This window comes from Sander vitreus, chromosome 9 (assembly GCF_031162955.1).
Source record: "Sander vitreus isolate 19-12246 chromosome 9, sanVit1, whole genome shotgun sequence".
Classification (NCBI taxonomy): Eukaryota; Metazoa; Chordata; class Actinopteri; order Perciformes; family Percidae; genus Sander; species Sander vitreus.
The window spans coordinates 4,310,170-4,382,258 of NC_135863.1; the positions used below are offsets into that span (position 1 = coordinate 4,310,170).

The 72,089-nt window shown below is 39.4% G+C and overlaps 4 protein-coding genes and 1 long non-coding RNA gene across 10 annotated transcripts in view; 4 read left to right on the forward strand and 1 right to left on the reverse strand.

Moving 5' to 3' along the window:
* The first annotated feature begins 18,941 nt into the window (after positions 1–18,941).
* On the forward strand, positions 18,942–30,880 carry LOC144523079 (regulator of G-protein signaling 21-like). The gene is made up of 4 exons (XM_078258379.1): positions 18,942–19,093; positions 24,683–24,744; positions 29,493–29,659; positions 29,945–30,880. The coding sequence occupies exons 1-4, from the start codon at positions 19,089–19,091 to the stop codon at positions 30,119–30,121; spliced, it is 411 nt and encodes a 136-aa protein (XP_078114505.1). The 5' UTR covers positions 18,942–19,088; the 3' UTR covers positions 30,122–30,880.
* A 4,394-nt stretch (positions 30,881–35,274) lies between these two features.
* Positions 35,275–43,092, reverse strand: LOC144523081 (uncharacterized). Of its 2 annotated transcripts, XR_013502475.1 has the most exons (3): positions 41,296–42,183; positions 40,324–40,705; positions 35,275–38,798 (listed from the first exon to the last, which is right to left on the reverse strand). It is a non-coding gene; the product is annotated as an uncharacterized LOC144523081 (long non-coding RNA). The 2 variants fall into 2 exon arrangements; XR_013502476.1 differs by lacking the exon at positions 35,275–38,798 and having other exon boundaries at positions 40,489–40,705; positions 41,296–43,092.
* Positions 43,093–46,764: 3,672 nt separating this feature from the next.
* LOC144523080 (regulator of G-protein signaling 21) lies at positions 46,765–49,473 on the forward strand. 2 transcript variants are annotated; one of them, XM_078258381.1, is made up of 5 exons: positions 46,765–46,937; positions 47,061–47,115; positions 47,215–47,263; positions 47,418–47,584; positions 48,912–49,473. In XM_078258381.1, exons 1-5 carry the CDS (start codon positions 46,861–46,863, stop codon positions 49,119–49,121), a joined length of 558 nt encoding a protein of 185 aa, XP_078114507.1. In that variant the 5' UTR covers positions 46,765–46,860; the 3' UTR covers positions 49,122–49,473. The 2 variants fall into 2 exon arrangements, with proteins under 2 accessions (XP_078114507.1, XP_078114508.1); XM_078258382.1 differs by having other exon boundaries at positions 46,768–46,937; positions 47,061–47,263.
* A 5,974-nt stretch (positions 49,474–55,447) lies between these two features.
* LOC144523082 (regulator of G-protein signaling 21-like) lies at positions 55,448–58,445 on the forward strand. Of its 4 annotated transcripts, none has more exons than XM_078258383.1 (5): positions 55,448–55,619; positions 55,972–56,031; positions 56,351–56,415; positions 56,568–56,734; positions 56,857–58,445. In XM_078258383.1, the coding sequence occupies exons 1-5, from the start codon at positions 55,540–55,542 to the stop codon at positions 57,043–57,045; spliced, it is 561 nt and encodes a 186-aa protein (XP_078114509.1). In that variant the 5' UTR covers positions 55,448–55,539; the 3' UTR covers positions 57,046–58,445. The 4 variants fall into 4 exon arrangements, with proteins under 4 accessions (XP_078114509.1, XP_078114510.1, XP_078114511.1 ...); XM_078258384.1 differs by having other exon boundaries at positions 56,354–56,415; XM_078258385.1 differs by lacking the exon at positions 55,972–56,031.
* A 12,899-nt stretch (positions 58,446–71,344) lies between these two features.
* LOC144523083 (regulator of G-protein signaling 21-like) overlaps positions 71,345–72,089 on the forward strand; it is a 3,878-nt gene continuing 3,133 nt past the window's right edge. Inside the window, exons 1-2 of the mRNA XM_078258387.1 lie at positions 71,345–71,476; positions 71,581–71,670. Coding sequence (XP_078114513.1) covers positions 71,382–71,476; positions 71,581–71,670 — 185 coding nt within the window. The 5' untranslated portion in view covers positions 71,345–71,381. The remainder of the gene's footprint in view (positions 71,477–71,580; positions 71,671–72,089) is intronic.

A 72,089-nucleotide genomic window follows, 5' to 3' on the forward strand; every position in this document is an offset into this window, starting at 1 on the left:
CTAACAAGCTCTGTCAATCAAGCGTGCACTGTTTTCCAAAATGCTGAGCCTTTTCTGTGTTATTATACAGCCTGAAGTTTTCGTCAAGTACCTGAAGGTTTTTCCAATTTACCAGTTTCATAAACAATGGAAATACATAAACGCTGCGTATTCATACATTTCTGCTTCAGTGAGTCCTTCACCCAACACACATGTTGAGGAGAGTGCATGTAATTGTGTTTGCCTGCGTGTGTGAATGTAATCGTGCATGCATGGGTATTTCCGTGTGTTTTTAGCCATGTGTGTCCAACACAGGCTAAAACAAATTCAACAGAAAGTGTTTGTTATTTTGTATGTGTTTTCCCCCATTGTGGTTCGCTCTCACACTAATCCCTCACTGAGGACTTATTCTGGTCTGTTGTTTTTGGGGGTGAGACTCTAACTTGATATAGCAAAGCTTGGCAGGAAGGAAGGAATCCTCTCGCTCCAGCTCTGCTGGCATGCCATTGATGCATGCCATTAGGCGCCATGTGTCACATTCTTCAACTAACACATGCAGCTTTTTTAGAAATGGCACCAAACAATGCAGTGCAAATAAGGGCCAACCTGCAGGATGGCATTCTGGGAAGATAATAAGGACAACCAGGCGTTCAGCATGCGAGCAGCTGAGCTGTATCTGCAATTCACAGACGGTAAAGTTTGGTGGAAAACATGTGCAAGTTGTTCTGTACAGCATCCACCTAGCCATCAATTCACTGCCAGCAGCAACCAGCTAATTTGTCAAACTAGGAATGATACCAGTATTTACCACAATAGCAAGGAGAAAGCAGGATGAGTCACTGCATTCTATGTTTAACCAAACTGGTTATCATGTGTATTTAACATAGACAATTACTGGCTTCCTTTCATTCCTCCTACTCCATTTTTTCTTACCTTAAAAGACCCATCAATTAAAATATCAAATCAGCCCCAAAGCACACATGCACAAACACACATGTACATACACACTCACTTCTCCCTCTGGTGTGCTCACTTTGGCTAGAAATAGCATCATGAGGATGCGCTACCCTTTGTAAAAGAGGGTCTTTGGCAGCACAAGTGACAAAAAGAAAAAAAATTCTACCACCTTCAAATGTTATGGGTAAACATTAGAGACAACCTGGCGCTTATAAAAAAAATAATGATATTGTTTTACGGACGGCTATAACACCCTGGCAAATAAACAAATCAAAAGTAGACAAAACAAGCGGCTGTGATGAAATTGGGCTGCAACGACACGTAATTTAGCCCGAGTGGAGCACCGAGAGATGTGGAAGAGACGGCTCACCCCTACGTTTTCATCCTCTGAGACAGCTGCTGCTACTGCAATGCTTACTCTGGGCAGTGTGGGGAGAAAGATAAAAAAAGAAGTAATAGCTGCACAAGAGAAAGAGAGACTCTTGGTCCTGACTTATTCATGGGCAGCCTTCAAGTACTGTATGAAAAAACCAGCTGAAGCCATTCGACGTGTAAAAATAAGGATTTCCCTTTGTGTGTGCAAGGCAAACTAATCAACATTGTCATGGTTACCTGAGTAGGCACCTGAGAAAAGCTTACATCTGTTCATTTAAAGTGGACTTTGCATGTCACGTCTGATTGTTTTGTGTGCATAGAGCAAAGAGAGAGACCCCTAAAGGAAAATGATTTGTCAGGATTTGGGTGCAAGCTGTCATAAAAGGTTACTGGCTCACACTCACTGGTGCTGGCTTCCAATGTGAATGTACTTTGGGGAATACAAAACCGTAACGCTAATAAGGCAAGGCAAGGCAAGGCAGCTTTATTTGTATAACACATTTCAGCAACAGGGCAATTCAAAGTGCTTTACATGAAAACAGATTAAAAAATTAAAAACAGATGAAATACGAGAAAAAAAGTTACAGTGCAGTATAAGAAATAAAACATTGAAGAGCAGTTAAAACAGTTAAATATATAAAAGCAGATAAAATAACTTTCCTGGACTCAGTGATCCATTTTTCGGAAAGCCAAAGCTTTTTGACCAATATGACAGATATATCAAGCAGTCCAATCCATATTTTCTAACCATCTCACCCACTATGGGTCCAGATGCGTCGCACGGCTTTGAGGTTTCATTCCCCATATTTAAAGAAGCTTTTCTTGAGTATACTGTTATCTTTTTCGATGTGGTCGTCACCGCACAGCTTAGTTCTTTTCTTCAGCAAACCTTATAAAACAGCCCTGCAGACAAAAATCTTTTAATAGCCAAGAACGTGTTCTTAAACTATTTTATTTCTTCTGCAGTCTGTCTCTAAATAGTCAAGAAATCGCTCAGCGTGTTGATAGACTATTTTCTTTTTTCTTTTTAGGCCTTCTGCCTAAATCAGTTAGTTACTTCGACTAACTTTTTGACCAGCCCAACGTCTGTCTCTTCTGTCACTCTATTGCCATGCCTGCATTAGAGAAACAATCAGAGATATGACCGTTTCTGCAAGAGAATGTCACTACCAATATGACAGACATCTCATGCAATCCGGTCCATATTTTCTAACCATCTCACCCACTATGGGTCCAGATGCTTTGCATGGCTTTGAGGTTTCATTCCCCATAGTTACAGAAGCTTTTCTTGAGTATACTTTTATCTTTTTCAATGTGGTCGTCACCGCAAAGCTTAGTTCTTTTCTTCGGCAAACCTTGCAAAACCCAGTACAGCCCTGCAGACAAAAATCTCTTAATAGTCCAGAACGTGTTCTTAAACTATTTTATTTCTTCTGCAGTCTGTCTCTAAATAGTCAAGAACTCACTCAGAGTGTTCATAGACTATTTTTTTCTTTTTAGGCCTTCTGCCTAAATTAGTTAGTTACTTCGACTAACTTTTTGACTAGCCAAACGTCTGTCTCTTCTGCCCAACGTCTGTCTCTTCTGTCAACTATTGTTATGCCTGCATCAGAGAAATAATCAGAGATTCCATTATTTGTTTTAGGAATTTCTCTTTATATGCTTATATAGATTGTTATACAGTGTCAACAATGCAGCTTCAGTATCAGAAATGAACAGTTATTTAAAAAAAGGCAACATCAAAAAGATAGGTCTTCAGCCTTGATTTAAAAGAACTGAGAGTTGCAGCAGACCTGCAGTTTTCTGGGAGTTTGTTCCAGATATGTGAAGCATAAAAACTAAATGCTGCTTCCCCCTGTTTAGTTCTGACTCTGGGGACAACAAGCAGGCCTGTCCCAGATGACCTGAGAGGTCTGGGTGGTTCATAGTGTAGTAGCAGATCAGAAATGTATTTTGGCCCTAAACTGTTTAGTGATTTATAAACCAGCAAAAGTATTTTGAAATCAATTCTTTGAGGCACTGGAAGCCAGTGTAGAGACTTCAGAACTGGAGTGATGTGATCCACTCTCTTGGTCTTAGTGAGGACTCGAGCAGCAGCGTTCTGAATCAGCTGCAGCTGTCTGATTGACAGTAGTCAAGTCTACTGAAGATAAAAGCATGGACAAGTTTTTCCAAATCCTGCTGAGACATAAGTCCTTTAACCCTTGATATATTTTTAAGGTGGTAATAGGCTGACTTTGTAATTGTCTTAATGTGGCTGTTAAAATTCAGGTCTGAGTCCATGACTACACCAAGATTTCTGGCTTTGTCTTTTGTTTTTAACATTATCATTTTAAGCTGAGTGCTGACTTTTAATCGTTCCTCTTTTGCTCCAAAAACAACCACCTCAGTTTTTTCATCATTTAATTTAAGAAAGTTCTGGCACATCCAGTCGTTAATTTGGTCAATGCACTTAGTCAGTTGTTGTATTGGACTATAGTCTCCTGGCGATAAGGTTATATAAATTTGTGTGTCATCCGCATAACTATGGTAACTTATTTTATTGTTTTCCATAATTTGAGCCAGTGGGAGCATGTAGCTGTTAAACAGGAGAGGCCCCAGAACGGAGTCTTGGGGAACTCCACATGTCATATTTGTATGCTCAGATGTATAATTCCCTATAGACACAAAGTAGTCCCTATTCTTTAAATAAGACTCAAACCACTTTAGTACTGAGCCAGAAATGCCAACCCAGTTTTCCAATCGGTCTAGTAATATGTCATGGTCGACCGTATCAAATGCAGCACTGAGATCAAGTAATACCAAGACTGAAATTTTGCCACTATCTGTGTTTAAGTGGATGTCATTAAAGACTTTAACAAGAGCTGTCTCAGTGCTGTGGTGTGGTCGAAAACCCGACTGGAAGACATCAAAACTGTTGCTTAGTGACAAGAAAAGGTTGAGTTGTTGAGAAACCGTTTTTTCAATGATTTTACTTAAAAATGGAAGGTTTGATATCGGCCTATAGTTGCTCATTAGTGACGTGTCTAGATTGTTCTTTTTTAAGAGTGGCTTAATGAATGCAGTTTTCAGGGCCTGTGGGAAGACACCTGAGAGAAGAGACGTATTTACAATCTGTAGAAGATCTGTAGCCAAACAATTCGAAACATTTTTGAAAAGGCCCGTTGGTAGAATATCAAGGCAGCAGGAGGAGGTTTTCAGATATTGTATAATGTCCTCCAGGTTTTACGGTTAATCATATGAAATTGGGTCATATTGGAATTTGTGTTGCCTGGACACTGTGACAACACATACCCTGTACTCGATATGGAAGCACTGATTGTTTGTCTAATTTTCTGAATTTTGTCAATAAGCTTACCCACTAAAGCCACAATGAAGCCACAGAAGGACATTGCTTCCTGTTGGAACAGGATATTGTGGCTGGCCATACTGAAGCATAAGGAGGGATTATTCATAAGTGTTAAACAATTTGATATCAATAAAAAAGAGTTATGTTTTATGTTGGAGCAGAATTGCTAAAACATAAAAGATGGTTCCATTGGTTGGAATTTTCACCGCACATGCCTACTTGTGCACAATGATGTAACCATTAGAGGTCCAGGAAGTGAAATTAACTTTCTACAAAAAACACAAAAGTATTTAAAAGGAAATTATAATACAAAAAAACAGTAAATATGTTTCAGTTTATCAGTAAATAAATGCATTCTGAGCTGGGAAATTAGCACATTGGAGTGAGTGTTTTAATAGTATTTTTAAAGCACCTAGACCTGCTTTATAATAAAAAAGACATGCAAATCAGTGTTGGAGCCAAACTGGGACACATTGAGGATTCTGGTGTATGTTTTTCATTTTTATGAATCTTAAAAGAAAAAAAAGAAATTATAAAGTATTAGTTCAGTTTAAAGTGGGTTTCATTAAGATCCTATGGCCTCACATATACACCTAATGATGTATGTTTCCTGCTGCAAGAAGTGAACGAACGAAAGAAAATAATGGGGAGAAGGATTCAAAATAACAATAGGCTCCATTTATTGTATATCATTCTCCTTGTTAATTCAGGGCATTAAAGTTCCAATTAAACTGTACAAAACATTTCTCAATATGTGGACATACATTTATCTATTTTTAATGAGCCAGTCTGGAATTTTAATCCAGTTAACAGTTCTTCTTGCATGACGTCCATTAAATGGACTGTAAATGGACTGTATTTATATAGCGCTTTTCTAGTCTTAACGACTACTCAAAGTGTTTTTACATATTACAGGAACTATTCACCATTCACACACTGTGGCCCAGACTTCCGTACAAGGTGCCACCTGCTCATCAGATAAACACTCACACACTTTTACACTTTTACAGCATCTGGAGCAACTTGGGGGTTCAGTGTCTTGTCTGTCTTGCCCAAAGACACTTTGACATGGGACTGCAGGGCCAGGGACCGTACCACCAACCTTCCGATTGGCAAGCGTCCCCTCTACCACCTGAGCCACTTTGTAGTATTGTAATTAACAAAAGTAAGTAGTTTGTAAATGCTTGATTTATTTTGGTGTCTAAAGGACTAAAAAATGGATATCACCAGGGAGCCTGGATTTAGTCTTGTAAAATGGGCCACTGGTGAAAACTCAACAATTCCTCACACCTACTCAATACTTGCAGGGTGTTTGAACAGCAGTGCAAGAAACTCTGAGCTTCGAGGCAGGATAAATAAATCATTAGTAGAACTGACATCAGAAAACAAGTATTAATTCATTAATGCTCACATGTTCTTTAAACAATACGTTACTTACAATACTTGTATTATTGCTTTGTTGTTATGTTACACCAGTCTATCCTTGGCCTGTTTTTGACTCAATAATGAAATAAATCAGGAAATGAGAGATGACGTTACCTTAGTCTATATCCACGACGTTCCACTTCCGGGATTGCTCCGTTTCGGCCAGATGTCCGTTACCTTACGCTTCCTTTGTGTTGGAATTTTAAAATTGATTTATGAGGACTATGGTCTAGAGGATGGATACCCGACCCCGACGGTGTGTGTGTGTGTGTGTGTGTGTGTGTGTGTGTGTGTGTGTGTGTGTGTGTGTGTGTGTGTGTGTGTGTGTGTGGAAAGTGGGCAGAAGAGAGATAGAGAAAGAGGAAGCAGACGTATTGTAGATGCAACCGGAGCAGAGTTGGTGGAATACGTTTAAGTTTTGTCCACAGTGCGTGCGGTGTCTGAAATAAATCATCTGGTGTAGTCATTGGTGTAGTCATGGACTCATCTGTTGACATTTCTGAATGCCTTCCTATAGTTGCTTAATAAAAGCTTTCCACACAAACAAACGTGCATGTACATGTGTCATTAGTATGAGAAAAAAAATTTGATTTTAACTGTGTCGGGCTCGGGCCGGGTTCGGTTACTGCCTTGTCGGCCCGATCCGCACTCTACTATGGTTAACTGCTCCTCAGATCTCTGCAGGCTAAATCCAGACAGCTAGCTAGACTATCTGTCCAATCTGAGTTTTCTGTTGCATGACTAAAGATACTTTTTAACGTACACGTTCCACCAAAACAATTTCCTTCCTGAGGCTATTTTGCAGTGGCACAGGGGCGCCGCCCATGATGATTATGATTGGATTAAAGAAATGCCAATAAACCAGAGCACGTTTTTCTCCCATCCCGGAATGCTGTGTGGACTAGCCGGACCCTCCTTTGCAGCACTGTGAAGGAAAGTCTGGCAAAAGCGAGACTAACGTTACCATAAATAAACTTGTGTCCCTGGCAGGTTTATGGCACCATCAGAAAATAAAGCTTACACGGCCAATTCTGATCGCACCATTGATTAATTTAGATGCACTACAGGCTAAAATGTCCTCATCTAATTTCTCACCAATCAGATGGATTTGTATGTATTCTAGCAGTATGTTCGTGTTTGGCGGTAGCCTTTAGAATAATAGCCTTGACTTGTCTCTTCTCCCTGTTCACTTGTTACTGAACTAATTTTCTATTCACACACAAATGTCTTATCAGGGGGAAGTAGTAGGATCGCAGGGTGGTACAAAAGTTTTAATGATGAAAGTGCCAGCAGCAAATTGCGACATGACTCACTGGAGTCTGCGGGAGGCTTTTTGACAGAGGAGACAACCATCAGAAGAAGAAAAAAAATGTTTTTGGCAACTTATTAAATCAATTCTGAGGCATCGTAATTTGTGCCTTTTAAGGATTTCAGTTTTTAGAGTCCTTGAAAATTCAAAACCTTTACTTTTTTTAAATGTACAACTCCGTAAGGATTTCCCTTTTTTATGATGCCGTGATATTCATGTGCCTGGTAATTCAATTTGTTTACCTAATGCAGAGTCCGACTTTCTTTCTCTCAGCCATCCATCAAACTCATGCAGATGATGAGTAAGACAAATGGACACGCTTACATTAACTATAGACACCTTCAACTAATATTTACACGTGGCACTGTTAGATTAACAGTTCCTTAATTGCACTATTCCACAGCTCATAACGACTCTCAGTAACCATTAACGTGAGGTAATTAGTCATAATTTGCATCGTTAAAGACAAAACAATGCATAATTGTTCATGAATACTCAATCAGAGGATAATTACCTAGTCTTGATCTGCATCTTCAGGCTGGAGAGATGCAGAAAAATGCAAAAGAGGGTTGGGGAGTCTTTGTTGTTGGCCTTAAGAAAAACTTCCTCCTCGTCCCCTGCTCCCCCCACGAACACACTTCAGTTCTAACAAACCCTGAAATTTGGCTATCTAATTGCTGCTGGCCCATTTCTCCTTTTCCCTTCTCCTTCTTGTGTGGGAAAAAAAAAAAAGTGCACAACACAGTCAATGCGTTTGTCTTGTTTTGTAGCCTGTAAAACTTTGTCTGCAGAATGGCACTCCTCTTTGTTGGGTATAGAAAGTGAAGATCATTAGCTGCTGAGACGACATAATGAGGGGAGCACTGAGAGGAATATTATATTGTGTGTGAACATTCCAACAGTGAGTGAATGTTTTGAGTATCATTGCATGTGAACATGTTGCTGCCTATGAAAACTATACATGTAGTGGGGATTTTGTTTTGGTTTATTGCATTGTATATATGTGTATCTATCTATAAGAAGACAGCGCTTTTTTTAAAGTTTGCCCATCTATCTATTACTTATTTATCGGCATCAAGCCGTTTAATAATGACTCTTGCAATAAGTTAGTTTACTACTTAGCCAGTCAAAACAGCTGTACAATGTTTTTTGTGCTTCTGTGGAAGGAAAGAATAATAAGGATGTGAGTCTGATAAGCCACTAAATATCCAATCAAGAATTAACTGAACACGACTGAATATTCATTCCTTCATATTCATGTTGAAATCCAAATACCATTGAATGTAGTGCACTGAAATAGTTTATTTTGTTTGTGTTTGAATTCCAAAATTGAATTTTAATTTCACAAACATATCATTTTTAAGGTTAAAAAATATAGAACAAGTGTCCAACATGATGTCATTATATAAAGCTGATTTGTCTTGTTTTATTGAGCAGTTTTCTTCTTCCCTGTTGCATTACCACCACGTGTAGATCAGTGGAACAGTGTGACACAATCGGCAGGAATATTGTGGCACCACGTGCACGTGCATGCATGCACGAGACAAACAAAAGGGCGACCCGGTCAGAGAAAAACTGCAATCTTTTTCTTCTTCTATAGTTTTGAGACAATTTTTCAAGTGACATCACTGACTGCACATTTTGAACAGAAAACTGAGGTGGCATCTGGAAGAAAGTGTTTTGGGATCTTTACGCAAACAAGAGGCTGAAAGTTGGCATATCTTTGCCTCTTCATTTTTTTTAGTCATTCTCATGTGATCTCCCAAACCTATTGGCGGTGCAGTGCTCAATTCCTGAATTCCTCTTCCAAATATCAGGCTCAGATGCTTCTTTGTCCTTCCCAAACAAACCAGTTCTGTGAGTTTTGCCAGACATCTGCTGGACAAAATGTATGCCCCATTCTCTTGTCTCTGAAATCCCATAGTACTGAATTCCCTGCTATCTACTGTACGTTTCAATCTGCCCAAAACTTTACTGGCATGTATTTTTACTTTGTTAGGATTTTATTTTGATTCATATGTTTTTGAACATTCATGTCAATGTTTTACAGACTCTCTATCTTTAAATTTGACCACATAAAGGCTTACTTAGGATGTTTTCATTTTTTTTACTTTTTGTTTTAAACGGATGTGAGTTGAGTTTATTTGACATTATGAGAAGAAGGGCATTAAATCACGCACAAATACAAAAATGTCAAGGATAAGAGAATAAAGTCAAATACTTATTTTTTATTTTCTTGGACAAAGGTGAGTTTGGAAATGAGGGGCTGTAATTGTATACCGCCTAGTTGCATTGTATCCGGTCATTCGTCTTCTTAAACTAGACAAAAACACTCCTTACCCATAAAAGCTGCATGCCGTGCAGCTGCTAATTTGGAGTTACGGGACCTTTTTCATACCAAGTCAAGCGCTGCCCACATAGTAGAGGATCATTGCATATGCATAAAGCCCAACAGAGAGATTACACTACCCCCTCACACACACACACACACACACCAACTACCATCATACACACCTTTATAGATCAGACTCGCTTTGATAGCTGCTTTACCACTCTGCATAAAGAATGTAAATTAAAGAATTAACACGCATCCACGCACAGAAACAGGCACACAAATACACCTACGTACATAGGCCTGTCTGCCAACCACCTACACTCCATCACCCATATCACACACACCTCTTCTTCCCCCCCCCATAACCCAGATGGTCGGTCCAAGCTACAGATCTGTGAAACACTGAGGCCACAGAGCATCAGTCCAAGGGATTCTGACTTCCCAGCTGACTGTTTAACATGCGCAAGAACGATCCACAGCCACTGCATATGATGCTACGTGCCAGAGAGAGAGAGAGAGACGAAGGGAAAGACAGACAGAAGAAAATAAAGAAAGGAAGCCAGAGAGAGAGAGAGAGAGAGAGAGAGAGAGAGAGAGAGAGAGAGAGCAGACACAGAGACACAGCGCCCCACAGTGGAGCTGTATTGTACAGTCTACAAAACGCCATAGGAAACATTAAAAAAGGAGATGTAAAAGCTTCAACACAAGAGTTTTATTTATGTCACCTACAATCCAGGTTTTTACTCCTACTCCTCACAGTAGCAGCTATAGTTCAGTTAGACACGTGTGGGCCTCTGAGATGCACTTTCAGAGTCTGCGGCATCAAGATTTCACCCCCCTAAAGTATAATTTCAATTAGTTTTGTTTTTTTTGTTACATCTGTGTGTTGCTTCCTGTTTTTGTTATTGTCTTTTTATATCAAATAACATAGTGTTTGTATGGGGGGTGGTACATTTGCAATTCAGCTGTGAATAGATGCCCTGTGAGCTTTCTGTCAAACGTAATGTAATTAGGGAATAAGGTTGACACAGCCAAACAGGGGTGAGGAAGGCTAATCAACTGTCTGAGTCACTCTCCAACTGTAATCACAGGGAGAGCAAGAGAGAGACACAGGGAGATTAAATTGATTAACATTTAAAATCCCAGACCAAATATGTTCTAAGAGAAGTTAATTACAATTGAATTTAATCATTTTATTTAAATTTTGCATTAATTTCCCCTGTCTCTGCATCCATGCTCTCCTCGACCTCAAACTCTGCCAAAAGTATATAATTGGCAAATAATTATACATGGCCAAAAGTATGTGGACAGCCCTAACTGTAAGGCTGAACTGTTGTGGGCACCTTATTTTCTAAATTATAATTGTATGCTCTAACATAAAGGTTTGGTTACACTTTACTTGAAGGTATCGACATAAGAGTGACATGACACTGTCATAAACATTATAAACAAGTCATGAACGTTTACGACATAACGCTTCTGTCATTAAGTGTCATTCGGTTTTTGTCATGACAAGTTAGGGTTAGGGTTCATGTGTTCATGACAGTGTCATGTCACTCTTATGTAGATACCTTCAAGTAAAGTGTAACCAAACCTTTATGTTAGAGCATATAATTATCATTTTTTTTAAATTGAAACAAAGAGGCCCAGCCCAAACCAAATATTTGTGGCCTTTTGTAAGTTTTTTATGTCTAAGCAATGAGGCACACATAAAACAATTATGGCCTTTCCACAGTTCTTACAGTCACTCCAGATTTACATGCATGTCAGTAAATTATCAACAGTGATGACCATATAATTATGAATTGTTATTTAGCTCCATAAAGTGTAAAAGTGTGTAGACCAATGTGTGGAGAATAGTCAATTATCTACTAAGTATGCATGAGCTGCAGCAGCATTATTCAAATAAGAATGGACCACGGTGAAAATTCATTGAGCTAAACCGTTTCTGGGAGTCTCTGTTGCCAGTTCAAATATTTGTAAATGGTTCTTTTGTAATCATTTAGTTAGTAGATCATTTTTATGCTGGACTTTTTTGTTGGGGTTGAAGGAATGTGGGGTCACTGGTGTCATAAGATGGCTTGTAATGTAGAACAGTTTGCGTCGATTTTTTTGTATCTTTCTGATTATGTACAGACATTGTTAGAAAATACATTTACAAGACTTCCTTTTGCTCTTTGGACAGAAAGTCCCAATTTACAGTATGTGTTATTAATGTACTCACACAAGTGCAAGTCAACATACAGCATTGCACTTGATAATGACAAAGTAGCCTGCTGCATTCACATTGTCATAGTACTGTACCTAAATAAATAAAAAAGTCAAACTGCTTTTACGGATAGCTTTTAACGGCTTGTTGTGAACCAAGGCTGTCATTATGCTGTGTATGGCCATCCCATGGCCTTCTTCAACCAAATAATTGGCATCTTACAATAATGGTTTATGTAAATGAACATTTGTAGTGTTATGATCAAGGTCTCATAAGCAAAGGTGGTTTATTTAGGACAGACCTTGATGCATACTTTCTAAACAGATGTTCTGCCCATTCACAACTGCTCGATCATATTCCCATTGTACACTGTCTCATAAGCAGGGTAAGGGGTGTCTTTTAGCAACTCACACACACAGGCATAGAAAGCATCCGAACAACTGAAATATCTACACAGCCAAAAACACAAAGTCCTTGGCTTTATTACATTTTAATGTAGCTGAAATCGTTGTGAATACATTTCACATAGCTGCCCTCATTCATTCACTTAACCCAAGGTAGGGTGCTTTAGCTTGCATTAGGCTGAGAATATTTCATCAGTTGCTCTTAAGTGTTGACTGTCCTTATATGTAATTTGCATTAATGCCTGAACTTTAAAGCTACATTCATTGATAGCCACTTGGAGACAGCGGAACAAGCTGTAAATACAACATTAATGTATTATCATCTTAATGATGACCATGTTACCAAGCAATTGCCTATTTTACACATTCAGCAGACACAGACCAACATTAGCATTCATTTGGAGTCGTGTTTTCTAGCAATCTGCTGAATGTATGTCCAATATTTTAGTCTTCTTTGTTCTGTTTTGGTTTCCACAAACTCATGGGGGAAATGTCTGATTTTTCAACTTCTAAATGCCTCACTATCTTCACCAGCTAGGCAGGTAGTGTTTAGTGGGATAATCAGAGGTTGTTTGTTTTTGCTGAAAACAGCTGCCTGGAAATGAGAAAACAAATTATCATCACCTGGCTGCAACGTAAACTGTGGCTGCGTGTAGTGAGGAAATGGTTTATTAGCCTGGTACTGAATTGGACTCTGGTATTTGTATTTCCGATCAGCCAAGTCTGTTGTTAGTTGGGCTCCATTTTTGGACTTATAAAATACCTGCTTACCACAGGCTGAAAGGACGTTGTATACAAATTGTCAAAATGTAAAATTTCTTCATTTAACCCATGGTTAGGTATGTTTTACCAGTGTGAATAGCAGGAAGCAGAAGTACTGTTGCTATGGTTACCTGCAGTTTAATTTACTTAGATTTAGAACAGTGAACAAACTGCTATTTTGACATTTCAACAAACTATATTTTAAGGTGTGCTGTTATATGATTCCATTGGACACTTACATCACTACTGTAGTTATTAGTAATATGATCAAGATGTAGCAATACTAAAATGGACAAAAAATTATGCAGTTAACATGCAGTTATTAATGTCTGATATGTAATTTTGCATTGTGTTTCCCAAATAAAAATAACAAAGTATAATAATTTTTTATGTGCGCAATTTACTGTAGAGTAGGTTACCCTTCTGATTTGACTCATTATAACAATATTAATCAGTTCTGCCAGCTTGAGATGTCATACACTGGAGATAGCATACACTACAGCCTGTCTGTGCAGACAATAACATAGCTCTTACATTTTTAGCTCTTACATGTACCATTTCCACTTCATCTCACTGTTACCTGGGCTTTCATCGGCTACCGCTCTCGAGCTGAATCTGTGATCTCCACACACTAAAGGACTTGCTCAGTACCCTGCAGATGTCTGGTCATAAATATGAATCATGTTTGATGGTATCAGGGAAGCTCAGATGTGTGAGTAGCTCAGTCTGGAAATTGTATTTCTAAACCCCTCACTCTCACCCGTTGCAGTGTCTCCGTGTTTACAAAATCATTAAACACGTAAGTCTGATTCTGCCACAAATTAACACAAAGTTGAAGACATTGAGGAAAATGCCAAGATAAACAACATGTTATTGTGTTGAGAGGACCAAAAAAAAGCTGTTTTATGTCATCGTTAAGTGATAGGACGGCAGATAGGTTGCAGCTGAGTTGGTGATGAATACCACTCTGGGCGCGTCTGACAGGTTTTTTGTTGCAAACATCATACTCTCAGCATTTCCAGTGGGGTCATTACAGATGCAAATCCCAGTCGCAGCGGTATTTTATGACACCTGTTCTTGTTTTCCAGGCCGGCCCCGGCAAGTGTCCCGTCGAGGACTTGCAAATCAAGACGGAAAACGAGAGATAGGCGGACAGGTAGGCCCGCTCAGCTGTCAGCATTGTCCCTCGTCTCCCTCCCCCTCCTCCGCTTTCCTCCCGATCACAGCACTGCCATTTGTGCTCCCATCAGTCATTTTCATAGCCCCATCCCTCTCCCCTTCTTTACGTCTCTCTCTTTCTCTATGTTGGATGAGGACATTATATCCCACCTCCGCCTGATACTTGAGCATCTGCATCTTTCTGCCACTGGTTGTCTCCGGGGAGCTTGATGCTCATGGGGGTTCTGTGTGAACTGGGTCAAAGAGCCTCCTCATTACTGTACAGATGTCTGGGTTCATACAAAGGAAACAGGTCCCAAACACATGACCATGATGAGGTGAGTAGTGTAACCATGAAATGCAAAAAAGAAATTGTATGTAAAAAAAATAGGCCTACACCATTGTTATCTGCCTGAATCATGATGTAACGGTTGCAACAGTAAAGAAGGTCCAATATCCCATAGTTGATAGATTTATATTATATCTATAGTGGGCAATTCTGCACCTCACGATGTGGCAGTGCCAACATTAAGTGTCAATTCGGAAATAGTGTGTCCATTATGTAGCAAGGCAAAAAGAAAAGGTGTCTTGTTTGGTGCTTTGAGTGTTTCACGTCCAGTGTTGGGAGTAACGGCGTTTAAGTATAACGGTGTTACTAACGGCGTTATTTTTGTTGGTAACGGAGTAATCTAATTAATTACTTTTCCCATTGTTGCAACGCCGTTATCGTTACTGAGAATGTAAAGTGGCGCGTTACCACAATTTGGTTGAATGAAGAGCGAAGTGTCAGGCTTTGGCTACACATCAGCTGCCTGGAGAGAGCAGGGGGGAGGATGATGACACCGTTGCAAATGCAACGACGATTGGCTGGGTGGGCGGATGCCCTGCTCACGCTGTCTCACTGCACGCTCTGACTACCACTAAACACAAGACAGCGACAATGGCGACGAGCCAGGGAAATTCAAAGGTAGCGTTCTCGAACTGGAAGTACCGGCACTACTTCTCGCTCATTGAAATTAAAGGCAAGAATGTTTATGTAACATGCACGCTATGCCCAGGAAAAAAGACTTTATCCACGTCTGCCTCAAGCAACTCGAATCTTATGAAGCACATCAACACATGCTAACACGACACTTGTTGCTGCTGCTAACCCAACCCAAAGCCCAAATGCAGCTAACGTGAGCTCCAGCGAAGGAGACGGAGCCACTCTGTTAAAACAAGCAACGCTTGATTTTTCTGTATATAGTGTTTTTATTCTTCAATCAGTTAATATAAACATCTTTGACGTTAAAGATGTTATAGAACATGAAAAATAATGTTACTTTGCTGAGTAACAAATTACTTTTACAATGTGGTAACTGAGTTATTAACTCAATTACTTTTTGGGAGAAGTAATTTCTAACTGTAACTAATTACTTTTTTAAAGTAAGATGACCAACACTGTTCACGTCTGACTTTCATGCAGGATGCATGGATTCTCAACTTTACCCAGGTGTTTTAGTTGCCTAACCCTTGCAATATGTCAATCATAGTTAGTTTGCCATAACCACAATGATTTCCTTACTTTAAAGTGCCCATATTATGAAAAAAATCACTTTTTCTGGGATTGGGGTGTTAGTTTGTGTCTCTGGTGCTTCTACACGCATACAAACTTTGAAAAAAAAACCATCCATGCTGTTTTGAGTGAGATACGGGTTTCTGAATGTGTCCTGCCTTCAGTCTCCGGGTGAGCTGTTCAAAATCTGCACGGCTTTCTACGTAACTAGCCGAGACGAGGGGCCTAGGGGGCTAACCGTTAGCATGCTAGCGCTAGCTTGTTCTCATTGGCAAAACACTGCTACAACACACACAAATTCACCCTAATCTACAAAATAAATTGTATAGAACTACTTACATGTCCCTGTTCTGCAGGTATTCCACACAAAGTTGGAAGTGCGCCCTCATTTAGAAGAAGTCTCCCAGCTAATCCTGCCTTGTACAGGCTAAAGTTGCAGAAACAGCTAGCTAGCTCATGTAATCCTTACCTTGCTACTGCGCATGTGCGACTGCCAACAAAGATGTTACAGAAGTTGGGAGGTCTCACTCTGTAGCTAAAACAGAGACCTGACACAGGGTGAAAAGAGGAGCTGCAGCAATGTGCAGTACAACAAAAATATGGTGTTTTTTGAAAATGAAACCATGTAAACCTATACTGATACAATCTCTAATTACAATTATGAACCTGAAAATGAGCATAATATGGCCACTTTAACCATACTATGAGCACATAGTTGTGTTGGCATTTGATGGAGAGAAAAAAATATTTTTAAGATCATTAAGCATAATCAGGGTTTTGCAGAATCGTCCAATATCGATGTTCTTGTCATGCAAACCTCTTTAAAAAAATCCAACGACAACGTATGGTTTTACTGTCATCTCATGTTGTTGTTGTCTATGTAATGGCCACCAGCTGTAACTAAAACATCCAACCAATTAGGTCATCACAAAGTTTTCACCAATCATTAGTTATTAGTTTCTACTTCTCCTGTCAAACCAAACTACCTTTCTTTCCATAATGCATAGCCCATTGCTTTACATTTGAGATTGATCCCTCACTGTCCCATTTCAAAAGGAAACAGATCCCATTAAATCCAAACTAAACAGTTCGCTATTCAGACCCAAGTGAATTGAATGGCGAGTATGTTGCGATTGCTCTACCTACCGTCTCTGGCAGACCAACCACTGCTGGAGCTAATGTGTTGCTTATGCAACCTTCAAGTAACCATTGAATCACTGTTGCGTGAATGAAATCTATTTTACTCTTTTTACCTTAAAGCTTTATTGCATAACTTTTTGATATTAATGAACGTCTGTTACATTCAAGCCATTGCCAAATGAGTTGCTACAAAGCGAGTTAAGACTATTATATCAGAAGATTGTGTCGTCCGGTGACTTTCCCACGCAGAAGCTCTAATGATGATAATTACCTCGTCTCAAGAGTACATGTTTTTTTAATCCTCCGTGTCCGCGTGGCGGAGGGGTGGGGGCGCATGCGCGATCACGTAAGGCTTGTATCATGTGGACGCGCCGACAGTTTTGTTGTCATTACTTAGAATTCCTCATGAGGCGGGACAGAAACTACGCACTATAGCTTTAACTCTTGTGGTCTCATCATGTGTACATTTCTTAGATTAATTACGTTGTTTTTCCTATGGGTGTAAAAAATGTTAACTAAATTTAACAGTGACCCTGCCACCTCCTTATCAAATGTGCATACTTCTATGAGACCTGCGCACTAGAGACCTGCGCGATCAAGTTTTTCTGTCCGAGCCCGGCCTGCGTCCGACAGAGCCGTGACCGAACCCGGCCCGAGCCCGACAGGCATTAAGAAATTTGTGTCCGAGCCCGGCCCGAGCCCAACACAGATAAAATCAAATTTTTTTCTCATAATAATGACACATGTAGGTTACGTTTTTGTGTGGAAAGCCTGCTTTTATTAAGCAACTATAGGAGGGCATTCGGAAATGTCAACAGATGAGCGCACACGGAGCAACAAGCGCACGTTAATAAGCTGTTTAATTTAAAATGTTCAATGTGTTAACCTTTCCTTCCTACCACCACCCCCCCTCTTCTGGGGACAACTTTATTTTTATTATAGAGCAATATATATTTTTTTATATACACAGTATGTTACATTCAGATTTAGAATTACATTCAGTGCATTAACGGTTGCCCCACCGTGACCATTCACCCTGTTTTAGTGAGACCCTGGATCCATATAAGGGCAGGGGGGAATTAAAGCGCCACGTACGAAGTGTAATACATAACACATAAAACGCGACAAGGTGACGAACAGAACAACAGAGGGAAGTGAGACAGGACAAACTGACAAGACGGGACTGGACAGGACAGTTGACAAACACAACTTTAACCTTTCCTGATTGCTTCGTTTCCGACAGTGGTCAGAAAACCAGGGGAGATTTGTTACCTCCAGGGCCAACGTTATAAAATGAATAACGTTAACATTAAAATCCCGTTTCTGGTGAGCAAATAAATGAACTTGGCTTTCAGTCTGGGGTTTATTTCAGACACGGCACACACTGTGTACAAAACTTAAACATATTCCACCAACTCTGCTCTGGTTCCTGGTTCGTCTGCTTCCTCTTTCTCTATCTCTCTTCTGCCCACTTACCACACACACACACACACACGCACTGAGCTCTCTTAAAGGAGCCGCAGCACCATTTTACAACAAATGCCTTATCACACTGATGTGACCAAGCCCGACCCGAACCCGACCATAATTTCTAAATATCTGTCCGAACCTGGCCGGCCCGTCAGGCTCGGGTCGGGTATCCATGCCTTACTGCACACAGCCAAAGGGATACATGAAGCAAAACCAAAATCCAAGCCAAACAAAAGGCCCAACAGCAGTGTTAGTCACAGCCAAGCCTTCCTGTCTCCTACTACTTTGCATTGTAAACTAATGATTTAGTTTTTTACTTTTTACTTTACTGCCTTGTTTTTTTAAACTTGTATAAGGGCTGTTGGTTGCTGGCTTCAGAAAGCACAGCCTTCCAACCGCAAGAAGCAACAAATTAGGCTTTTTACAGCCAAAACACTGTGGTAAAACTCTGCTGAGGGAGTTTGAGGTGAAAAAGTAAAGAGTGAAACCTGGCATTTCTGTCAACCCTGCCTGTGCTACTGAGCATGCATGGGCTTGTACCTGTTGGGTTTGTCAAGTAGGGGAAAAGAAACCTGAGCAGCTAAGGATCAGAGTGTTTTGTTGTGAACATATTCAACAACTTGCGAAACATTCTTCTGTCTTTTTTGGCATCAGAAAACACATGTTGTAAGTATGAGCTCCAAATTGGTTTTAAACTTTGAGAATTTTGACAAACTGGTTGTCTGGCACTGAGGATTTGAGACTGTTGAAGATTTTTTATGTTTTCCCTTCGCCTCTGGTCTGCCTTGTTCTTCCATAATGACAAACCTTCTCTAATCTTGCCCGGGTAAAAAGCATGTTGCTAAAATAAAACTAGAATGTGGTTTGCAGATGGTTCTGTCTTGTCTGCGAGTTTGTGAGCAAGTGATTCTGATGAGACTCCTGTGATCTCTGTAGTTTTTATTGGAAGTTTCTCCCTCTGTGTTTCTGTGATTCTCTGTGCTTCTCAGTATGCCTCCGGCTCTCTTTCCCTTTTTTCCTTTCCTTCCAAAGAAAACATGAAAAAGGTCCAAAGATGAGTGAGAATTCTTTGAGCATGAGCTATATGATGCAAACTAAAAAATGTGTTGCTGTATTAGGATATAGCCTTTCCTCCGATGCCTTGTCCCTTACTTCTGAGGGGCTTATGATAGCGCATCTCTTAAAAGTAAAGCTGTCGGAACTTTGTGGCATTTTTAAACAACTCCATTGGGTGAACTACTTTCAAGCAATTAGTTTTTTTATCAAGAGATTCAATGATTTAGCACAGCAGTTTCCAGGCAAGTGAGCTTAATCTGTTCTAAACTAAGAAAATATGTTGCCGATCCATTTTTTTTTTTTACATAATGTAAAACAAGAATTCTACTAATTTTCCCAGAATATGCGTGCGTATGTGTGCTGTCCTAGTCATCCATAGCAACTGTTTCAGGCTCCTCATGAACAGCCTCCAATGGTACCATTGTTCTGCTATCTATCGGTAATGGCCACAGTGGCCAAATTTAGCAAAAAAATTAGCCATGTCGCCCATATACATTTGCAAACATGTAATTTCATTTACAGAAAACACACACACACACACACCACAAGACAGTGTCTAGTCAATCATCATATTAGTTGTTGCTCTTTTAAGGACATCAAATCAAACCACCACATTGCACATACATCCTCACTGAATGAGCAAGAATTAGACAAAAAGTGAATAGGATTCTGTTCACTAGAATCTGACGGAAAAATAACTGCCACTGTATCTCTGTAAACTTTGCAAAATATATTTTTGTGTCATTAAGAATCATGTGTACACACACACACACACACACACACACACACACACACACACACACCAGCTCTAGTCAGTTCTTCAGTTGGACAGCTGTCACAGCAGAAGGAACTATGTGACACTCAGTCAGCAGTGTTCATTTGATGAGGAAGGCTGCTGGACTGTGGTGCCTGGAGCAGTCTCGTTCCAGGTACCGGTGCTGATGCAAGGTCAGCCTGGTGCTACTGGCTCACTGACATACCAAAAATATAACACCTTTCAATGCCAATATCAAGAAGCGTTTTGGTTCTGTCTTATTGTGGAGCAGGGTGTTACCCACGACTAGTCTCGCATTGCCAAACTTTTCTCCATAGCACTGTGTCAGCACTGGAGTAAGGTCTGGCAACACTGTACATAAATTGTATGATAGAGAAAAAAACGCTTTGGCTTGTTTGCATTTCTTTAAACCAATCATGAAGGAAGGGAAGGGAAGGCGATAGTCTCGAGAAGGAACTTGTTTTTTGTGGAACATTTGCACCTAAGGGGGTGAGCTCTGGAATGGCTAATTTCATGCAAAACAAAACGCCACACAAAATATAATATAAAAAATATGAAGTTGACTGTTCTCACAATAAAGTAACGATAGCTATTTAAATTAGCTGGATATACGGTTAAATGTAATTTGCTCTTACCGGTGTATCACCGTGTGAATTTCGTCCACAGCAATCACCACCAATCGGTTCTGAAACATTGGCAGGATGGCTCTCCATCTATCGTTGCTAACAAATGTCTTCTAGTGATTCATATACGATGGAGAATTGGCCAGGAGCTATTTTTTTCGTCTGTCTTTAGCTTGCCCTGCGTAAGATGCAGCTACCGCCCTTGACTGCAGGGTTTTCACCTGGTCCTCCATTATCACGTGTGTAACACAATCAAAACCATAAAAACCACGTCATTGTCATGCAATGTCTCTGTGTTTAACGCTAGTCTCGCTAGCTCACTGCAGACAATAGGCCATGTTTTGAAAATAAAACCTTTTCCATTTTTCCGCATACAAGCCACCTCTGTTATAGTCTTTCAAGTTAATGTGACTATTATTACACCATGTATTTATCATTACATAGGATAAGACAAAAATGCACTTACCGTGTGATTAGCATACGATTCACCCATACAGTATGTATGTATTTGTGGAGTTGCCACAAATCTGGATACAAATGGCATACCTCTCTAAAAGCTGTTGTAGCATGCAGAATATGTTTGCTTACAATGCATGTTTATATATGTCATAGACACAGTCTTGATAGTAGTTGTTATCCCATCCACACATCAGATTATGTGAATAGCTCTTGCACGTCCACTCGGGCCTGTGAGTCTGTCAGTGCTAGTTCTTTATTTATTTGCTCCACTTTTCAGCATGTTCACTTGCTGTAACTCCTTGTTCTGACTTATTATTATCTGTTCCTCTGCTTGTGCTGCAACGACCCAGTTTCCCTACAGGGATCATTACATTTTCATCTAATTTATGATTTCCGAACAAGTAAACTGGTGACAAGGAGATACTGATTGTTTGGCTGTTAACGGCCATTCTGAAGAAAAAAAAAACTAATTGTAGACAAGCTACAATTAAACTTACAGCAATAGGATTTGTTAGTGAACCCAATCCCCACAGTGGTTTCAGTGATTACCACAGAATATTAAGATCATTTATTACACAGCTTTGTTGAATGCTCGATTCTGATCAATGTCAATTACGGCATTACGTCTGTTTTTTTCTGGATAGCAGACCGCTGCTATGAATAACTGTTGCTATTGACACAGTTCTGATCATAGACTCTGGAGGACCATTTTTAAATCAATAAAATAAAAAAAACTATATTTTGCATTGAACAAATAATTTCATATATCCTTCCAAACCCAACGGTAATATTAGAACTAGCCTTAGCTAACATAGCTATTGTTAGCCTAGCCACTGTAGCAAGTCCAACTTTAGAGCAAACTAAACCTACTGATTACAGTATTTTTGGCATGTTTAATAGTAGAATGGGATCACACATTACATCATATAAGTATGCCATATTATTTTTTCACCATCAATAAGCTACGTTGAATGAGTAAACGGTTTGTGGTAAGAGCACAGTCTATATGGGCATAAGCCGCTACGTACACTTTACCATCTCAGCTCTAGTGGCAAAGATTTTTTGATAATGTCAACAACTTGAGGAAACTGGACAGGCAGCTGAGTCCATGCAAAGTGTGATACAGAGATTTTTACTGGTGGAATGCTTGTCATTCATCCCTAGACTCAGATGACAAATATCGCCTGTACGGTTGCGCTAAAGATGCCATTCATCGTGATGCCGGCTAGTTAGCTTCCCTTTCACCCCTAAATATTTTTATTTTTATTGCATGATTGTCCTAGTGGAGGCCGGTGACATTTCCATATAGACTATTGACCCTGTGTTTACTTTCTTCACTGAGACAGAAAATGAAAAGACTGTCAATCAAAGCTCATCTTTGGGAAGAGAGGATATACAGGACAAGATGAAGAGACTGAGACAAAAAGAAAGAGAGAAGGTGATGAAGATGAGACAGGAAAAGCAGGTACTGCCCACTGTGCCCAGGATAGGATCAGCATTGTGTCCCTGTGCTGTTCAACACAAAAAACTGACCACAGAGATATATTTGTTCTTTGGTAATTACAGTGGAATCTATAGGCTGAATTTACACAAACACCTAGCATAAATAAAGTTATATGATATAGTATTATTGTACAAATATATTATTGTATAACACACATTTGGGTTATGTTTATGTAGGCTGTATGAGACAAATTTCTATAATTTAAATCCAAAATGATGCAAACACAAAGATGATATAACAAAGGTGTATATAATTTGACTACATGATTTTTAATACAATTTGGCAGCTGAGACAAGTGAGGAGTCACAGAGAAAGGGACAGACAGTTAATGCAGATGATCATTATTAAATTTAATGGTGTCTGTAGTGTGAATAACACTTTTATTAAACATCGTCAACATTCATTTGATCATTTGATCATGTTAGCCTCCTCTGTATTTCCAGATTGTAGTGTGGATCATTCATTGCAACATCTTAGTATTACCCCTTGACAGATCATTTACTGCCCAATGACATATTTTTATCTAATTTTTGCAAACGTCTTAAAATGCACATATCAGTTCTTTTCAGGGGGGAAAGGGAGGCATGCTCCCTAGTAAGCTCCGTTTTTGGACCTTGGCATTTCCAAAACCCTGCGTACGACCACGTGCAGGACCCAGACGCATCATTCTTATCCCTTACACATTTGTATTAAACAATCAAGGTAGACCATGATGTGCTGATTGAGACACAGTAAAATAAATTATTATAGCCTTATGTGTAATTACGGAAAGTAACCATTTACTCATGTGCTAATTATGTGGTATTTAACGTTCACTTTTGGTGTTATGCTACATTCTACTTCGCATTTAGCATTTAATTGTAAATAATTGCACTTTTTACACCACTTCATTTTTTTTATAGCTATAATTTCTCACTTTACAGATTTTGCATGCCAAACATATGATCACAGTGTAAAATAAGTGTTATTGCAGATAAAGCTACCGAGAAATCTTTAAAGTAATTCAAATTGTAATAATAAAGCACTGCAACAAGGGTAAATCCAGCATAATGAGTACTTACATTTTTGAAAGTCAAGTATATTTGACAGGTTGTGCTTCTATTTTTACTGAAATAAATAAAATAAATTGCCAGGGGGTAGCAGCACAAGCAGTAAACACAATTATCACAAGCTTAAGTTGGCACTGAGCAACACTTCTCACTTCTTTTTTTTGGCTGCCTGATAGAAGCCTGTCAAATATTCACTCTTCTTTTAGTTCCGCTTTGGTCTCCACCAACTACAGTATTTAGAAAAATAGGATCTTTAGCTGCTTAATGTTCTACTATGTTCATCAGATAGTCGCAAACTTGTCGCAGTTGTCAATGTAGAAAGGTTCATTTGCGCTACTTTAAGTAATCTATATCTGAATACTCCCTACGAACTTAAGAAAATAACTTTTGAATTGCTATTCTTGTGATCTATTTTAATGTAAATGTGGTCAGGAGGGAACCTACTTCCAGTGGGCAACACTGACACTCTGATACCTGGTACTCAATTAAGAGCTCATATGTGAGTTGGCATTTATTTAATCTTCTAGAATTAGAAATTTGACAAAGTGAGGTGGCCGTCCATATTTTTGATTTATGACAATTGATTTATGTCAGTTAATAAAAAAATGACCTTTGACTGAAACTTTAACAGATTTTACATTCAACATTAATTAATGTAATGTGATACATAGATACAAATTTGAATTTTTAAAATTACTTTTATGTTATCACTGAAAGGAATGCACCTCTGTCCTTTATACAATACATCACCTGACAGGATGTACATTTAATGAAATTTTTGCTCTGCAGGGCTCCTGTTGATGATGTTGGGGCATGGCGGGAGTCACTCGACCATCTTCTGGAGTGTAAAAGTAAGCTCATTTATGGATTTTATTCCTCTCACTCTTTTGTCAAAAATGCCGCTCTCTCAATTCTCTGTCCTCTTTTCTTCACCCTCGCAATTCTCTGCTGCTCAGCCCAGCATATCATCTTGAATTGCCCTGGGGCTTCCTTAGAAGGATTGAGGACATATTCTTCCTTCAAGTTCATCAAATCCATTTGGAGATATATTTAAGGAGGATGACACTGGCAGAGATAAGAGGTCTAATCTGAGCTGCCATGCTAGATAGGGTGATTCCTGCCAGCACTTATTCATTCATAAAGGCGGCACTCACTGATGGCTTTCACCTGACCATATTCCCGGCCTTTATTTGAAAATGACTAAAGTGGCGGATGGGTTCCTTCCTCTTCTTTCTGCTGTCTTTCCTCTCTCATTACTTTACCGAAATTAATTCAGCTGATCTGTAATATTTCAGCCCGTTGTCTCCTTCGTGAAGATTAACTGTCCTGCAGAAGATACATTTCCCAGTTGCTCCATTTCCCTTTGAAGGAATGCAGTGACACCTATGACAAATCTGTAAACAGTAGCAAAGAATAAATAGCTGTGCATGTGGCAGTTTGCAATTTGATGGCATTCATATACCTTTACATCTCTTGTGATTTTATGATTGAAAGCTCAAGCTATGGGCCGCCGGTGATTTGTAGACGGAAACAAGCAGCCCCTAGACATATTTTGTTATTACTGTCAAAGCAGCAGCTGTGATTTATGCAAAGCAATTTGTGCAAATAACTCCGGTGCTCCCAGTTAGTTGTTTGTTTGGGCTCCCAAAAGACGCGCTAGTATTTACACCTGCGTTTAAAATCACAGCTCCATGAATACGTCCGTAACAAAAGGTAATGGGTGCGAGGAGAAGATAACAAGAAATATAGGTGTGTGCAATTATATGGTGCTGAGGCAGTGCACATCGGGATGCAGGGTTTGGTTTTGAAGGTTGTAAACGCCTCCAGGCATCCACCACAATACCCAAGACTTCTTTGAGCTAACAAGGACTATGTTGAGGAAGAGAGAATGAGAGTGAAAGATAACAGAGTGGCTTAACCTTTAGCTACGGCTCATTGCTAAAGGTGCTGATTTTCTCCTAAAATACCCAGATTTCATAAAAAGAGCAGATTAGTTCACATCGATTTCAATCAAGTTTTAGCTCACGTGATTTCTCTGAAATATGTTCACCTCATTATTTGAAGCTTTGGCCATGTTTAACATTAAACCACTGACATTATAACATTATAGATATGTCAGAAAATACAGAAAAGCATAATAGTTCACCTTTAACCCGAGCTGTGTACAATTATGATAATTGTTGCAAATACTTCCGTTTTGTGTAAAATGTGAAGATACAGAGCCCCTAAAGTCCCAAAAGATGACATTTTTTAATCTTGTGTGCTCAAGCTATTATCTCGTGCTACCAGACAATGGGCTAAACTCTTTTCTGTAAGGGTTTCTTGCATTAGAGTCAGGGGCCATCCACACGGAGACACTTTTTGATGCAAATGTACCATGTTTTGCATCGTTTGGGCCGATTGTCCAAATGAATCCTGTAAACGCACTGCCTGAAAACGCACGTTTTTGAAACCTGGTCCCAGGGTGAAAAAATTTGAAAACGGCTCTCTTCTGGCTTCGTTTGGACGGCGAAGCCGCATACGTGCGTATCGATGATGTCATTCGCCACACCCCTCGACCTCATAGCCTTCGACCTCTTAGTCCGCACTGGTGTACGGCCACTGACACGATTGCGGTCAAGCTAACCGTATCCCATCTCCATGGTCAAACCAGCTCACTTCATCTAAATACTTTGTCTCTGCTCCCTGACACTTCCCTCTCCTCTGCTGGTCCTGGATTCTACACAAGATATATTGCTAACGTTATATAGCTAACGTTAAACATCGCTAAAGTAGCTGACCGCTCCAGCAGGGACGTAACGTTAACGTTAGCTTCTATGGTTAGCTGTTTATAAAGTATAAGTAGACAGCTCCTTGAACGGATTATAATAACTTTTAGCACGGCTTATTGTTGAAAGGCTACCGCAAGAAAAACGTGTAGATTATCAAAAAGACATTGGATCATTGATGTTTGTTTGACTGCTGATGTTGGCTAGCAGAGCTAAGGTTAGCTCTGCTAGCTAGCACGCTGCAATCATGTCCGATGGCAGACAGAATTGCAAGATAAAAAGCAATCCAACAGCGCATTATACAATGTAAACAAAGACACGTTTTCTTGCGGCGGCCTTTATAAAATGAGCAGTGGTGAAAGTTATTAAGTCTAGTCATGTTATGAACGGAAGAGGAAGTGACTGGACTATGCTCTTCTTCTCCGTTTTTGGTGAATTTCTGTAGCAGAAACAGTGCCAGACTATTGGCCTGGGATATGAAGTAGCATGTTGAGTCTTTTACAAATGGATCCATTTGGACGCACATTTTTTTGACACGGTTCCAGGGAAGACGGGAAAAAAAAAAGATTGTTTTGGTATGTGTGGATGTGGCCTCAGATTCATTAAACTCTCTTAAACCTGATCAATGGCTGCTGCTTTTGAGGAAGTGTTGGTGAGATTTGATCATTTGAATAACCGACGCCCCTACAATTGCTATAAAAGGCTACCTGTTCCGCAGTGGCGGTTCTACATTGAATTACACCCAGGGCGAAACCCCCTACGAGCTGCAGCGAGATGCTCCTCTCTCAGCAAGCAGGGCGCCTGCATCTGCAGGGAGCGCCGATTTGCCAATTCCCCACACAGTGAAATGATAGATAATAGAAAACCGCTTTTTTTTTTTTAAGTTCTCGTGCCGCCCCACCTTGTGTCATGAAAATATGCCGCCGCGGCGGCTGCCCGCTTCGCCCGTGCCAAAAAACGCTAATGCTGTTCCGCTCAATTTGTGGGAAAGTTTCATTCACAAAAATGTTACCACAGAGTTCGAAGACTTTAAGACTGCTTTGAACTCAGCAGACAAGTTCAGCTGAGCAGTAGAGCAGTGCTGTACCGTTACAGTCACAGACATGAAGAGCAAATACTTTGAGCGGGACATGACAGTCATGAGGACATCACAGAACATGCCAGCACAACAGAAGATAGTACTGGAAAGAGACCTACATTAGGAGCCTAAGGCAGCTGTCAAAGAATTTTCAAACTACTGAACTGTACAAGTTGCTGTGGTGAAATATGTCAACAAAAATGATACATGATCTAAAAGAGCTCTCTGTGAATTGGCAAACCATGATGACAGATGAACAGATTATTCATTTTGCAGTAAGTCTGTTTTTGATACCTATGATAAGATAAACTTTATTGTCCCGAAGGAAATTTGTCTTGGGCAAAAGGTGCTGCAAACAAAAAACATAAGCACAACAGCATAAGCTGTTCCATATCACGGAAATAGTGCACTATAAAGTGTGTTCACTATTTTGTAGTGGTGTTTGAATTCTCCGCGGTTATTTTCCTTCACTATATAGTCCACTATAAAATACCCATCATTTGAGTGTACACACGATGTACCCTACATTTTACTTTACAGGAGAAGAAAAAGCAGAAGCTTATCCTAATATCCAGAATCCTAATGCAAATCCTAAACAAATATACACTATATATAGTATATACAAAATTCTGCTCAAACATATTTGTGCAGAATTTTGTGGGGGGTTTTTTGTGTGTGTTTTTTTTTTTGGGGGGGGGGGGCTCGTAGGGGGTTTTGCCCTGGGTGTAATTCAATGTAGAACCGCCACTGCGGAACAGGTAGCCTTTTATAGCAATTGTAGGGGTGTCAGTTATTCAAAAGATCAAATCTCACCAACACTTCCTCAAAAGCATCCGCCATTGATCAGGTTTAAGAGAGTTTAATGAATCTGACTCTAATGCAAGAAACCCTTACAGAAAAGAGTTTAGCCCATTGTCTCATAGCACGAGATAATAGCTTGAGCACACAAGATTAAAAAATGCCATCTTTTGGGACTTTAGGGGCTCTGTATCTTCACATTTTACACAAAATGGAAGTAATTGCAACAATTATCATAATTGTACACAGCTCGGGTTAAAGGTGAACTATTATGCTTTTCCGTATTTTCTAACATATCTATAATGTTATAATGTCGGTGGTTTAATGTTAAACATGGCCAAAGCTTCAAATAATGAGGTAAACATATTTCAGAGAAATCCCCGTGAGCTAAAACTTCAGATTTCCCACTGTCCTGAATGCTCCAGTTTCAGCAGTTTTTTCTACTCTCGGCTCTGTGTTGTGACACCGAGCCTTCTCCGGCCTTCTCTGATTGGTCATCTGCCCCAGGTAGCCAGGACTGGATTAACAAAACTGGGGTGTTAACATTTAAAAGACAGGCGCTCCAACAGGTGCAACAAAAAATAATGTGTTTTTTGAACATTAAAGCATGTAAACATGTACAAACACAAAATAAAAGTATGAACCTGAAAATGCTATATAATAGATCACCTGTAATATAGGCTATAATGTATTTGTGCAGTAGATTTATTTACACATTGAAGAAAAACCTGCTTGGAAAACCAGTTCCAAGCTAACTCTTTCCCTTTACTGTTTTCATAAGCCTATATATATTTATATATTTATTTTGCTGGCTAGACACCCTGTAATTAATGTTAAAAAAAGGGATCCTTATGGGTGACTCGCCAGGTTCTTAAATCCCTTGTAATTCAACTTCAGTTGCATGTTTGAAATGAATCTGTCCTGGTTTCAAAGTGTTTCTGCTCCCCCTGTGCAGCAGGCCAGCTGGTGTTTGAGGACTTCTTGAGGACAGAATACAGTGAGGAGAACCTTTTATTTTGGCGGGCCTGTGAGGACTACAGGAAAATTACCAGCAAGACAAAGATGACGGTTGCTGCCAAAAGGATCTACGCAGAGTTTGTCCAAGTTGATGCGCCTAGACAGGTATGGTAAAGTGAGAAATTAATGTAGTCAGACCTGTGTAACTCTAACTCAGCCCTCAGCCTCAATTGCCAGCTTGTCACTGTCATGCGTCCACAGTTTTCATTCACTTTTTACTATCCAACACAATGATTGTGGGCCACCTTAACTTTCTTTGTTGCTCAGCCATGCTCTGTTTTTTTTTACCATTTTAACCTGCAGTTAACTTTCTGAACGTAATAATAATCTCATATCTCCAAACAGAGAGAACTCATGAGTGAAATAAAAGTTGCTGTTTTCTGAACACAGATAAACATCGACTTTGTGACGAGAGAAGAGATCAGTGAAAACATCTCTCAGCCGGAGCCAAATTGCTTTGACAGGGCGCAGAGACTGATATACGGTCTGATGGAAAACGACTGTTATCCACGATTTCTGAAGTCAGAAATATACCAAGCTCTCCTGGAACAGGCTGAACAGCCATGAAAGCAACGTGAGGAAAAGAATTGAATGAGTGATTCTGCACTTCGGCCGACTCTCCATAGAATCTAGGTTTTAACAAAAAAGGCTTGTCTGTCAGGGGAAGCAGAAGTGAAAGGGGGATACAGAGGTGTCGGTGTGAGGACTGACAGGATCTAGAAACCAAACATAATATAAATAATGTATTAAGCAGCTTTTGAAGTCAATTTTGGTTTGGATTGTTTTGTATAGCACGGAAAAGGCCTGTAAGTCAGAAAACAAGGCTCACATTACATTCTGAAAGGTTGACATTTGTTTGGAAAAGCAGGCCTCAAGAGTCAAATGTTCATCATTTGGTTGCACAAATTAGTCATTTGTACCATTAAATTAATTGTAATCAAGAAATGCTTATTTAGTTCCTGAAGAGTTCAATTTCAAAAGCTCTATGTCCTGTCAACAAAAACCATCAACTGCCCAATGAACCTCAACTCCAATGACATCATCAGTTAAAACTATTTAAGTTATATTTGATCTCACTATGTGTAACATTAACAAACGACATTCTGTGTATGGGTATGGAATCCAAAAACCTGTTATTATCCTGTTGCATTTCTGAATAATCATTTAACAGCACAGTTTTTTGTTTGTGATCTACCACCCTTGTAATTTTGTTTCTGTTGGATACACATCTCATGAAAGTATAGTAAGAGCAACTTTGAAGCGCTGCATACTCCCTGCTCTTTAGTAAGTTATTAGTGAGAATAAATATTGTGTTTTGAATTCAAACTCCACTGTGTTGTTTTTTTTTTTTGGACATGTCCTGCAGCTGTTGTGGCTGATTATGATGATTATGGACAAACAAGAGTGCCTGGTACATCCAAGAAATTTCCACAGGTGTTGGATTAAAAAGCAAATTCAAACACACAAACAAACAAAATGTCTGCACAGTTAGCACCCAGCTCTTTGTATTGCTAATTAGTGCAACATTTCGATCTAACAGAGATCTTTAGGCATTGTCAAATCCCCACCACAAAGCAGAGCAAACAACATATAGATACAAATCACATCAGTCAGGTGGCTATGATCCAACACATTTTCACTCCCATCACGTCAAAGAGCGACGCTTGGTCAGGTGCCTGTGGCATTTGTTTTTGACGCAAAAAGTCTCCTCTAGCGTCATATTTACACACGCTTGGTCGGGAATCTTGGCGTCACTTTTTGACGCTCTGGGTCTGGACGTACATTTAACTGACATGCGGCACAAGAACAGGACAGTTAGGTCTAGGAAAGTATTGTGGGTGGGGTTATAAAATGCACATTTCAGTGGCACGCAGGACAAGAACGGCGACACGAATCCACGTTTTTCCATCTTTCATAATACTCACTGTTGCTTTTAACACTACGTCATCTTACAGCGCCACAGTCAAGCTGCTGCCCTGTCCGGTGCGTTCCATACAGACGCTAAAGGGTGATTTCGAGAGCCACTGACCAAGCGTCAGTATTTTATGAGTTGGGAGTGAGAACGGGTTGTGTGATCTGTTTGATTGTGGCACAAACTGTCTTAGCTGAATAGTTTTGCCCCATGATCTGTAAGACGATAACTGATCTCCTCAAAGGGAGAAAGAGAAAACAATGATGACACAATAGATTAACTAGTAAAGGACTGAGAGTATAATGTAGTAATATCATGTAAGTAGAATATTAATTAAAGAAGTTTATAATCTGGATTGCAATCCGCATCAGATATTATGATATGGTAATCATAGGTAAGCATGTTATCTTATTTACAAATAAACAGAAGATAAGACTCCAGGAGTTTTCACAAAAAGTCTAAAAATAAGATTTTTAAAATTCCCAGCAGGGAGTCCTAGCTTCTCAGTAAATTAGGTTTAGTTCCATTGACAAGTATATTATGATGTTTCTTAAGATTGTCATTGTCACAACATTGGAAAGTCTGATATCCATTTTTTTTTTTTTGGCTCACAAAGTGCAAACATCCTGTGGGAATGAAGTAAACTGAGGTTATCAAGCAGCATCTATGGCATAACGTTGAGATCGAGATCAACCACAAACATCATCCCTACATCACCCCCCACTCATTCCTTCATTAACTTTCCCCAGTATACATGGCCTAACCCTGGTGATACTAATAACATCAACGATGGCTCCAGTCTATGCATGTGTCCCAGGAAGTCATGACAGTGTGAGAGAGACAAAATGCACAATACCAGGACGCCTACTATGGCCACGCCAAGACCCGCCCTTCAATAGCAGCTCGATTGGTTGGGGTTAGGCATTGACCTCAGGTGGTTAAGGTTAGGATAGCCGATTGGTCAGGGGAAGGACCTGTACAAATCGGGTTACGTTACCTTGCGTAAGAATGGACGCCTGGCCAATAGTAGTGTGTGAATGCTATTGCTAAAAACAATATCGCTACAAGGACCCTGACACTGAAGCAGTCGTGTTTTTTTCCTATCTCCTGTGGACTACTTTGCCTATCGTGAATGCCCTGTTGTTGACAAAGCTTGCCGTTAACACTATGGTATTAAACTTTACTTTTAATCCATACCTGCCTTGCCTGACAGACTTTGGAGTCCATATCTTACTCCGCCTAGTCTCCTCATGTTTAACCTTTATTGAACACTGATGTGTTTAATCATTTAAAATTCACCTAATTGAACATATCTGTTCTTCTTGAGAGAGTAAATTACTTTTACACTCAAACTTGGAAGAGAGAATCTTGAAACAAGTAAACATAAACGGAAAGGCTGTGGCTCAGGTGGTAGAGCGGGCGCCTACCGATCACAAGGTTGGTGGTTCAATTCCTGGCTCTGCAGTCCTATGTTGAAGTGTCCTTGGGCAAGACACCGCTCCCTGACTTGCGCCCGATGCTGCACTGTCAGAGTGTAAATGTGTGTGAATGTTTATCTGATGAGCAGGTGGCAGCCTCGGCTACCAGTGTATGAATGTATGTGAACGGTGAATAGTTCCTGTACTATGTAAAAGCGCTTTGAGTAGTCGTTAAGACCAGAAAAGCCCTATATAAATACAGTCCATAATGTGCACATGTCTGACGGTATCATGGAATACTTCATGCTGAAATTTTAGTATGAGATTAAGAATGCAAGAACAACTTAAAAGTAAAAAAAACGCATATGATCAGGTGTTCCTTAATGTCATTGGTTTAGCTGCTAAACCCTCTTGTTATCACTGCACTGCACTCACTACCTGCTATGAAAAGTAAGAACCTGAATTTATCTTATTTACAGCTTATTTAGCAAGACTCTAGGAGTTTTCACAAACAGTCTAAAAATAAGATCTTTAAAATTCCTAGCAAGAAGTCCTATAAGTAAATTAGGTTTAGTTCCATAGACAAGCATAATATGATGTTTCCTAAGATTGTCATTGTCACAACATTGGAAAGACTGATATCCTTTTTTTTTGGCTCCCAAAGTGCAAACATCCGGTGGGAATACAGTAAACTGAGGTTATCAAGCAGCATCTATGGCATAACGTTGAGATTGAGATCAACCACAAACATCACCCCTACATTCTCTAATCTTAGCGATTTACTAACTTCCTGTTGTTTAGCATTTCAGCATTGTTCAGCATTTGAAGAACAATGCTTCGTGCATGTTATTGTGACTCAGGCAAAGCCAAATGATCTAGTTTGAGACGCACAGAAAACTCAGAGAATCAGTATGCATATCAGCGTGCATGTCCTCATGTTATGCTGTTGATATTGTGAGCAGGTTTGAGGGTGCATGTTTCTGGCATGCGTGCATGAAACCTTTCTTAGCCTTTACACAGAGAGTTTGTGTCGACGCAAGTGATTCTTCAGAGAACTAACAGCCAATCTGATTGGAGGTCCAGCATTATCTGACAGTATTTCTGGCCCTGCTGGAACTCAGCATGAGCTTAATACTCAGGGATAGGAAGGGTTCGGTGGGGGAGGTCAAAAAGTGGCGAACAGAAGGAAAGAAAATAAGGAATCTGTAATTAGAAAAAAGGAGTGCAGAGGCTGGATGGAAAGAAAGAACCAGGGAGATGGAGGGAAAGGACAACTAAAAGCGAAGGCGGTAAGAGTATTAGGAGTAGGGAGAAAAAGGAAAGGACGGAGTCACTAATGAGGAAATGAAGGATTTGTAGAGAGGAGACAATGAGAAAGAACAAGATGAGGGGTGAGGGAGGTGAGGGTAGGAGAGGCAGCAAGAAAAGGACAGAGAGGAAGAAGTAAAGAAGTAAATTAAGTCAGAGCACAAACATTGAGGAAAAGGTTGGAAAGGACAGGGGGTAAAAGGGAGGCAGGGAGTGATGAAGGAAGACACGCAGCAGGACGAGGGGATGGGGAAGGATGGATGGATGGATGGATGGATGGACACGGGGGGAGTGAGGGAGGGCTCGGAGGCAGTGAAGCCCCAGCAGGTCAACATAATGCAAGCAGCAGAGGCTGAGATAATGCCCCAGGACATTGGGCTCAGGGATACGCGAGTGGCAGAGTTCACAGTTGGTGGGAGCTAAGGCGACCGAGTCTCTGCTGACTGCCACAAACTTTACACCGTCTCAACACAGAAACTCCCAAAGATTACCTCCTCCTGTGGCAGACTTTAAGTGCTTTAATAACATACGATACAATATAACTTTTATTATCAGCCACGGCTGAAATTCTTTTTGCATCCCTGGGTAGCTCATATAAGAAAGAGGACATAGACATACATACATAAGATGAATAACACCAAAGGACATACATGAAACATTACCACAAATTACATAAACACACAAGTAAGAAAACAAAGCATACATGTATAACAACAGAAAATGACATGAACATGCACACAGACAAGGTCTTGGAGACTTGAACCCTGAATAAATATTGCACTGGATTTAATGTAGCTGGTTTAACAATAGGATAGATTGATGTATGAATGAGTTTTTAAGTCTGTTGCGATTGAAAGAATGAACTCTAAAGCGTCAGTATGGGAGTGATGAAAAGAGCGTTTTGTTTTTCTGTCTTCTACATCTTATTATCTAAGGACCAAACAGCATTTCTCTTCCGACATCCATCTACCTGTGCAAGTGCGTTTGTGTGAGAAACAAAAAGACCTGCGGCAATTGGTGTACAGTATCTGTCATAAATATTTTACATTGTTTTCGTCATGTAAGTCAAAGCTTGACACGGAAAATACAGAAGATGCACACAGATTATCAAATAGAATTTCAAATTATTTTCCTCGCAGCAGGGTTGGATTGAACCTCTTGGAGTCCTGAAGTATACTGAATACCTTAGCTAATACTGAAAGAATACGACAATTAAAGCAATGCAATGTGCAAACAAAGGCCATGAAAAAGAATACAAGCTAGCAGACTAGGAACAAAGACAATGCAGGATTTGAAATATTTATTAAATGGCATTGCAAATATTTTATGCGGAAGGAAATACATTCAACAACAACAGTCTGTTTGACCTTAAGGAGACACCTAGTGACATTTGGTGAGACACTTTTTTGTTTTTGTTTTTTTTGTTCACAGGAAAACTCCACAAGGCACTTTAAGTTGATTAACAGAGTCATTTATCAAGCTTACCAAACAGGAAAGGAAACCAATCAGTGGCACTAAATGCTGCTGTAGTAGCCATCATCTCAATGATCCCTCTCGCGGAGGTAATGTCTGCACTTGGCCCCGCGCTTACTGTGTACCATTTAATGAAACATACATTTGTTAAACAACATTAAGCACATAAGCATAATATAAAACGGAGGCCTGATTTTAACAGAGGCTCTGTGTACATAACGGCCTCATGAGTAGATCATAAGTTCAGGGCCCTAATTATGTGTATTTAATCAAATTAATACACACTAGAGTAGGAAGAAGTTAAAAAAAAAAAACCTTTCTGGTCCTACTCTCTTTTTCTATTTTTGTACTTTTGTACTTAGACCTTAGAGGTCTAAGGTCATTTTCACATATCTTCTTAAAATGACTTTTTTAAGGTATTTGCATATAACTGATCCCCATGTGTTTCATATCAAAATGTTCAGAACAAACTCAGCTTTCCGTATTGGGACACCCACATTTTTTCTAGAGCAATGTGTGAAAAGATAATTTGACGCTAAAGCTTAAACGTTGATGTTCGCTTTTTGAAATTCCTCAAATCTCTTTTGAAAACAAACCTTAACTTATGATGTGTTGTACAAATTGTAAAGTCTTAGGTTATTAGGGGTCCAAGCCCAAGGGGGCTGGGAACCGCATTTGCAATGCAATGGAACCCTATTGTTTTCCTAAGGATTCTTCTTATTTTTCCATTGATAAAAGTCACGCTACAGCCTAAACCGTACATGGTGAGGGGGTGCCATTTTCAGGACTGGTCCAGATCCCTGCAAGGACCTCGGACAAAAAAATGTCCACCACTAGGTGGCGCTATAGCAGAGATAAGCATTTGACCCTATAACTCCCAAACTGTACATCGCACATTACAAATACACATATCCACACGTTCCCTGAATTCAGCTGAATCTCCTGATACAGGCCACGACCATTTCCACCTAGAGTTTTATGTGCGAAAAATCGATCGAAAAAAAGATTTATCATAAACCTACTTTTTCTTTCTCCTCCTAGACCGTGCAACCGATCTGCACAAAACTTGGTACATAGCATCTCCCGACCGACATGACAAAAAGTTATAAAAAGAATTTTTATCAGATGAAAATTGCGCAAATTATGCACAAACAAATTTGTGTAGATAGCTACAAAAACACAAATGTTGCCTTATCTCGGCCAAAATAAATGCTATCAACGCAAAACTTTAGATTCTTGTTTGCCATGACCGTCTGGGGCTCCCCAACAAATTTTAGGGTACCTGACCAAAAGTTATCAAAAGAATTTTGCTACGTTAAACTATGTGCAATTGACGACCAAACAAAATTTCGTAGCTAGCTACGAAACACAAACTTTAGCATATCTCTGCCAAATTAAATGCTATCAGCAAAAACGTCCCACTACGATGCTCTGTACCAAATTTGGTGAAGATCGGTCATTAGGGGGCACTATAATCAACGTTTATGTGTTTTGGCCGATAACTCAATGCATGTAAATGGGACATTTGCAATTGCAATTTCTCTGCCGTAATAATTGCTATCAATATGAAACTTGTGACGCTCATTCGGCATGCTGTTCCAAGGCTCTGTACCAAATTTGGCGAAGATCGGCCATTAGGGGACGCTATAGTCAACGTAGACCAGTTTTGGCCCTTTTACTCAATCAATGTTAATGGGATATTTGCAATGGCAATGTACCACAGACCTTGTGGTTCACACCTCTTGACATTTCCTGACGTTTGCCTCCCCACCGTCACGCTTTGGGTTCCGCTTTCGGGCACTCCCTGGGTCGTCGGCTCGCGCCAACGAGGCTTGGACCCCATCATAACTGCTTGCAGTTCTAGTTTATGATTAAAATAGTAAATAAATGTCTGAAATGAAATTTTGTTACATCGCTTTTTGAGTAGGAATTTTGTCAAACATCGTTTGGACGCGCCAGACCGTCTTTCATCCTCAGAGGTTAAATACAAAAAAATTTCATTATTCACTTATTTACATACACATACAGTACATACACGCACATATGCACATACATACGCATATACAGTACACACCTGTGGATATACATACACATACACAGATACATAAATACAAACATACATACCTACATATACACATTTTTTCTTTTCCAGCTTTCCCATACCAGTGTCAAACCGAATAATAACCCATCCAAACTACACATAATATAGAACAATACAGAGAACGATACAGTCAGTACACAATACAGTCACTTTGTTTGAGTCATTCTCGTACCCATACAATACACCAAGTCGAAGAAATGTTGCCTTTGCGGCCTCTGGAGTCTGGGGATAATTTCCCTTTTTTGACAACTTTACTCAGTAATTCAGCCTTGCCTAACACTGAACTAGCAGTCCCCTCACTCACTCTTTACAGTACATAATCTGTATAAAGCAGTGTGTACACACTCCACTAGATGGAGACAATGTCTGGCCATATCAAATATACAGTAGTAGCCTCATTTGATTAACAGCATAACTACACCAGGTTCAACTACAGGTCTAAGTGATGATGACTGAAACTAGCATAGGGAACCATATTTTACAGGCTTCACACTGCATTTTTATTTGTATTGTTGGGGTCTTTGACCACGACATGACATTAACATGTATTTTAATTGCTGTAATTATAGCATATTAAGTCAGCTAATTATATATGTAATATTATATAATAGTAATTAACAGGTCATTCAAAAGTAAAAACTCTGCACGAATTGAGTTGATCTCTGGGTACAGGATTTCCATTGTTTCCAGGTCTTTTCATCCATATTCATGGCTTAAAGATTGGTAGACACAATTTGAGAAATGCCAGCCTTCATTAGCCTACACCACAGTACAAAAACAGGAAAATGTGGTCAGTGCCATGTGTTCTTGCTGACAAGCAGACTATAAATTGCAAGTGTGAGGCTTAAAGCAGGGACGTCTGTCTGGGGACCGCGGACGGCATAATGGGAACCTGTCAATCTGACTTCCCCAGAATCTGCCTCATGTCCCTCAGCTACCGAACGCTGTTTCACTTCCACACAGTCGTCTGGTGAAACACTTGCGACACTGATTCCTCATACCCTGCCAGGCCGCGTGGACAGCGATGGTTCTCTGCAACCACAACAATTATAGATGACCAAGTAAATCCCTTCTGGGAAAAGAAAACATGTTCAAAATCACAGATTATTACATTGAAGACTGTGCTATTTCGAGGGCAACAGCTTCTACACGAAGCAGCTGATAATGTCCATAATGTTTAATAGTTCCTTTTTTTAAACATTTCTGCCTTCACGTCACTTTCGTGTCACAGTTCTTAATGCTTGGGGTGCACTTTTTGTCTGGTTTTGCATGGGTTGCTTTGTGTTATGTGTTATGTTATGTGTGTGGAATTAGGCCACCACTATAGTTTTAGTAAACTTTAAAGCTACAATATTCTGAAACTTTACTGGAGAAATCAACACAAGAAATCCACCATTTGGTGCTAAACTGGGTTAATAGTAGCAGACTGGGACAGCATGTGATAGCATATGTTTTTTTTGTTGTTTTTTTTTGCTTCTCAAATATCATTCTCTGTAGCTGAATTGTCAACCCAGAAAAAAAAAAACACTGATCACAATGAATGTAATCCTTCAGAGTGTACCTCCTATGTGTACCTCACACTGTAAGGGGTTCAATGGACCTAAACTAAAACAAAACAAAATACTTCGTAGTGTACGGTAACACAGCCATCCATCATCAGACATCTCATCCGTGACAAACAAAAACCTAGAAAAGGACTGCCTTTGTATGATTCATATGACGGTATGACATTTTCCTACCAGACCCGTTTTCTGCAATGTATATCACTCACAAAACAGCATTTTCATTTTCGGAGTAAGAAAGCTTTAAGGAACTATACTACAATAAAATAAAACAAAAAAAACTGAATTCCTTTCTGTTCATTTTAGAACTGTGATGCCTTGATGTAGAAAAGAGTACTGGAAGTCCTCGCTTCCTACCCTTCAGCTGGCCACTCACTTGCACTTGTCACTCATACAGATGAGATTTTTAACTTTGCCCAGCGTGATGTAAAAACCCATTTCAGGGACCAGAGGGATTCAGGCATGACCAGTATGTGTCAGAGCAACACAGTGTCAGACCGACACAGACTGATTACTATAGCTAGTATGCCTCATGAAACCTCCGCAAGATCAACAGAACATGCTCTGTGTTCTTTCCCTCCAACTCTCCCTGCAATTGCAGCACTGGAATGAGTGACCCTGAGCATGATGGGATGGCAAGTATTTAATTATTCCCGGGCCCAATTTGTTTTGGGTTATCGGCATTCATATGGCTTCAATTTCCATAAGTAAACACAGACTCTGGAACATGGGTTAAGTGTCCTTACACAATCTCTTATGAGAGAATAGTCCCTACAGTATATCATGTGGCTATTTAAAAGGCCTCTTCTTGATGATAAGCTTGTGTATGATCAGTGAAACCGTATTCCGTTACAGAATACATGCCCAAAAAATTTAATTTGTGACGTATTCCGTTACATTACTCAATCTGAGTAACATATTCTGAATACTTGGATTACTTCCACATTGAACTGCATTTTATAAGTGTAGGAATGCGGCCATCAAATTCTACTTACTGAACAGGCCTATATTCTGGTGTGTTCTTCTGTTCCAACTGGCTGAATGTTTTAGGCCCAAGTCTCCCTGAAAGTGCAATATATTATAATTTGCTGTATAGGAACAAATACTATAAGGGTATGTTTATGCAAAAGATGTTTTGCTTGGTTAAAAAAGAGAAGAACTGACCAATTTTTCTTTATTCACTCAGCTGTTAAAAGTGGGAAAATAGCCAAACATGAAATATTCTGTTTACATCTAACATTTTACTTTTCTTTGGGTGATTGCTGAGGTGCTAAGTGTTGCTTGTTTGAGAGGAGGTGTGGTGGGCATGGCACTTCGTTCACCACCATCATCTGATGCCATTTCTGCTCTTTGCAAGGCACTGGAATGCTTGAACCTCTAAAATAAAGAAAGACAGAAAGAGCACAAATGAATAACACTAAAATTGTTTTATGCTGGGAAGAATAAAGAGGACTATTGTAAATACAACGTCCTAGAGGTGCTGATGGTGATATTACACTTCACAGTAATCATTATGCATACTCATGATAATCATCTGTTTTAAATGTAATGTGTGTCTAGTCTACTACCTATTCAACATACCACATTATCACATAATGGCCTACATATTTCATACACAGGAGGACTTGGCATGTAAGGAAACATAAGACAGTAGCTAGCCTAACTGAAGACAGTAGGCAGTAGGCTAAATGTAACTAACTGCATTAACTGCACATTGAACTGCATACTACAAAAATCTAACCGCAATCTAAGCTACCACGAGCTAATTTTTGCTAACGTTAGCTAGCATGTCAAACAGGGCTAGTCAGTTTTTTAACAGCTCTGGGGCTAGTAAATCAGCACATAGGAGAATGTAAAGTTGCATGTCAACTAAGCAGGTAGCTACCTGATACAACTATAAAATAGCAAGGTAACCATTAAAACTACAGCAGACGACAACCCCTGGCTAATTAAAAAAAACAACTTACTTTATTAAGATGCTTCTTCAGGTTAGAGGTGGAGTCTTTGGACGCTGAAAGAAGGTTGGTTTCTGGCAAGCAGAGGTTGCACTGCACAGTTACATTTCGTTCTCCCTTCTCTTTCTTTAATGTGAAATGCTGTTTGAATTTCCAAGAAAGAAACGCATTCCTGCCCTGGCTCTGTTGTGCCGGTTGTGCCTACCTCTAGCTCCTGCTGCTCCTCTTCCGACTCCAAGACTGATCAGGCAAATAGCTCATTTTTTCGTTTTCATATTGGGGCTTCTGGGAAATGCATTGAGTTGCCTTAATTTATTTAGAGAGTGAAGTATTGTGATGTAATCCATTGATTTCAACAATGTAACGTATTATAAATACCAACTATTTAAATTGTAACTGTAACGGAATACAGTTACTCATAATTTGTATTCTGAATACGTAACACCGGTACATGTATTCTGTTACTCCCCAACACTGTGTATGATGACTCAGATAGCAGAAAGTCTTGTATCCATTGACCTGACTCACACATACAATAGTCTGTGCCAATTTTAGATTAGTCTGCACAATAAGTCAGTCACATCAGATAACTACGCTGCCCAGACAAGTACAGAACACATACGTGCAGAATGCAGTGTGTTGTACGTAGATAATAATTCTTAATTTAATAACCAAGCAGTAGACTGGTCACAAATCAAAGAAAAGTGAAAGTGCCATACTTTTCTTCTCCTTGCAGTATACTATTGCTGCTGTAAGCATTTCATATCTCACAAAGCACACTTCTTGTCAATCAGCTAGACCTAGTCTGATGAAATATGTCATGATTTTCCATTATTTTGTAATGCTAATGTCACAACAAAGCCTCTGAAAACATTCAGAAGTTGGTGTTACACGGTAGCCTGCGGTGAAAGGGGGGTATTACTGACAATCAGGGGGAATTATGGTGTGAACACACTGCCAAATCATACAAAACAGATAATGCCAGAAGACAATGGCTGAATTGTGAACATGAAATAGGTTGTTGGATAGTTTGCTGTAATTGTTTCTTCTCATAGCGAAATGAGAACGTGTGAGGATTCTAAATAGTAGACACTTAATAATTTACTGAATGAAGTAATCACACACGGCTAGGCCTACAATCACCTGCATTGTTAATGGAAATAAAACCCTGAAAAATATAAGATTGCAACATAAGCATGGCCTTGTACAGCACAGGAACTGTCTGCAGGGGCTAGAAGGGGGCAAGGGGTAGCACTTTACAAATAATTGTAAGAGGTTTGGTTAATATCTGTGCATGAACTGGAGCATGTCTAATGAGTAACTTTATTTTTTTGTAACCACAGTGTGCCAGTAGATTGTGTAATACATTTTTTTGTTTTTCTCAGGTGACTCATTTGGTTTTTTCTTCTTCATGCATGTCATCAGAAAACAGAGTCTGCTATTCATACTGTAACTACATCTCTTATAGAAGTGCATTGGACCGGAGCAAAACTAGTAAAATACCGTCAGTGCGCTTTTTGCATATCATCTGAAATAAACTCGGACTTGGATGGAAAATTCTTAACTTTTAGAATAATAGAAACTTTCTGATGCAAAAGAGTAATGTACAAAGACATCTGAGCTTTCTGCTTAAGTCATATGATACAGAGGCAATACTTCATGGGGGCTGCATTTGGGGCATTTTTTTTCGTGATACATTTATTTAGTAGCATGATTTTAAAGGCACAGTGTTGACTTCATTGACTTTTAATTTCCAATCTGCCTCTAAAGATACACACACACAAAGTCTGAAAGATAAATTGCCAGGTATTTTTATATCATTAGTTAACCATGTCTAAACAGATAGAGTATGTAGTACTTTTGTTAAGTTTCTATGATATTATTTGGTAACACTTTACTTGAAGGTATCTACATAAGAGTGACATGACACTGTCATGAACACATGACACTGTCATGATACAGTCATGACACATGAACCCTGACCCTAACCCGAACCATAGCTTGTCATGACAAAACCGAATGACACTTACTAAAAGAAGCGTTATGTCATAAACGTTCAAACTTGTTTATAATGACACGTTCATGACAGTGTCATGTCACTCTTATGTAGATACCTTCAAATAAAGTGTAACCTATTATTTTCAGCCGTCATTGGACTGGTGATGTTTACAGCATTTAAACTGGATGCCACCAGATCTGTGCAAAAATACATTTTTTTTTTAAGTATGTCACTGTGAACTATAAATACAATGTAGGCATGTTTTCAAATTGAATCGTGACCATATTTGTTCTGTTAAGTGATACTCATTATGTTCTCATTGCTCTGCTATGTCTTCTGTGTCAACCACCATATAAAAGGAAATCAACCCACACTGTGAGGAGAGATAATGACTCAGCCATTCATCTTTGATTCAAGTGGTGTAACAGTTTGGTTAAGGTATACTGACTGGCTAAAAAGGCTAAGATGTGGAGCTAAAATATGTAAGTGACACAGTCAGCATCTTTGCTGTGAGTCAAGATTCAAGATTCAAAACCCTGTATTAATCTCACAATGGGGAAATTCACACTGTTGCAGCAGCAAGGGATAGGGGCAAAGTGCAAGACACAGATAAACAAACAATAAATAAATATAAGTAAAGAGAATAAATAGTAAAATGTATTTTATAGTATTGTATAGTAAATTATTTTATATATTGTGTAGTGTTGTTATTTTATATATTGTATAGTGTTACAACCATAGGTGCAACTACAAAGTATGATCAATGGCCCACCTCTTTTGATATCCAGCTTGATTTAGTTCTTCTGTACTGGGTGGTGGATGCTGGATATTGCCGCAACTCTCATTCCTTTCTTTTTCTAATGTTTTTAGTTCGACATCAAGTCTTATTGTCATCTGTTGTTTTAAAGCACATTCTCAGGTTGATTTTTAAAGATGTGTTGTAATGTTTGCCTGGCATTCCGCACAATGGAGAAATACTACACAGTGAATGGGCTATTGAGAACGGGGCTTTCTGTTTGTTTGTTTTAAGATCTTTTTTTTTTGGCCATTTTAGGCCTTTATTTTTATAGGATAGCTGAAGACATTGAAGCGGAGAGAGAGAGGGGGAATGACATGCAGCAAAGGGCCGCAGGACGGAGCCGAACCCGCGGCCGCTGCGTTGAGGAGTAAACCTGCATATATAGGCGCACGCGCTCTACCAGGTGAGCCACCCAGGCGCCCAAGCATGAGGCTTTTTTAACGTAAATTGTTGCCCCATTGAATGTAGCTAGTTAGCTAATCACAAGCTCCTCCCTTGGAAGTAACACTAGTTTAATATAGGTTGCTAGTTAGCCAGGCATGCTATCTCAGTTTATGTTGGAAGGATGAATATACCTTTTAATGTCTTTTTCTTATTGTGTTTTTGTTTTTTGAAAGGCTAAAAAAGACAAAAAAAGCACAATTTTCCTAACATTTTGTTCCATTACAACAGTGAAACATTGTGGATACATACATTATCCACAATTAACACTCTTTGCAATATTATGTAGATCAAAACCATTTCACAAGCTCAATAGAGGGATCATGATGAAACTGTGAACACTGTGTACCCAAAGGGATTTTGCATTCTCAGAACTTTCTCACGTCCCTGATGAAAGTACCGTTCAACCAAGCATGCGATATTAAGGGCGTCGTCCGCCGAGAAGTCAACTCCCTAACCTCGCACGTGCATCTACTGACGCTCCTGTACTTCTTGTGTGGAAAGTTTGAAAAAAAAACCTTCAGCATTCTCTAAATCACAATCAAACCACTATGCACAATGGTGAGAGCCACGAGGGAATCTTAAAAGGCACCAAACACACCCACTTTCACCCCCCAGCCACACATACACACAAGCACTGAGTTTGAGTTTTGTAAAATCCCTATTACTATTTCAGTCTGTGTCAGGAAGAAGTATGTCATGCTGATTAACATACATAGTTAAGATTGAGAGGAAGTGTGTGTATGTATCAGTGTATTTATGAGCATCATCATAAATATTTGACATTAAAGTTAAGTTAAGAACTGGCTGGGTCACTTGCTTGGTTTCGGTACATATAAAAACTTCCCAGCTAACTTCCTGTCTTCTTAAATGTTTGTATTGTGCAATAATATGTCTTCATATTAGTCAGACCATGTTTTAATTCGATGTTCAGGGGTATTTCTGTAAACCTGGTTTATTTGGCCCCTATTCCTCGACAGTTCTCTACTCCGCTTGTCTATAATTCAGTACAAAGGGGACTGCTCGCAATCTGAGGGTAACATGTGACCTATAGTTTGACCATCAACTATCCAGGGTGGTACAATCGTGCTTCCTTCAGTTGAGGACAGTTAAATTAAATCCAAACTGTCTCAGACCTTGAGAAAGTATGCCTTTATTTTCTTTCACTCGGACCACTGTAATTCTCTTTAATCTGGTCTAACCCATGAATCAATTACTGGCCTTCAACTCATCCAAAATGCTGCTGCTAACTTTTTGACAAACAAACTAGGAAATATGATCACGTCCTTTAAAAAAAGAAGAAGACTGGCCATAATCTATAGTTTTGTTATTGTCCAAATTCCACAAAAAGATAGAAACCAACAATGCAGTCAGTCTCTCAGTAATTTCCGACTTCCCTACGCTGTCAATCTTAGCCACAAACCTATTTGTTTCCACATAAATATTTGAAAACAGATATGCACTTTCATTCATCCAAAAAAGGCTAAAGTTTTAAAAGCTTAGTTTATTATTTCTTAAAATATGCTAAAAATCGGAAGAAAAAACCATCTGGACTTGTGGCGATACTCAAATTTGTCGCTGCAGGTTGTTTGATTCCTCACTGACAACTTTAAATGTCACTGGATGGCAGTCCGATCTGAGCCATTACCATGAGCCCGACTGGCAATACACTTCAGCCTTAAGGAAGCCCATATAGGACCTGAGCATGGGGGGCACCCTGGCCTGCACAGAGAAACACAGAAGGATGACAGCTCGCTGTGTTAGCTCACAGCAATGTGCTGTTGCTCACAGCGCAAGTTGAGCAGTGCATTGCTCACAGCAATGTGAAGTCCCTCAACCCCACACCCATATACACACAAAACCACTCACAATCCAGTCAATTAGTAGTCCACTCATATTACAAGATAAATGTCTGTTATTGAGTAATTCAGGGAATTAAATGGCCTCCCTGAAAAATCAAGGTACCTCTTCAATTTGATGCAACAATCTGTATTCTGACCTACTATAAGCTGAGATGTTGAAGAAGTAGCTACCTCAGTAGAAATGTCTCACTGTATAAGTGTAATTAAAGTGTAGTTTTCCTCTCCTCTTTACCATTTTGTGTCTCTACACAAGTCCTATCCCACTGGAATTTTACAGCTGTGAGTCAGTGACAACAGTAACTGAGTCTAAGCAACAGCCAGGCATTTAGAGACCTGTACCAGCAGGCCCTCAGCGTCAAAGGCGTTACACCTTCCCTGCCAGGTTAAAGGCGTGTGCAGGAGGAAAGTTACTGTTCACAGACACCACAACCACGGCTATATTGTACCTCCTTACAGGACATTCCCAGGGATGTAACATGCCAAAACTTTTGTTTTCAAAGATTCGGTTTAATGAAATTAGGGATCTGATGCAAAATGTGAAGCGGCCCAGAAGGTAAGACAGACATGCTACTGAGTGATAGTTTGAGTAAGGTGGACAGGCTTACGGACAGGTTTTAAGTTAATATGTGAAACTTTACATTTACTAACACCAAGTTTAACTTCATTTGTTTTGCAGAATTGATATTGTTCTTAATGGAAGGAGGCAGAAGAAAGACATCCAGCCTCGCACAGTACAAAACATAAATGATGAGACATATCATTTCAATGTTCTGGCTGTACATTACAGTGAAACCGAATGCTCAAATCTCTCTCTTTATTACCGTTGGCAGACTGATCATAAACTCCACCCGACTATGGAAACATTGCTACACGATAAAAGTAAGAAATGTTACTTATTATACCACAAAATAAATGATAAACAATAATATCTGTTAGAAATCATATGCTCGAATTTGTGTGCACAGAATTTACCCTTGTGATCTTTTTAATGAGATTCAAAGAGTGAATAGCTGAAATCTTTCCCTCTTTACAGAATATTTAGCAGCATTCCGCAGCTTCTTGCAGTCTGAGTTCAGTGAAGAAAACATCGATTTTTGGCTCGCATGTGAAGACTTTAGGTGGACCACCTCACAGGACGATCTTCGCTGGAAAGCAGAGGGGATCTACCAGGAGTTCATCCAGCCTTCAGCCTGCAGAGAGGTCAGTTTGTCAGTAACACTAGGGTTTTATGGTGAAAAGAGATAGAGCTGGGTGAATAGCCAGGAGACAGTAGAAATAAACTCTAATATTTATTTTCCTAACCATCAACACAAATATACACTTGATATCGCAACATTAGTATTACAGAACAGGGAAAAGTAGTATTACATTAGCACAGGAAATGGCACCCCTATACCAGCAAGAAAAATCCAAAAAAGATTCACTGAGTGGATAAAGCAATATGGATGACTACTAAATGTCACAATTTTTCACTGAATGTGTGTCCAGGGTGGGGTTCAGTGGCATTTTTTCAAATCTGAATGAAGTAGTGAATCTGCTTATCAGATATGAACCCCTGGAATCCAGTCCATTTTGGTTTCATCAACTTTGAGCAATTAAAGTCTTTAAGTAACAAAATATTTAAGAGCTTAAACTCAAAGATTGGCATTCAAACACTTAACATATTATTTTGTCTCGTCCAGTTTTTTTTCAGGTCAGTATTTGTTATTTACTGTAGGCTTAGCTAAACCTTAATATTTTGTACATTCTGTGCTAATTTGAAAAAAAAATAATGAAGTTCCACACAACTAGTTTACACATTCGGCCTGTCACTCAAAGCACACGTACACACACAGGTACACACACAGGTACACACACACACACACACACACACACACACACACACACACACACACACACAGTCTGTTTGTTTTTATTTAGCTGGCTGCAAATGGCACATTGACTGTTTATGGCTAAAACACTTGGAATAAAACCCATGAGTAAAGTCACCATATAGCATTTTTACAATTAATGTCCTGTTGGTAGCTTTGCAAAATAATGTTTCATGCTCATATGTGTGTGTTTATCCTATAAATAAACATATGAAGATCAGACAAGCCTTTCATAACATGATCACACCATTATTTTGTTTCTTTAGTGTTGAGTGTTGGCTAAGGAAATTGTACGTACACTTCAATATGTTCCGATATTGGGTTTTCATGAGGTCGGAAGAAAAGAAAAAAAGCAATTCTAGTTATTTTATCGCATAAGGGTCTGTGGGACCCCAAACAGTCAGGAAGCAATTTTGACAAAAAACCAGGGCAAAAAGTCAAAAAGTTAGAAAGTGAAAGTAAAGAAAGTTTACAAAAATAAATAAATGCCCAAATATGTCCCCTTACAACCTTGAACTCTGGTGTTTAGAGGGTGTTTTCAAGTTGTTTGAATCACACTCTTGAAGAACAGCACAGTTTTCTGGGAGATACATTTGGTGTATATGACACTGTAATCAACACAATGCACAGTGTTTTTTCTCGTTGCTTCTCCTCAGATCAACGTTGACCACCACATTAGAGAGAGGATCAAGAAGTCTTTGGAGAAGCCGAGCAACTCCTGCTTCGATGAGGCCCAGAAACATGTTTATCTGCTGATGGAAAGAGACTCTTGCCCCAGATTCCTGCAGTCAGATGCATACCTGAGTCTAAAGCACAAATCTGAGTCTGTGGTACATTTAGCTAAAAAAAAACTGTATCAAAAGTGATTTTCTAATCCTCGCTTTTTCTTTCTATTTGGCTGAATTGAAAAGTTATTTCACACTGTATGAGATGTGAAGCCTGGATCAAAACAGTTATTTTAAGGGCAGAGCATCTTAACCTAGACTGAAACAATGTTTTCAACCATGTGCAACATCAACCTCTTTCATATGAGGGAAAGATGATGTATTGATGAAATGTTGTGGAAAATGACAAAGCAGAAAGAGAGAAAAGTAAGTGGGGAAAAGTATATGTACGTAGGAGAGAAAGAATGCTGTTGGTAGTACTTACGACGATTGTGCAGAGTATGGAGTTGAATAAAAATGACCTAGTTTTCATTAAAAGTTTCATAAATGGGAATTCAATTTTTATGAAGTTTTACAAAATTGTGACTTCTTGACTATCTTTCGATACAGTTCGTGAGATGCGTAGTTATCATCTGTAACTATTCTTAATATTCTGACTATTTTCCATATAGTCATCATTTTGAGACAGATTTATATTTATCTGACTGACAGTCTAACTGGCGGTGTGGGGATGGGCATTAGTCAAAACAAAAAAAAAGAGAACAGTTTCCACAGCTCACCCAGCAAGGAGATTCTGTCTTTGGTCATGTGTCTTATATATCCTCTAATTAGGTGCATAGATGACTCCACACACCAGCAATAGGGTTTACTTAAACTGGAAAAAAGTAACCCCACGGTAACCCTTGATCTCACACTGCTCTGTAAATGGCCTTATTCCTAAAAATGGTGCCTTAAAAAGGAGTACTGAGGCAGCTAATAATAACTCGGAGGGCTTAAACGACAACACTGGAGTCATCAGACAACCTCATGCTTAACAGATCAGGCTGGATGTGCTGCCTTGTTAGGGGAATAATCTCATCACCCACAGACAATGATGGCAGAGATACACAAGTGCTTTGCTGAGAGAAATAACCTGAAAGATGTAGTAGTACTTTGGGAAAAGATCATATTGTTCCAATTAAAGTATTAAAAAAGTGGAGAATAAAACCCGAGGATAAGCGTTTCATAATTCACGTGAATAAAGGTTTATGTGTTATGGCTGAAACTTTACAAAGCTTGTTTTGTTTCAGTCTATCCAGTCGTACGTAAGAAATGGCATGAAGCAAAAAAGAAAATATGAAATATGAAGTGAGCTTTAGTTGTTGTCATTCTCATTTTGTGCCCATAAAACACACACTGCATCACTCCACACTTGGTAAACACAGGTAAAAATAGGAATATAAGTGATATTTATAACATAAGTTAACACTGCATACTGTTATTCAAAGGTTTATTTGAACCTATCGCGGAGGAAGGATAAAAGCAAGTGGATGTGGAAGAAGTGGAAATCCTTGTCTTTGTTACATTTGTGTATTTTTTGCTCTATAACTTTAACATCTCTCCTCCCTGTTCACTTCAAACTAGAACCTAAAGTGCACACGCTGTAAAATGAAGTTGCATATTAAACTGGGCCTACAGGTATGTGTCAATAAAATCAATATGTTAGGCCGCCCTAGGAAGCACCCCTTTTGCATAGAATACTAAGCTATTAAAATAGCCTAATAGTTGTTGGCATGATTTTTATAAATCATGTTTTAATGTTAAAACATACATGTGGCACAGTGAATCCTTATTGAATCCTGTATCTGTGGATGGCTATCTTAGTGACTACCTTACCTATATGCCAGTAAGCCTATTATCAGTGGATTTATATTTGCTAATAATATGCTGGATTCATGTTAAGACTTTTTAATTTTTGATAAAAATTCAAAAATTAAGACTAATTTGGTGGCCCCCATGCGTTGACTCTGAGGACCCCTTAGGGTCCCGGACCCCCTGTTGAAGATCCCTGCTTTATACAGTTATAAAGAGAGTTTTATTCAGTAATTCCTGGCAATTAAAAACATATTTTGTGAATCTCAACACCAAGGTCCACTAACTAGCTTCATCATTTTTAACCATGTATAATGGTCTTCATCAGTGTATGCATAATGTGACGTTTCCTGATGGTATATATAATGGCTAAGCCTAAAAACTTAAAGCCAATGAGGGGCTGCTATACGGACATGAAACAAACAGTCTATGGCTAAACTAGCTGACGCGCTCTCTTCTACCTTACACCGTTCCGTAGCCTACTGTTGAAATCACTGACTCCAATTATAGTCATCGTTGCGTTTTGATGTACATTTATTGATCACAATGTTCTTCAAATGAACGTGCAAGAATCCATGTGTCCATTAAGCTCCAACAACAAACATTTACACATCCACATGAGCGTTGCAGTGTGTGGCGATTTGATGTGGTCAAAAACTATTTGTGCTCCTCCGATTAACAGCATCCCCGGTTACCTGTTGAAAGGTTCCTACCTAAATAGACATCACTCAAAAGCACACTAGTGACACCAGTGGACAATTTGTGTCCTACACCCAAAACAAATGAAAATGGCTCTTACAGTATATATGGGGAAGGGGACTGTATGCCCTGTTCAAGGATGGTCTTTGCTGTTGGAGTGGTTTTTTTTTCTTTGTCACCAAGACATTTACCAATATCAAGCATGACCTTACACACTTAAATCTGACATCATATTTTAACATGTGTTGCCTACTTTTTATCTCAGTTTAACATGACATTTGATTCCATGTGCTTGTACACATACTGTACTAAATGTAAGACACTGGATAAAAGCCACTCGCCACATAACCCTGTCTCTCAAGAAATTATTCTTCTTTTTTGCTACTAAGTTGTTTTGCCAACTAAGTTTTGAGAGAACATGTACTGTATGGACTTCGGTTTGCATACTGAATCATACGTATGGTAGATTTAGGCAACACAAAGACTACGAATATTAAACAAGTGCTGTCTTGTGCTTCCAGTCGCTGCTTTTTTAAATATTTAACCAACTACAAACCACTGTCACATTCACATAACCATGAAAAAAGTTCAATGACACTATAGTTGCTAACTTGCTACGAGCTGATATTGTATTACAAGAGTGGTATAAACAAAGCTATGTTGTCAATGAAAATGTTGCTGATGCATTCAGTATCATCAGTAGCATTTCGTGACGTGGCAGATACAAAATGTATTCGCTGTTGTTTTGCTGTAACTTTTTTTTTAAACTATTTGCAGAATAAACAGTTTTATGAGTTATTTCAATGTTAAATGTCAGTAACTGAGTAGACTGGGACGTCAGGGTTTTTTCCTGATAAATATCAAAGGTCTCACATCTCCTGCATGGTATTACACACTAATCTGTCACTGTTTTCTCGTAGCCTAGCACAGTTGCCATGATAGCGAAAAAGGAAGTGAGTACTGTCAATTGCACGGTGTTAGTCAAGACAGTCACACTTGGGGAACTTCACTACCAGATCTGGATGCTCTACAGGCTAATAATGTATTTCGTGGTACGTTCTATAGTGCCGTGTTCCTCCGTGCAGACACACAATCAAACATCAAGGGGACAGCTTTCTGTTCACAGTGTTTGGTGATTCTTTGTAACGCCTCAGTACTTAGAACCGTGTTTGGGCAAAAGAGGGAGAGCAGCATCAGTGAAGTCAAGCCAAAGGGCAGATTGTAACAGAATAGCCTGGGGCATCAGACGGTGAGCTGGAGCAACTGGCAATAGGCCAAGAAAAACAGATACATTCAGTCATGTTTCAGATATCACAGAACTCCTGTGATGTATTTTTAATTACCTTCAGAATCCCCTTTCTTTATTAATTAAACAACAGAACCGAGGCTGGTAGCACTGGGTCACATTTAGTCTTCTTGGTTCATCAAATTAAGTAGCTCTTTGAGTATATATAAAAGAGCCATTTTTATTTTATCTTTACTGAAGTAGCTGCTGAAGTATTTTATCATAAAACAATTTAAATCACATCTACTAAAAAGTAGATCTTCTTGAATATCTTCTGAGCATTTACCTGGAAATGGGCTGGGAGTAAATTACATGTGCATTGGACCTGCACACCATAATACATATTCATAATATCAGAAATGACCCACGGAAGCCAAACAGTACTTACCACACCATAATTACCTTGTCATTCTAAAGCTGCTTGTATTGACTGATGTTTATTTTGGAAAAATGAAAGATAAATTGCTGCGTTAACATGGCCAAGAATAAGCAGAATAATAATGCATCAAATGGAAATGTCCGTCTGACCAATGCGACGTTAGAGGCAGATGGTGTGACTCTGTCCTGGCACACTTCTAGCCAAAGCTTTGAGTGTAGCGAGGAGACATTTGCAAGTCTTTCCTTCTAAATGTAGCAGCTTTATACCGGATTTTTTACACCAAGTGACAGAACCTCTGTTAGTGAAGTATGTTGTGGTGCTCCTGCGTAGAAGGAAGCCAACAGCGCAGCTCTGGTCAGGCCAAAAAAACTTTCAAGATTTCTTGAAAACACTGACGTTTTGCGACCAGTTCTGACATGACTAGTTTTGGACTAAAATGTCTTATTTGGTGAGCGCCATATTGGCTCAATAGTTATTGTATTACTACACTTGTTAGGACCTTGGCTACCTATATTTATCTTCTAAACCCGAACCTTAACTCTAATCCTCAACATGAAACAATGTCTATATGGCAAAAGATATGTGTTTCCAGCTTAAGAAATCAGTAAGCTGCAATCGAAATCAGAATTGAGGGGACTGCTTCAGACAATTCCTTTAACTTTCTGATTGTGACTATTTAAATCACACCCACTTAATGCAGTGATTGGCAAGGTGTGCTGAGATGTGAACATTTGCTGGGTGTGAACTTGTCTCTCAAGCTTCTTTTTTTAAAATAAAGAGTTTCACAAAGTGGATGCAGTTAGCAAATGTGGACGATGATCGCGTCTCGCCTCTCTCCATGACAGGAGTGTGAGTGTGGCCATTCAGAACTGCTATGTAGACGCGGCTGGACGACACTTTGTACAAACTAGTTTGGTTCAAGCATGCCATCGGCTTTAAGATAAGATATAAGTTCAGGATTGGATGCTGAAGCATATAAATTCCAACATCTCGTTCTTCAGTTCCAATCATCTGCAGCCGCCTCGACAGACAAAATATGTCATAGAGCAGCACGGATTTCAAGGAAAAATAAAATGTCAAGGGTTAGAGCTACTTACTGAACATTTAGTTCAGCTAACGCTAGCTACTCGCCAAGAAACTGTCCAGGTCACTACAAGTTCTCACACCACAACTTGATTTCTGGCCAAGGCCGGTTATTTCTCTTCACCCCTGTCTGTTCCCGGTCCCTTGAAAAACTGACAGGCTCAGATGTAAAAGGCTGTGGTCCATCAAATGTGTATGAGTCAGTGTTGACATTGGCATTGGGATCCATGTTTATTATTGTAGTAGTTGGCCGGCCATCCCTTATGTCACAATTTCTTCAATTTGAGGGTAATAGAAATGAGTCTGAATGTCAATGTGTGTCAACAGGTACTTTTCTGGAAATTCTGTCTTCTTCTTACATATTAATAACTCCATAGTTATTGATAATCTAAAAACCTTACTCTTAGAGGATGTTCGGTTTGGCAACACGTCCTCCCTGTTGAGTGTTTTCCAAGCCTGTCTATACTTGTGAGGATATTTATATATTATATAAAAATTCTTCAATTTCTGCCCTCCATATAAGGATTCCAGTCTACAGTTTGAACCATGTAGGAAGTTTTTGACAGTAAAGTAATAACTTTGTGGCTGAGCATGGTCATGATATGACGTTCTGATAAGTTCGGACTTCCTGTCGCCTTGCAGAGTCCCTCTGTTGCAACAATTTGCCATTTCCTCTTTTTGTGGCATTGTGTCGCATGAATTTACACCACATTTGTGAAATTTCTTTGGTGGGATCAATAAATGTTGAAGTTGATGTTTTCTGAACAAAGACAGAAATCAAAAGCTGTACATGACAAATGAGCAATCCTTCCATATGTCTTCAACAGGTTTTCATTTTCAGTCAAGGGCTATCAAAACACAGTGTGCAAAGGTCACAATTTGCCTATCACAGTAAACTGTTACTGTCATTTGCATCTGTGCTGCCAGACTACAAATAATGTGAACACAGCATGCTTTCAGCCCGTCTGTTTGGCTTATCCAGTCAGGAGGCAAGGATCTGCAACAGCAGAAGGGAAAAAAAACAGAGATACATAATAGGGAGTAAGGCATCAAAAGGGGGGAGGCATACATGCAGTACAGTGTGAGTATGTGTTGTTTCTAACAGCGAGGTAGGTGGAGAGGAGGAACAGGAGAAGGAGGAGGAGGAAGGGGTGCTTCCTCTTCAGTCTGGGCTGAGCTGCTGATGTATACCAGCAGCCCTGGTCCATAGCAACAGGAAACCTTGGTATAAAACGCCGCGTCGTAGGGGGAACCCTCCTAAGTATCTCTCAGCTGCAGCATGACCAGGACCGAGAGCCTGAGAGTGTGGACTTAATAAGACAATGCCCAGCCTAATCGTCGAACCACTCAACACAGAACACTTCATCATGGACCAAGATGACAGGAAGAGAAACAAGAACATGTGAGTGAAACTTTATCGCTGAGCTGGGGTTTCCAGTAAATGTTCTGACTTCTAACAAATCTATCTAATCTATCTACTTAATACTGGATGTATTTGCAAAGTGATGTTTTGCTTCTTCAGTTCTGCACGACAAACCTTTCAGACACAATAGCACACTCAGGAATATTATGGATGTTTCATGGTATCTCCTGGAAATAGCTTAGGTTAATAATCTCATCTAACTTTACTACACCACATGCTCTCTTTTCGAATTACTAACATGCCCAACATGCTTTGACAGATTCGCTGAAAGCTAATTTAACAGCAGTAAATCCAACAGGCATATTTTCATGTATTTCTTATCTCTACACAGTGGAAAGAACTTTATGTGCCGTCTCCAGTGCATGTTCTCACACTCATCGAGCTCTGAGAGGTAAGGAGACTTATGGAGTGTTTTGCATACATTTCAGTTTTAAAATAGCCAGCCTGCTCCTATCATTTCCATCTATGGCATCATGAAAGGATTCAAATGAACTAGAGACACCATGTTTGCTTTGGCACAGCACACGCCAACATATCCCATGGTTTGACATTTTTGTATGAATTCGATAAGCACATCTGCTATGCTTTCTTGATTACACTGCTTCTGTGTCCTTGCAGCCCTTGCACTTCACCCGGGCTTTAATAGTTAATATGCCTGTTTTACCCAAATTTGATTCTGGTTGAGTAATCTAACTTGCATTCTCTCCCAGCAGGCTAAGTTTAGAAGATACCCAACAATGGTCACAGTCACTGGAAAGGCTTCTCGAGTCTAAATGTAGGTTGCTTTTCCCCTGAGGATGAAAATACTGCTAGAACAGTAAATGGTATTTGTGAGAATGGGAGTTTAAAGAGAATATTTGGTGTTTTAGCTGGAAGGACATTTTATCTGTGCTTCATGCCTGCTGGGTTTTCTGTGCTTTCCCACAGATGGAATGGCCACTTTTCGCAACTTTCTCAAATCTGAATACAGCGATGAGAATATTGAGTTCTGGCTCACCTGTGAGGACTACAAGAAGATCAAGTCTTCATTCAGAATGTCTTCAAGAGCCAAGAAGATTTATGAGCAGTTCATCAAAGCAGAATCTCCTAAAGAGGTAAATCCAACAGACACTCTGGCTCTCCTACATTTAATAGTATATAAAGATGTAAGTATATCGGATTCTCTCTCTCTCTCGGCTCAAATCCCCCTCATTCCTATATATCTTCCTTACTCCAGATCAACATCGACTATCACACCCGAGAGCAGATCAAAAGGAACGTCAAGACTCCCACCATACACTGCTTTGACGACGCTCAGAAGATAGTTTACGGGCTGATGGAAAGAGACTCGTACCCGCGGTTCCTCCGCTCTGACATTTATAGAACTCTCCTGGAAAACCTTTCCACCGACGCCACAAAGGGATGAAAGCACGCTCATGGGAGAGAGCGAGAAAGAACATAAAACCCTTAACTGGAATGTTTGAGCTCCTTCAGGAGGAAGGACTGACAACAAAGAAGGAAGGAGGTCAACCCGCGTGCTACACGGACACATACAGAGGCCTCGCACCTCCGCCGTCGTCACTCCAGAAGCTAATTGTGCCTTAGTCCCGTCATGGGAGGATCCCAACACTGAGCATGTCACACCTGAGGACTGTGTGAGAAGAAGACAAATAAACACGACCCTTTAGTGTGTGTTTGCACTGGATGATAAGTCTGTATATGCGGGAGAATTAACCACTTTTTGACAATGAATGAATCATTGAGGTGACTGACGCCCGCTCTGACTGTGGAGCTGCGTAAGCAAACTATGCAGCAGACATCCTTTGGCCTTCTTTGCAGAGGTGTTTCCTGTTTCCTGTGCAGATTGAGATAGAGGATGTAAGATGCAACGGTCACACTCGATTAGTTGCGTGTGTGTGTGTGTGTGTGTGGGTTCGTGCGTGTGTGTGAGAGAGTGCAAGTGAGTATTTAGTTGTAGCTTTTAACTGCCATTGAGACAGGATAGGCTATCCCAAAAAGAGTTGGACAATTATCTAATGACAGCACTAAGGCAGACAACAAATCTATAGTGGACAGAGGACTCAATAGTGATATGTCATCCTTAGTAAAATGTTGCAGAAGGCCGCTTGGTTCTGCAAGAGGCATTCTGGGACACTTTAAAAGGAGATTTTTCTCCTTTTTTAAATGATTGGACCGATGTTTTTTTGTTTTTTTTAAACTGATGTAGATTTAAGCTTCTATGGGTGATATTTTGTGCCACTATTCAATATATTTATCCTTTTCAAAGAAAAAAATAGTAGCAGTTTATTTTATTTCAATAAAAATATGGATTAAATATATATTTTTTTGAAAACTAAAAACATAATCTTGCACATTTCTTTGCGTGGAATCTGAACCAAATTCTGCACTACAGCAGCTAAGAAGTTCCCTTTTTACAGCCAGTGGGGTCAAATTGAATTCCTCAGCACAAGACTACTGGCCGTTAACTTAGCCAAAACCAAATTCTTACAGCACTGAAGTGTCAAGAGTTGTGATTTAATGTACTTAACTATTTGAGTGGAATTATTATAGAGATAGGATGTTTCACGTTGCATGATAGGATGGTAAAACTCCTTGTATAGCCTGAGAATATGCCTTATTACTGCTTTCCAAAGCATGTTGTTGAATGTATTCTTTGGGGTTTATAGTTAAGTTAACTTAAAAGTTAGACAGTGTATTATTTATTGTTATTTGTCACCATTTGAGTACAACGTTTGTTGCGGTGTTGAAGTGCTTGTTAAAATGTTAGTGATTTGAATGACATTAAATTATTGCATTAATAATTGCCTTCTTGGAACAATGTGACGTTTTTTAGTAACACACACACACACACACACACACACACACACACACACACACACACACACACACACAATAGGGTCTTTAGTTTCTGCTCCTTCATTTTTCACATTACAGCTTTTAACGCTTTGTGCTCTGAACTTTAGTCTCGTGGTCTGTTTAAAGAAGACAGCAACACACTTCCAGTGAAATGGATCTTAAAACAGTGCATTAGTAAAATTAATGAGATGTTTGCATAATGATTGTCTGTTATATGTTTAAAGCAATACTCCATCGCATAAGCATGGAAACATAAAGGCTGTGCCAAGATCTGGTGGACCGAACACTTCACTTTTGTGGAGAAGCAACTACAGTGCAGTTGTCTTAACACTCCATTCTACTGAGTGACAAAATATATACACTATCGTTTTCATAAAATATGCCCCTGTTCCTTCATATTTAAACATTTTCAGCATTTAAATTATGAAGAATGTAAACATAAAAAAATTAGAAAGTGAGTACAGTATATACAGTAATTAAGAAGATAATATTATTCAAAAATGAACTTGCTTTGCATTTCAATTTTTGTTTTCCAACATCATGAGAAATTACATCTAGGTAAAGAAAAAGGGTGCTTGCAGTGTCCTTTTTATTATCACTGAAAAGCATCTGTTGACTTTAAAATTAATTGCATATGTGATATGCGCTGTTATAGAAACAGGAAGGCTTGCACTTGCAGTTTCTTATAAATCAGTCATTGTGAGAAATGAGATTTTCTCTGAAATGTAGCCACCTGTGAAACACTACTATTCAACAGAAGTTAAGATTTTCTTTTTGCTATTTTTTTATTTTGCTTACAGTCATTCAAATGTTAAGAAAAAAAAATTGTATTAATTAGTTTAGGGCAGATATTCACATTAATCGTTGCCTTCAAACCCATAAGTGTGAGTCAGTCTGTCTTTGGGCCAAAACAGTGGAAGACATTGAAATTGTACACAAATTGTGTCTGACTTTAATTTGTATGCCATGTGAACTTTCAGAGGCTCAGTAAGGTGAGTAAGTAAAGGTAAAATATAGAATGTGTTCTCAACCCTCAACATATCTTCTATGTACACTTTACATTTATAAAATGGTAACTACAGGTTGCATAGTTGCTATATTTTACTTATCCACACCACTAAGTACAAACTCGGGTATGGTGGAGAGAAGTTTACATTGTTTTTGTCACAAGCTGGCTCAGGGAATGTGACAAGGAGGAAGTCAACGCAGGGTAAGGCCTATTTTTAAAAGTCATGGCAGCAATGACGTCATGGGTGTGTGGGTGTGGAGGTAATGTAGCTCAGCGTAAATTCTTTCAGGGAGACTTCAATAACGTTATCACTTTTCTTCTAAACTGATCAGCTGTTTTCGAGAGTTGATTTTCAGTTAAACCAATCTATATATATATATATATACATATATATATATATATATATATATATATATATATATATATATATATATATATATCTCCCCACCCCAGTGCTTCTCTATCATCTGTCCTTGGGGCCCAACCAGAGATACCCCCCAAAAGCATTATATATGTAGCTATATATTTTTTCTCTCTTCTCTCCCTTTCTTTCTTCATTTAACTAATATTGACTCACGCTCTCTCCCCATGTCAAAATCATACATAAAGGAGTAATAAATATGGGGATGCTAAAGGACACTTCAGAAGGTCTTCTATTCTTTCAATTTGTTGTCATTATTAAAATCATGAATAAAAATAAGAATTGCATAATAATAAAGCTTGGGCATTCTCACTTTCAGTTCACTCGCCAACAGTCAGTTGATTCAATCAGTAAACACTTCAAGTCAGTACAGGGCTAAGTGCTAACTGCCCAAGCCCACTTAGAAGTGAAAAGAGGAGGTGATCAATACAAAAAATAAATAAATAGAGAGTGTACAAGCATGCTATATCCCAGGAAACTAAAATCAAAGCAGCTAAAGTGAATTCAGCCATTATTGATTTCATTTGCATTTACACCTGTGCTTTTCCTACTGTGACAAAGGGTCTTTTGACTGCGGTGATACACACAGCAATGCATTGATGAGCTGACACGTAGTTTGAGCTTATATGGCTAACAGCTTCATATAACATTGATTGCTTAAACGTCGTACTAACTTCATGCCAACTCCTAGAAAAATATTTTCAGTATTTTCAGAATCTGCATTTAACCTCCACCTTTAATTGCTCAAAGAGTGTTACTAGATAGGAGTGCCAACATGCCCTCAAAACCATACGACAATATAGGTTGTTCATTCCTACCCTCTAATATGACCCACAGGAGCGTTTTCATGAATTAGCGGTGGCAGGAAATAAGACACACAGGAGCTTTCTAATCCAGAGATCGTAATAGTTGCAGTTTTAGAGGTTAACTATGCAGTTTTTTTTAGCTTAATTTACCTTAACTGAACAGCTTTGGAGTCATTGGAATGGTTATATGACTTTTTTCAGGTTTAATGGTGGCCGTCTCGCTTCCCCCTAGCGCCTGTGAGTGAAAAAAACACCCTTGCAACTTTGGGCGCCTCCGCGCCAGGAAGTATCGCATGATATCAGATCTTGCGATGTAACAAATTGCTTCACAGCACTGCACACATACACTGAGCCAGAAAAAAAGAAGCAGAAAGCTAGAAAAGCATTGTCGGAGGAACAGAGAAAGAGGCGAACGGGACTAATGGAAGCCTGCAAATCCGATGCTGACCTGGCGTTCTGCTGTTGCACTTGTAAGTATCTTTGATCAGAAACTTTATCCGCCACAGAGTTTCTTGTCAGCTTGATGTTGGCAAACGCAAGTTGCTTCTGCTCTGACAGCGTTCTAAGGCCATTGTAGTAAAAAAGAATAATGTTACGGACCCAGGAGAGAAGGGTAATATTTCGAGAAAAACCTCAGTGGACATGGCTCCGTGAGTTCACTGGCTTCTTTGAAAACAAATGCACACGACCAGAAGGAGAAGATGGGAGGGGGGAGAGTCGCCAACGAGTTTTTATGACAAATATCTATTCCAAAGCTGTAGGTGGAGCTCTATAGAGAAACCTGCGAGCAAAAAGCGAAAATTGCATAGCGCCTCTTTACACCAGCATTAGGGTTGTGAAATAGTCACAGTTTGGTTATGTTTAGGCACAAAAACTACTTAGTCAGTAGTTTAAAAAAAGATTGGGGTTTGGGTTAAAATCATCAAAATCTGCTACTTCACTCAGGTTACGCTCCGTTTACTTTTATTTTATTTTATATTTATAACGGGTCACGAACAACGGCTTACTGGGTGAAAGCCCTGTGTTTGTTTGACCCATCCAACACCCCAACCTGCCTCCTTACGAATAATTTGGCGCTCCTATAATTGTCATGTTACTTCCTGCTTTGCTACCATCATAGTTACTACAGCCACTAGAGGGCGCCACCACTATGACTATAAATATGAGTCGAAATTGTTGCTTGAACAAACAACTTTGGGGACTATTTTCGGTGGGAGCCAGTCTCCATGCATGTGTAAAAGGCTTGTACAACTTTGTACTTGCAATGCGCCCCTCATGAATTGATGTCATTTCTTTTGCAAATAACCCATAAAGTCTTACTGACTGCAAATGTTTGGGAGACTCTTCAACAGCAGGTAAACATGCAGGTATACTCAGCACCATCACAGCAACAGAGTTGGCATGTCATTTGAATTTGATTGATTACCATGGTGTCAGCCTAATTATGTGCTGGTTTCATAAGCATACAGTGTGCCGGGGCACTGTTGGCAAGCGTTCATCTTTGCTATGCAATGTATTCTTATGATTGCTGTAATTTACACTACTGTGGGGGTGTAGACTGCATCTCCATAACAGACAAACTGGTCCAAGTACTGTAAGTCCTGTCTTTTACGGGCGTTGTGGATTCTTTAACGTCAGCTTCTGTTAAAAGGCTGGTTCGTTCCTCAGTGGTTTGGGTACTTTCTGTTCCCTCTTTTGTTCCCTTTTTTCTTAAAAAAAAAACAACAACAAAAAAAAACGATCTGTCCAAAGTTTAAAAAAGAATACACCTTCAAGCACTCCTAAAGCTCACAAATGAACACATTATATCTTGCCTAATACCTACACAAACTGAAATGTAAAAATCATGGCTTTACATGCGGTCTCATGGTAATGACAATATATAGCTGTTTCTGTTTCCAGTCTTAATGATCAGATAATCTTAACATCTTCTGGCTCTAGTTTTGAATAAGTGGATTTCCCAAAATGTCGAGCTATCCCTTCAACCATGTAACTAGTAGACCTTCCTCCACAGCGCTGCTAATGAAGGTCTGGCTAGTCCACAGCAATGGGAGAAATACAATGTTCTCATTTATTGGTATCAATCACAATCAGTGTTGGGAAGGATACTTTCAAAACGTATTCCGTTACAGAGTACAGAATACATGCCCAAAAATGTAATTTGTAACGTATTCCGTTACGTTACTCAATCTGAGTAACATATTCTGAATACTTGGATTACTTCCACATTGAATTGCATTTTATAAGTAGGAATGCGGCCATCACATACAGCTTACTAAACAGGCCTATTCTGGTGTGTTTTTCTGTTCCAGCTGGCTGAATGTGTACCTAAACAAGCAGATACATTTTTGTATTTGTAGTCCCGAACTGCATACTACAAAAATCTAACCGCAGTCTAAGCTACCATCAGCTAATTTTAGCTAACGTTAGCTAACATGTCAAACGGGGCTAGTCTTTCAACGGCTCTGGGGATAGTAAATCAGGAGAATGTAAAGTCGCACGTCAACTATAAAATAGCAAGGTGACCAGTAAAACTACAGCAGACGACTAACCTTGGCTAAAAATAACTTACTTTAAGATGCTTCTTCAGGTTGGAGGTGGAGTCATTTGGACGCTGAAAGGAAGTTGGTTGCTGGCAAGCAGAAGTTGCACTGCAGAGCACAGTTATATTTTGTTCTCCCTTCTCTTTCTTTAATGTGAAATGCTGTTTGAATTTCCAAGATAGAAACGCATTCCTGCCCTGGCTCTGTTGTGCCGGTTCCGGCTCCATCTCTACCTCTATCAGTGATCACGCAAATAGCTAATTTCTTCGTTTCCATATTGGGGCTTCTGGGAAATGCATGGAGTTGCGAGAGTGAATAAACCCGTGAAACAGAGAAGTATCGTCATGTAATCCATTGATTTCAACAATGTAACTGTATTCTAAATACCAACTATTTAAATTGTAACTGTAACGGAATACAGTTACTCATAATTTGTATTCTGAATACGTAACGCCGGTACATGTATTCCGTTACATGTATTCCGTTACTCCCAACACTGATCACAATAGTCTTGGGCGGTGCTAAGTGCCGAGTGGAGCTGCGGTGCCGCTGCAAAACAGCCTCAGGAAGGAATTTGTTTTGGAGGAACGTGTTCGTTCAAAGGTTGTTTTAGTCATGCAACAGAAAACTCAGATTGGACAGATAGTCTAGCTAGCTGTCTGGATTTACCCTGCAGAGATCTGAGGAGCAGTTAACCATAGTCCTCATAAATCCACTGGAGTTTAAAATTCCAACACGAAGAAAGCGTAAGGTTGCGGACATTCGGCCGAAAAGAGGGACATCCAGCAGAATTTCCGGCGGCACCAGGAGCAACCCCGAAAGTAGAACGTCATGGATATAGACCTTGTTACAAGTAATGATAAATTGATTGCACAGTTAAAGATGCATCTCAGAACAGTAAGTCTTGTTTTGCCATCAGTTGACTGTGTTTGTGTGTGGATATTTACTGTACGCCTTGTGTTTGTATTTAGGAGTGGTCGGGTGTTTTTAGAATTCTGGACTGGCTTTGTACCGGCTTGTGTTGTATTCACCTGGGGAATGAATACATGTGTTTATTGGTATTATATTTCATTGGTGTCACATAGTGATTTTTACTGGCTTTGGCTGGCCTCAGAGCAATACAATATCCTCTTATATTTCTATTTTCTGTATGTTTTTTATGAACATACGGGATCTGTCCTTTATGTGTTGTTGACTGACCAAATGTCCCCCTGTGGATCAATGAAGTTTATGTTTTACCACTGTCAGTAGCACTATGATTTTTTTTACCCCTGAAGATAAAATATGATTTAATACATCAATAAATACTGATGTGTACAGAGTTTATGTACTGTGTCCACAGGATAACCTTCCAGAGAGAAAGCTTGCACATATTCTCAGGCAGCCAGGAAACGTATTTCCCTGCAGTTAAACTTTCATATAAGACGTGCCATGACCTGATTCTGCATCCACAAAGTCAGCCATTATGGTGTACTGCCTGCTGCAACACCAAAACAACCCAACATAACAGAACACGTATCAGTCACTATGGAGACGTGTTGCCATCCCAGCACCTAGCATAGGGTTGGAAGATACTATCTACTGCTCCTGTCTTAACCTGCCCGACATTATAAAATACAGGAAAGGGAGGTCACAATCAAGTTCCAACACACAACCTTTCCCCACTGCTGGTCTCAGTATATACAGTATGTACACAGGAGGAGGCACGGAATAGGTCATCACAGACTGCTCAGGATGTAACAAACTCCACCGGTCATGCTAGTGTGGTTGCAGGTGCTGGCAGAATGCTCTATTGATCTTTCAATCAACACTAACCCTAACCCTAATCTCAGCATTTTAACACCAACATAACCCTTTAGTGTAGCTGAAGGATGTAAGATAGTTGCTGTTAGTTGTGCTAACAGGAAATGGTACAAAACTTGTGACAACAGATATTAGAATAGTTTACTTGTTTGTTTTATGTGCTCTTCCTAAAGCTGTCTCTCCACCCTCTATAATTAGTTGTAATTAGTTTTCATTTTATGTCTTTGTGCCTTGCAGCATGGGACAACAGGGTCAATCCAAAACACACTCAAGCAGATTTTGTGCACATAATGACATATGACCTTTTAAGTATTTCTTAAATTTGTCGCTGCATACTTAAAACCTGATAGAATTGTACTATGGAATTGGGGCACACATGGTACGGTCACTCAGTTCCTTCTCTAACACAGTAACCTCTGTATGTAAATGAGGGACATGGGAAGTTCAAGGAGCATAGGTGTCAACAAGACTGTGTGGGTACCTGTAAGCGCATTAAGCCTTAAAAAGCAAAAAAATATACTTTTTCACTCTTTCATTCACTATCTTTTTCTTTCTTCTCTCAAGTTAAAGTAAAAAAAACATATTTCCTAAAAGAATATACCGTATTTATTTATTATCAATAATCCAATATCAGGCTTATTTGTGGAAAAAACATTTCAACTGTCCTTTCAGTCAGTCCTCATAAATAAGTGAGGTTTAACAAGGTGCAGAGACAGGCGCAGCTGTCCTGATGGGGTTTAATCCCACGTTCATTAGTTGAACTTTAGTCATGAGTTATAGACTTTGCAGCCAATTGGAGAGTCAATCTCAGAGTACTTACCATCCGTTGCTTTTCTTTAATTTCTTCTCACCTCCTAATTGTTTAGGGCTGAGTGCATGTGCAGCAGCCAGAGTGGTTCATATAGGTATTTTCCACACACACACACACACACACAAAAACACACATACTAGCTGTGTTTTTTTTTATCCATGATGTTGTTGTGCAGATCTTTCTTTAAGCACTTGAAGCGCCATGCTAGGTTTAGGCACGTGGGTTTGGTGCTTATAGCCTAAAAACAGGTTAAGAGTGCAGCCGGGCTTTCTGAATACCATAACTCCCAAAACACAAAGAGGACAAGGTTCGCAAGCCAGTGCTGGGAATCACCTTCTGCGTAAGGCCCTCTGGACAGACCTCGTGCTTTAGTGGAAACTTGGCTCTGTTCTTCATCCACTTCTAAACAGACGGCTGCTTACACACAGTCTGCACATCATAATAAACACACGAGGTGAACACCGTGTTTTCACCCTGCAAAGCTCCAAACCACCGATAATCACAACACAACACAGCAGGTGACGTATATGCATTATGGCACAGATAATCAAGAACAAGTTGTGATTATTCTGCCCTTCTTATAGTGTTTCTGGGATATGATGTCGATGTCAAACTACATTGTTACTGGAATAAAGAGTTCACAGTGCTTAAATGGTAAGCACTGTGGTTTCCCCAAGCTAAGAATGAAAGGAAATTACTTTCAAAACCATTTCAATGTTTACAGTTTTAAGATGATGTGCAGATCGTTGAACTAACCAGAGCATGCATTCATCATGTGTTGCAATTGCAAAACTTTTGTTATTTAATTGCTGCTAAATTAGACATCACAACATACAGTAGAGTGTAGTTATGTATTATTAATCATTAGGGTTTTTTTTGATTTGTGTTTACTTTTCCACTGAAGTGTCACACAGACAAATACCTGTACCTGTAGCGGAATTAAAAACATTTTCATGTACACAGCTTTGTTCGCTAACAATAACTGAAGGGAAACATCTACTGGGCACAAAAACTAGATCTGCAGGTCTAACCTTAACAACATTACACATCTGATTCATTTGACATCCTGCGACAAATGGAAAGCAACAGAGTGCTTGTGTATTGTGCATGCATGGATGTCCAGGACTGTACATAACATCTGGCATGTTTTTTATAATAAATAAATAAACTGATCACCTGGGCCTTAATCAATGTGACCTGGTCAATGATCATGAGAATATATACTAGACATCTGACATACTGTTAATTAATTTGCTCCTGAAGAGCTGGGATAGCAAACGTTTGCAACCAAAGATTGATTTTAGTTTTGTGATAGTAGTTTAGTAACACAGTATTCAGCACATAGATTAAGGTGAAGCTAAAGTATATTCATCAGTATTTTTATACTAGAAACAGATCCCATATAAAGTGAGAGGAATCACATGAACCCACAGAGAATCACCCAATTCTGCAGCTCTATGAAGCTTGTGAGCATCTTCTGATTCATTGTTTTGGTTTTCTGGCCCGCAAATTGAGTTCTCATTAATTCAATTTCCTGCAGCATTGGGCAGCTGGTTTTAGCAACAAAAGAAAAAGAGCTCAGATAAACCAAGTGGACACTTGGACAAAAAAAGCAAACTTAAATGAACTTAAACTAATTCAATTCAAATAACTTTATTTATCCCAAAAGGGCAATTCAATTTTGCCGTCAACCAGTCACATAAAAGCTAGTCCCGCATTGCCAGACCTTCCTCCACAGCGCTGCGGAGGAGGGTCTGACTAGTCAACACAGCATTCTGGAAAAAAAAGAAAAACGAGAAAAACGTGCTCTCGTTTATTGGCATTTCTTTAAACCAAATCACAATCATCTTGGACGGAACATGTACGTTCAAAAGTTGTTTTAGTCGTGCAACAGAAAACTCAGATTGGACAGATAGTCTAGCTAGCTGTCTGGATTTACCCTGCAGAGATCTGAGGAGCAGTTAACCATAGTCCTCAGAAATCGGCCGGAGTTTAAAATTACAACACAAAGAAAGCAAAAGGTATCGGAAATCCGGCCGAAAAGAGTGACATCTGGCGGAATTTCCTGTGCCATCGGAGCAATCCCGGAAGTGGAACGACGTGGCTATAGACTAGGGGTTGTAAAACAAAAACAATGCCAACACAAAGAAAGGTGGAAGGTGATGGACATCCGGCGGAAAATCCGGAGGCACCCGGAAATGAAACGTAGATCGTCGATATAGACTACATAAAAGCAGACAAGAATAACACCATCACAGTCATTCAGTCAACCAACACGTCAGTAGCAGCAGATCAACAAATGGGTAACCCAGGCAATAGCAGTGAAGCACATAGCCTACAAGTTGCCGAAAATAAGCCAGATAAATATAAATATTAGGGCTGTCAAACGATTAATTTTTTCTTAATCGCGATTAAGAAACTGTTTGAAGTACATATTAACAATGGAAAACAATTCTTACCAGTGGATCTTGATTGGGAATCAAATTAATGCAAAGAAAGTTACTTTTTGAAGTTGACTTTAAGATTTGTTTTTGTTTATTATTTATTTATTTACTGTAAGCAAAAGAAAATGTGTGAATCTAGTCACACATTTGAATCTAGAGTCAATATAGTGTGCAGTAACTCCTGCCTCGGGACTACAGGTTAAAATTAACATTTATGCTATAACCTGGCTCATTTACAGTCTGTACAGACATGTTAGATTGTTCATTAATGTGCACTGTCCCGAATAAATAAATAAAATAAAAATAAAAAATAATAATGTTGATTACTCACTGACGTCCAGTGATCACCGGTTAATGAGACAGCGTTTGCAGCACCTTGCAGCAGTTCCAGTATGGCTGCTTTCTCCGTGTCATACAGGCTGTGTGTGCGTGGGGCTGCTCAACAGCAATGTATAAGACGGGTCAGAACATGCCAACCGTAGTACATCTTTAAGACCCCAGTCCTCTACGATGCTGCTGACAGGTCTGCAGTTAGTTGCCACCCATTTCGCAAGAGCTGTAGTAATTATTTTGGATTTGGTTTCCTCCACAGGTCGGCAAGTAGTCCAGTCACGTTAACTGTACTATGCTTAGCTCGTAGGTGGTAGCTCAAGCTTGATGTGCTTCGGTGATATTTTGGCTTTTTTTTTTTTTTGGGCTATTTTCAGCTTTACACAATGTGCATATGGCTTTCGACTTCTGAGCCGTCCGGGAGTTTTGGAAAATAAAAAGCACCATTCAGAATTGTGTTGCTGCTGTCTTTCTCCATCATGCCTGCAGCCTGCAGCAGCAGGATGTGTTACGAGGAAGTGGCAGCTTGATGATAAGCAAAGGGTCAAAATAGTAGCCTGTTAGGCACGACGCGAAGCAGAGTGAAGTGTAAAATAAATAAATAAATGGCGGCATGCGATTAATGCGATTGAAAAAAATGAACGCGTTATGCTCGGCCCTTAATCGCATCGCAAGATAGCGCTAGCCTGGTCCTACCAGACTCTGGTACATTTCATTTGTACAGAGAGTCTGGCCACTCTCCATTGACAAGTGTTAACTTCCTTGAAGGCGGGTACTCTGTTGAAGTTTAATCGCTAGCACGCCTTAGCTAACTCCTTCACCACTAACGGAGCGAGCTGAAAAATCAAACTTTTCCCGAACCCCGTGGGGAGGAGGGCCACAACATCATGGCCACCAACAAAACTCAACTCAAACTAGAGCACGTCACAACCTCAACGTCATCGTTCTCAGCCACTCCCTCTGTTCGCTGATTGGACCGCCAAATATTTGGCCGGAGAAAACCCAAGAATATACCACAAACCCAGACGAAGTAGTGAAGGAAAATGAAAATTGAGCGGAAGTACGTAGGAGGGCGGAGCCATGCTAAGATAGCGCCGCCCTGATGGCATTAAAGAGAAATCACAAGAAAGAACATTTTTACCCATGATTCTCTATAGCTTTAATGCTAAAAATGCTAGTATTGCTTTGTGTCTTTGTTAGCTGAAAGGGCTTTATTGTTTCAGCTTGCTATTGGCGTTCTTCAGCCAGCAATTGCCAGAAAACATAATTCTTTAACTATACAGCCCACAGACAAGTTTTACATGTCAAGGTTGAGACTAAGTTAGAACTTCACAGGTTACATTAAACTACTCTCTCAGCAGCCTGAGGATTTCAGACAGAGCACCGAACTAGCGTCAGTCATGCTTACAAACTCAGTCGTATTGATACAGGTGCACCTTCATAACCTGACACTTCTCACTATGACTGCTGATACCCTCATGCCAACGCAGCTCCCTCTAACCTCCTCCTATGGTGCTGAAGGTTTCTGTATTGTTGACTCTAATAAGATGTGCATGCATGTGTTTGTTGATTTGGGATCAGTTGTCCTAGCAGCAATGGATTACTTGAGCTTCCTTAAACACCAAAGCTTTTTTTTCCACTAAATCTAACAGTATAACTCTTTGCTATAAATGGTCAATTCCTTGGCTGAAGTGTTGCTGACTGACTGAACTACATTTCAAGGGTTCCAGTTTTAGCTACACTGAAATATAGTCATTGAGGTGCTGTTGGAACAGGTTAACCTAGACGTCTAAAAAGACAACCTTAATCTTTCAAACAACTTCACCCAGTTTTACCCAAGAATGTAGGCATCTTTTGTCCCAACAATCATCAGTGGACTTAATGACAAACAATTATTCTATCAACGTTTATTTTTAAACTGAAGTTGATGTGAGAGGAATGTGGAACTATGCGTTACATTTCCTTTTTATAAACACCCATAGACGTAAGAGGATATTGCATAATTTCTGTACCAACCTGTCATATTTTGATATGCCCTCATGACAGAAGTCATGCTTCACTGACCCACACCCTGTGTGAGTAATTTGTTCAATGTGAACACTGCAGGTAGTATTGCAAAACAATGAAGCAATTGTACATCACAGATAGTGACATGTGAAGGACAACCGCTCTTGGAAACCGGAAAGGCACTTTTATGGCCGAACCTGGTGTGTGTGGTGGGTGCTGTGTTTTTGTAGTCCTTCATTTAAGAATATTAAAGAGTACACTTTGTATTCAATTAGCAAAATAGGCAGAAAGTAAAAGTATCAATGCCTAGGATGCTTTGTGAATGTATGAATCAAAGCAGCAGCACTTTTGCAAAATGGAGAAAAAGAAAAACACAGCAGAAAGGAGAGAAAAGTTCCATTACCCCCCTCCCCAGCATAACTTTATTTTGGGAATAAAGGCAGTGAGTCTGCTATGTACGTCAAATCTTGACCTTATTACTTAAAAATGGAAGCGCACAGGATACACAGAAGCTTACGCAGTGACAGCCTGTCATTGCCTTAGGGCCTGAGAGTCATACATGGCCAAGTCACTGTTTACACAACAAGAGCCAATCACATTAAAGACAATGTCAGGCCCGCCTCCAGCTTGTGACACTCTGGATCGTGGCTGGACAGAGAAACTATAAAGTTTCTTGACAAGTCAAGAGGGAGAAGGAGAAGAGATTGAACCATGAGAGAGAACCTTGCTTTTGTGTCATCCCAAAACATGGCGTTCACTGACTGTATAAAACCCACTGAGCTGTCCACAGACAAGAAGGGGATAACGTAAGTGGATGTGGTGTTTAATATGAATGATTTGGGTAATGATGACCTTGTAAAAGTATTACACAGGTATGAAACACTGAGTGAATTTTCTCTTTTGTTTCCAGGAGGAAAAACTGGAGGAACAAAATAGGATTTCTCTTGAAGTCAAACTCCTCCCAGTCGATAGTACATCGGATGAAAATCAGATCTTACAGGTGAGGCCTTTCAATATTGAGGATAATGTCATGATTATGCGTAATGTGTTTTAAGTGCTTATAGGTTATTTAGTTTTAAATATTAAATTGCATTGTATTTTACTTTTTAAATTAGGTTTATATGTATTCTAATTGAACTTATTTTATTCAACTTTACCTATTGTTTGTCTTTGCATACCCATGATCCACACTCTATTGAATTTATTTATCTATTTAGTACGTTTAGTACTCTTTTTTTGTATTTTTGCATGTATGTATTTACTTATTGTTTTATGACTAAATGAAACCAAACCAGATCACTATGACTTTATGTCTCAAATCAAGTGTTTGATTCTAAATGAAATGTCCATAGCAGCATGGACATACTGTATAGTAAAGAAAAAGTAACACAATTAATGATATTTAATGATAGTTAGCTA

Excerpts from the sequence above, each read along its gene's own strand:
- LOC144523082 (XM_078258383.1), top strand. The coding sequence starts at position 55,540 with ATGCCCAGCCTAATCGTCGAACCACTCAACACAGAACACTTCATCATG. Across the intron at positions 55,620-55,971 it reads AGGAAGAGAAACAAGAACAT|TGGAAAGAACTTTATGTGCC; the intron begins GTGAGTGAAACT and ends ATCTCTACACAG. Across the intron at positions 56,032-56,350 it reads CACTCATCGAGCTCTGAGAG|CAGGCTAAGTTTAGAAGATA; the intron begins GTAAGGAGACTT and ends ATTCTCTCCCAG.
- LOC144523079 (XM_078258379.1), top strand. Across the intron at positions 24,745-29,492 it reads CCATCTTCTGGAGTGTAAAA|CAGGCCAGCTGGTGTTTGAG; the intron begins GTAAGCTCATTT and ends CCCCCTGTGCAG. Across the intron at positions 29,660-29,944 it reads AAGTTGATGCGCCTAGACAG|ATAAACATCGACTTTGTGAC; the intron begins GTATGGTAAAGT and ends TTCTGAACACAG.
- LOC144523080 (XM_078258382.1), top strand. The coding sequence starts at position 46,861 with ATGCCAAAACTTTTGTTTTCAAAGATTCGGTTTAATGAAATTAGGGAT. Across the intron at positions 47,264-47,417 it reads AACATTGCTACACGATAAAA|AATATTTAGCAGCATTCCGC; the intron begins GTAAGAAATGTT and ends CCCTCTTTACAG. Across the intron at positions 47,585-48,911 it reads AGCCTTCAGCCTGCAGAGAG|ATCAACGTTGACCACCACAT; the intron begins GTCAGTTTGTCA and ends GCTTCTCCTCAG.